Source organism: Typopeltis vanoorti, chromosome 12 (genome assembly GCF_054136105.1).
Source record: "Typopeltis vanoorti isolate ZY-2024b chromosome 12, IOZ_Tvanoo_1.0, whole genome shotgun sequence".
Classification (NCBI taxonomy): Eukaryota; Metazoa; Arthropoda; class Arachnida; order Uropygi; family Thelyphonidae; genus Typopeltis; species Typopeltis vanoorti.
In genome coordinates this window covers 99,184,719-99,256,807 of record NC_143560.1, presented here as the reverse complement: position 1 = coordinate 99,256,807, position 72,089 = coordinate 99,184,719, and the positions used below count along the sequence as shown (strand labels likewise).

At 36.0% G+C, this 72,089-nt stretch overlaps 1 protein-coding gene across 1 annotated transcript; it reads left to right on the top strand.

Moving 5' to 3' along the window:
* Positions 1–35,024: 35,024 nt before the first annotated feature.
* On the top strand, positions 35,025–70,229 carry Pop1 (POP1 ribonuclease P/MRP subunit). Its single transcript, XM_090402154.1, has 6 exons — positions 35,025–35,250; positions 44,482–44,569; positions 56,766–57,575; positions 59,382–59,534; positions 61,857–61,928; positions 69,079–70,229. The coding sequence occupies exons 1-6, from the start codon at positions 35,155–35,157 to the stop codon at positions 70,227–70,229; spliced, it is 2,370 nt and encodes a 789-aa protein (XP_090258280.1). The 5' UTR covers positions 35,025–35,154.
* The last annotated feature ends 1,860 nt before the right edge of the window (positions 70,230–72,089 follow it).

Genomic DNA, 72,089 nt, shown 5'->3' with positions numbered 1-72,089 from the left:
AATTCATGAGTAAAAATAGAAGTGTGAAAATGCTTCGAAAAGTAATCTGATTGGAAGAAAAATTTGAAATAATAAAGAAAATGAACAAGGCAAGTCCAGAACAAAGATAGGACAAGAACACAAAAATGGGTGAATCAACTACTGAATATAAAGAGAAAGGTACGGCTACTTCAAGTTCATCATACATGCACTGAAAATCAAAGTATTATAATGATTGAATTAGAGAGACTTCTTTTTACATGGATCGAAGATTGTAACCAAAAATGGATCCCGCTAAACACTAGCCTTATTAAATCAAAAATCTCTTTGTAACCTGGAAAAAAAGGGCTATCAATGATGGAAAAGAAGAAGAATTCCACGTTAGTGCTGGGTGATTTGGGCGTTTCAAAATGAGAAATAGCCTACATAATGTTCTAATCACAGGCAAAGCTGCAAATACAGGTAAGGAGATATCCAGTGTAAGAAGGGAACTACTGTGATCAACAAATATTTAATGTCGATGAAACCGGCCTTTTTTTAGAAGCGAATGCCTTCCAAGAGCCAAATCAGAGAAATCTCAGCCTGGTTATAAAGTCGCAAAGTCGAATGAAATTACTGCCAGCAATAATTTGCTGGCAGTAATTTGGTCATTTCGAGTCATTTCCACATTGTGCAAATGATTTTACAGGCTTTTCAAATGAATCTAAGTTAATTAAATCTCATTCTGAGAAGTTGAGTGATTCCGACCTCCTAATTTAGATGCACAGCGGGAAGATCCTGAAGAATATGAAGAAAATTTAATCACTGACAAGCCCAAAGAGTTTCACACAAACAATTTGAAAATAGTTTTCGTATAATCGAAGTTTTTAAGCAGCAATGCTTAGAGACTGACCCAGGTGAAGAGAGAACCAGTAAAATTTGTAGAAGAGGCAATAGGGTCATACTGTCAGTTGTATGAAAAAAAGAAACAGAATGCCTGCCAAACTACGTTAGCTAAATTCTTTGTTAAGAAGCAGAATAATAAATTTATATTCTAAATATGTTTTATTGTCTTTCAGCTTCATGGTTTTCCTTTAACTAAGCCCTGAGACATACCCTAATTCTTTTATAAAAAAAATTAAGGGTCAAAATAGAAATCTGAGGAATGAATTATACTTTTTCCAACAGGTTGTTATATTCGATTAGTGCTTTTTCGATTAATGTGCCTGTTTTAAAGAATGCATTAGGCACATTAATCGAGGGATTGCTATACTAACAAACTACAGGTTACCTGACCTCTCATATATGGTATTATGAAAAACAATATTCTGATACTGTTCATCGCTTAAGAAACTTTATGCCAACTAAAAAGTAAAAATATAGAAAAATCAAGCAATAGCAAGAAAGGTAAAAAAAAAAAACAGAATTGTACATCATCATTCATACTTTTTAATTCATATATAGAGAATTGGACAAAAGGGAATGGAGAGAGTGCTAATACACAAAATCTGCTGATACATCAGCTGAGAATTAGCAGATTTAAAAAGATTTCCTGCATGCGTTATTTGAATAAGTCTGATATAAATGCAACAAAATTCTGTATATGTAACACACAGGCAGTTGAAAAATATTTAAAACATTAAACATTAATGTTCGTGGATCGTTGTCAATATAATACAGTTGGAAATCAAAATACCTTCATTGTTTAAAAAAGATATATGGAGAATGGAATCTACTTATATGCAGTTGCAAGAGAGCCAGGTATTATCAGCCTGAATAAACTCCAGGTAGCAGTAGAGATGGAACTAAAATGAATTTATAGGCTTGAAAGTTGTGGAATTATGAAACCTCTAAGGTGCAAGAAATGTGCTCTGAAATGCCTTTAATACAGGATGACAATTCTATACGAATCTTCTTCTAATAGCAGGTGGAGAAAAATGGTTGATGATTTATTAATTTGGGGTTGTAACCATTGAGAGTGGCAGTTTCCCTTAATTGTAGAAATTTCTTTTAGAGATAGATCAGATGAAGAACATATGAGTTCTGGAAAGAAGGAATTTAATAATATATTTTTGTGAGGATTGCTGAGCTGAAGTCTGATGGATATATCGACCTGAAAAAGAAAGGTTTGCAAAACACAGATATTGATAACAAATCATCCAATTCAACAGTTTACAGTAAAAAAAACTGCATTGATTACTGTAGCTACTAGAAAGCATTCAACCTTTTAAGATCAGATTGTGAATTTTATCCAAAATCAAATGGAAATTTAAGATCATTCTGAAAATAAAAATAACAAAACAGAAATTTTCCGGAGGGGAAAAGGGGGGGATAATAGTTTCTTAAAAACAAAATAGAGAACTTTCAAAATTAAGCAACAAGCAACTAATGGAAATTCAGATAATGTTTTTGGATTTTGAAAAGGATATGGGAAGTTAAAACCAAAATAAAATGGTGAAATTCTGAAAGAAAAGAGGAATGTAAAATAAGCTGCATAATGCTAAAATCAATAATTTTTTGTTTTTAAACACATTCAATGAATACAATTCATTGACTATGTTAAAAACTAATTGACTGATAAAGAAAAAGAACATTCATGAAAAAACAGATTACAGATTTATTACAGAATATTTAATTAAGATAGCTTAACTATAGATATTTCAATTCACATATCACAATCAGTGTAACAGTTGGAAATCAAAATTATTAAACAATGAAAGTATACGGAGAATGAAATCTCTCCTTATATGCATTTGCAAGACAGCCAGATAAAAAACTGACACATTAGAATCAAATGAAGTGTGCATCTGATTAAAAAAAAATTGAAGCATAGATGTATATGTAAGTAAAACTTATAATTAAACATTATAGTTCTTAATAATAATTTCTCAGATTTTTGGTACGAAGAGCCCATCATTAAGGTTGAGATTAGGGCAATGCCAAAGTAATTCGGAACTTTCTTTAGAGAAACACTCATATTTATGGGAACATCTAATTTGGCATCATTCCAAAGGATCCTGTTACTAGTATTAGTAATCCCATGTTCTGCTAGACTTGATTGGTTCCTTGGAGAAAATGTAAGACTGGTGTTCAGAAAGGCACATTAGCAGTAGAGGAGAAATTTTATCTTTTGGAGATGGTATTAATGAGCTACTTGAATTTATAAGTTTGTGGAAATATTAAACCTCTTTTTGGTAATATGCTTTGAAATGCTTTTAATATAGAGGATGGTGATCGTGAGAATCTTCTCTTCTAATATAAGGTGGAGAAAAATGGTTGATAATCTCCTGTACTGTTTTGGGGTTGTAACCATTGAGAATGGCAGTTTCCTTAATTTTAGAAATTTCTGTTTGAAATAGATCAGATGAAGGACAAATAATGAGTTGTGGAAAGAAGGCATTTAATAATGTCGTCTTTTTTGTAAGGGATGGTGAGTATATCTGATGGATATACTCACCGCTGATATATCTCTGACGGATATATCAACTTATAAGGAAGACTTATAAAAAGCAGATGTTGATAAGGAACCATCCAATTCTTTTTATAAGTATATCAAGAAAAGGTACTTCCACAATGAATTTCAAGGACACAATGAAAGGGATTCTGTGATGAAGATTGACTTTTTTTGTAAGAAGACATCTAGTTGCTCATATGAATTATTCAAAACAAAGACATCATCCATATAGCAAAGCCATATCGAAGGTTTTGAGTTAATCATCAAGATTTTTTATTCTAGTTGTTCTAAATAGAAGTTAGCATGGGTGGGAGATACTGGATAACCCATCGCAATAAACGTCAATTTGTCGATAAAGCTTTTCATTCCAGCTAAAACATTCAGACCTCACGAAGAACTTGAAGAGGCTTAGAATATCCGATGGAAATTTAAATAATAAAAATCTGGGGGAGAGGTCAGCTAGAGGAACAACTGTAAAAAATGAAGCTACATCAAAGCTTACTAGTAAATCTCTGGAGTGAATTCTTTAATTTTTGATATAAAGCCACTTGTATTTTTAATATAAAAAAAGGAATGTCCAGTTTAGGGAGGGTGGAGATTTGAAAGAAACTTTGGAATTTTGCATGTAGGACTACCTATGCAATCAATGACTAGGCAAAAAGGATATCCTGGTTTATGCAACTTTAGTGAGCCATTCTAGGTGGTCTTGCACATTATGCTTTTAGTTTTGAACTGTATCCAGATCAAGCAAAATCAGTATAATAGCATTTAATAAGTTTATTTAGTTGACTCTTGGTGGGGGGTCTCTGCCAATTTATGAGTAGATTTTATGATCTTGTAGCAATATATCTATTTTCTGTTTAAAATCAGAAGAAGCAGAAATAGCAGTAATATAACCTATGTCTGCCATGGCTATAATAATTCTTTCTTTCAATGTTACATGATGGTCAGGTCAGCACTCATTGTGTAGAATGATGTAAAAATTATCTACGTTAATATATTATTAGTTTTGGTTTCGTAACATGTATATCGGCACTTGCAATGTTATTGATATTATTCTTGTCAAAATAAAATGTAAACCATTTGAAAATGATGTACTTACTAGAATCTGATAATTTGTAATAACTGAGTTTTTTTTATTGTAATTTAAAATTGTCAAGTGTTGAAATACTTGTGGTTTGTGAAGACATTCTCTTGTCGCTAATGGAGACAACATGCCAACCATTATATGTAATTTCTCGCTTGCCATTTACATCGAGTGTGCATGCTCACCAAGGAGTTTGACGGGCGATTGATTGACAGCTGACAGAGAGAGCGTTTGGTATCAAGGTAACGCAAAAAACAAGAGTGTTAAGGGAAGTTTAAGAATGCAGATGAGAGAAATTTTGTTGTTAGGATGTTCTTAAGTTTTATGTGACAGTCAAAAGAATATTAATAGAAGATTCTGAAAAGGAATCATAGAACTGCAAGTCTTTAAACTGGAGGGATTGAGACTATCAACAAGTGTTTAGTTTATAAAAGATACTGGAGTTGACGTTCTAATTTGAATGTTCGAGGAAACACCGAATGGAAAGTTTCATATTCTGTGTTTGTCTTAAGGACACCAGATTACTCAGATTATTATGGAAAAAGCAACTGGTGAAATTTGAAATTGTAAAGTAGCTTAACATGAAGATCTCGACTTAGATATGTTGTTTATGAAGTAGTAGAAGAAATTTCTTTCTCTGGTACAAAAATTAGTAAATTGCGCATCAAGTAGAACTGCAAGAGAAGAATATTTATACTTCAGTAAGACAGGAGGAATAATATTGTATGCTACATAAGGGGGATAAAAAGAATTCCATGGAAAAGAAGAAAATTTTTATATTTTCAGAACGGGCCTAACAAAGAAACTAACCCTGATGAACATTTTTGTTGTTGTGTAAACAAGGTGTTTAGTCTGGTAGCGTGATTAAGTATATGTCAAACAATTCAATAATAGAATGAGTCAGAGGATGAATAATTTTAATTCATATGAATAAGTGAATGTGATATGAATATGAATTTTAATGAATAAGTGATATTTCAAGCATAAAAAACTTATTGTTTATTACTGACCACATACAAATATTTTAACATTCTTTGCCTACCAGTTTCCCTAGCAAACTGTCTAGCTTTTTCAAGGCGTTGATGGAAGAGTATAAAAAATACTAGTAAATGCAAATTGAAAGGAACATAAAAACATTGTAAACACTCTAGTAGCTAAGGTTGCACGTTCTCATGACAGAGACTGAGTGGACTTATTGTTCTTAATCGTTATCATGCATGCATGTTTGTTGTAAAAGCATAATGTGATTACTAGCTAGCTGTAGTTCAGATGGATTTAGAGAGAGGATGAGGTTTTTCCATGAACTGTTAAGAACAGTATGCTGGTTTCTGTTGAGGTTTCTGCCAGTTTTTAACACTACTGCGGCTTCCTTGAATAAACGATGTCTATAATCGTCATCTAAATATGGCATGGAGCTATTTTGCCACTCTATCATGTGGTTAGACATACAGAAATGATGTGCTAAGCCGGAAGAAATACTTCTGTTGTGATTTACATCACCAACGTGCTCTCTCTGTCTGATCTCCAAACTTTGTGAAGTTTGTCCGATGTAGGCGAGACCACAGGAGCAAGGAATGTATTATACTCCTGGATATTTGTAGAATGACACCTTGTCTTTTGGCGATCCTAAAAAATGTTTGATGCTGGTGGTTGGTTTGAAGATCACTCTGATGTTGTGGGCTTTTAGTATTCTGGCTATTTGATAAGAAATTGACTTGATGAAGGGAATCACTACAGTAGAAATATGCTGGGAGTTTGGTTCTTCTTGTCTGGTTTTTTAGGATCACCAAAAGACAAGGTGCTTAGAAGATACAATTTGTATCTTCTAAGTTTCTAGTAGATATTCTAGACCTTTTCAAGTTTGTCATGAATTCTGGATATTTTAGCTATAATGAAAAGCTTGTCAACAAATTGAAGGTATTGCAATGGGCTCTCAAATATCTCCATCACTGCTAATTTCTATTTAGAACAACTAGAAGAAAAAAAAATTGCTATATGGATGATGTCTTTGCTGTTTGGAATAATTCACATGGACAACTAGACATCTTATAAAAAATCAATAACCTTCATGACAGAATAAATTTCACCATGCCTTGATGTTCTTACAAAAAGAGAACTAGATGATTTCTTATCAACATCTGTACTTAGCAAACCTCCAACAGCCATATAACTGAAATAATCCTGTGGAAATGGAGACTCTGAGACTTGTTGGACTATCTAAGTTCCAACAAGTCTCAGAGGAGTGCAGAATAAAAAAAAAATAATATTATACTACATGAGAAGTCTGTACTTTTATTAACTTTCTATCAAGAATTTGCTTCCAAATTAGGTGTATCCTCAGGAGGACCCCAATAATCAGATATTATACACTGCTTGGAAAGATGTCAATGAACAGCATAGTGTGAGGAACAAACAGGTATGGTGCCCACCTTAATAAGATGTAGACCTCCTTTTGCTGCAATGACTGCAGCAATCCTATGAAGCATACTGCAGTCATTACAGTAAAAGGAGGTACAGTAGCAATCAATGGAAATTTTGAACCATTCTTACTGTAGGCATGTAATGAAGTCCTGGGCTGCTGTGGAACAGACATCCATTGACCTCACCTGATGCTCCAGTTCATCCAACAGATATTCAATAGGGTTGAGATAAGGGCTCTGCAGAGGCCAGTGTGCAGAGGCAAATATCCAACAGATATTTGCCATTATTATTAGCAAAGCTAATAATAATGGCAAATATCTGTTGGATTTCTGCTCAGGACATGGACTGGTTATTACTAACACTGTTCCAACATAAAAATGTGCACAAATTCACATGGAGAGAAGAGGCTAGGAATAAGAAGTCTCATTGACTATGTTATTGTTGATAGTGATGTTTTCTCCCTGGTGCAGGACACCAGAGTGTACAGAGGATTTGAAATTGGAAGTGATCACTATTTAGTCTTGAGCAGGATAAAATTGAATTTCATATCGAAAAGAATAACATGTAAGAAAGTTTTAAAGCGAATAAAAGTTGAGCAGCTCTCAGATGTGAACTGTAGACTAAAATACAGAAAGATTATTGAAAAGAAAATGCAAGAGTTTGAGAACAAGAATCAAACCTTGGAAATTCAGTGGCTAACTCTGAAGAAAACATTGATTGATTCTGCCAGAGGCATGTGGTGAGGTTGTGTGCAAGGATAAAAAAATCGGAACTCCCTGGTGGACACAGGAAGTTAAAGAGGCAGTGAAGGAAAAGAAGAAAGCATATCAAAAGTTCCTGGCAAATAAGTCAGCTTTTACTCTTACCGAATACAGAGACAAATGTAAGAAAGCTAAACAGTCTGTAAAACTAGCTAAACAAAAGTGATGGGAGGACTTTGGCAAGAATATAGAAAATAAATATCAAGAAGGTGGCAAAATATTCTTGAGGTTGTTGAAGAAGCTTAGGAATGGAGGAAAGAGTGCTGTAAAAGGAGTTAGAGATGATAAAGGTGACATGAAAACAGGAGAAAAAGATATCCTTGAAGTATGGAGTAAATACTTTGAAAAACTGCTAAATGAAACAAGCAGTGATGACAGCACAGTGGTAAAAAACACTGACCAGGCATGCAGTCAGGAATACATATCCATACTTGAAGTAGAAAAAGCCATCAAAGGCTTGAAATGTGGAAAGGCAGCAGGAGTAGATGATATTCGACCAGAAATGCTGAAGTATGGTGGTATAAAAGTCTTACAGTGGCTGCACTGCGTAATTCAGAAAGCCTGGACAGAGGGACGAATTCCCGATGATTGGAGTAGAGCTCTCATAGCACCCATATATAAAAAGGGAAATAAAACTGAATGTGAGAATACAGAGGTATTTCCCTACTGAGTGTTCCTGGCAAGATCTATGCAAGTATACTTGAGAAACGGTTGAGAAGAATTGTGGAAGAAAAGCTTGGTGAAGAACAAGCTGGATTCAGGCCAAATAGAGGCTGTCAGGATCAGATCTTCACTTTACGACAAATAGTCAAGAAAGCATGGGAATATAACAAAGTTCTGTATTTAAATTTTGTCGATTTGGAAAAGGCATATGACAAGGTGCCAAAAGAGAAGCTATTCAATACGTTGTCAATGGGGCATTATATCAAGCAATACTTAGTCTTTATTTGAGTTGTAAGTCAGCAGTTAGAATTGAAGGGAGTACAGGAAGATGGTTTAATGTTAAATCTGGTGTGAGACAAGGATGTACATTATCCCCCTCTGTTATTCATTATCTATATGGATCACATTATGAAGGAAAGTGGTATTAAACCTGATATCAAAATTCGAGATGTTAATGTCAGCTCTTTGCTTTATGTGGACGATGTTATACTTCTAAATAAATCCGCTACAAGTCTGCAAGATTCTCTGACTAAATTGAGTAGCTGTTGTAATAGATATTGTATGAAGGTCAGCAATAAAAAGACAAAGACAATGAAAATAGGGAGAATCATTGAAAATGTCAACTGTGTTGTGAATGGAGAACCTGTGGAACAAGTAAAACATTTCAGCTACTTAGGCACGATTTTTACTGAAGATGGTAAATTAAATATAGAAATAGACAACAGAATCAGCAAAGCTGGTATGGTGGGAAGTCAACTGAATAAATTCATATGGAATAAGAGAGAAATTAGTCGGAACACTAAATTAGCTGTATACAAGACAGTGTTCAAACCAGTTTTAACTTATGGATCTGAGAGCTGGGTCATAAGTAAAACACTTGACCAAAGACTAGAGACCGCAGATATGAGAGTCCTGAGAAAGATTAGAGGCGTGAACAGATGGCATCAATGGCAATATCATATTAGGAAAGAACTTGACATTGTCAGCATCCAGGAATGCGTTAGCAGAGCTAATCTCAGGTGGTATGGTCACTTAAATAGAATGGGAGAGGAAAGATTAGCAAAACAAGTGTTCTCTGCCAGGTTGGCAGGAAAACGACCCAGAGGAAGACCAAGATATAGGTGGATTGATACGGTACAAAGTGCCTTAGAGGATAGAAATATAAGATCTGATAATGTTGGAGTCTTGACAAGTAACAGACTGATTTGGAGGAAAATTGTAGATAGGAATTTAGGAATGATGTAATTTTTTCATGTAGTACTGTCATATCCTGTACACCCCTTGAGGGTACATGGCAGGAATTTGATGATGTTTGGCACAAAGGACTATTAAGCAAGATGCTCTTCATAGTGTCTTCTGCAAAAACAAGCTGCTAGCTTTCTCTCTGCTTATACATCATGCACAACAAATCCTTATCTTCAACCTTTGTAACTAATGATAAGGGGTTCTACAATGCTCTGTTCTTTTATCTATTTTCTCCTATATGTCAATCATCTCCAATTGACAGCACATCCAATATACAGATTTACTGATGGAGTATACCAAACTCCTCTCATTTGACAAACCTTGAACTACATACACAAAATCAAACTTTCAGGATATTAACTTCTTAAATTCTGATCTTCAAACCATTCTTCAAAGTGGTTCTCATAACTGTGTTAATAAGAATGCCTTGATTGTCTTATTCTCACAAAAAATCTTTTCTTCTAGTCTTTTTTTTATTGCCTACCTTCAAAGTTATCAAACCAAACCATTTACTTGTATAATATAAGCACGTAAACACAAGAAAGATATTTAATTAGCCAAATATTTTGGTCTGAAAATTGAAGACCATCTTCAGTGGCACTACAAGAACAGTTTTAAAAATACAAGGTGGAATACTAACAATAGATCATTTAAAAATCGAACAAGCCGCGTGATGTTATATATCACTAAGTATTAAAGGGAATATTTTTAAGCAGAGACATGATTGAAATAAAGATATTAATTAATAATTTCAATAATTTTAAATAACAAAAAATTAATATGAATTAATGAGTTATCCTGATTAGACTTTCCCAGATTTTTGATACAGATATACAGTCATTCCGATTCTGGTTAGGAAGATGGAGTAAGGCCTCTACGCTTTCTTTGAATAAACGTTCAAATTTATAGCGGGATCTATGTAAGAGGCGAGTTTTTGACCAAAGGATGTTGTAGTTAGTTTCTATCCCATGCTGAGCCAATCCAGATTTTTCGTGTTTGTCGTGATGGAGGATTGATATTCTTGAATTCTTTTTTCGGGAGCGTCCAGTTTGTCCAAAATAGGAGCGATCAGAGTTGCAGGGAATTTGATAAATTTTCAGACCGAAATATTTGGTTTATTAAATATCTTTCTTGTGTTTACGTGCTTATATTATACAATCTTTATGTCACAAGTAACCTTAAAATATCAAACCACTTACTTCTCTTTCATTTCCTCTACTTCTGTTCTTTGAAACAGCGTCTCTCACTATCTTTACCAAGTACACATCAGGTTCATCCTTCCTCTCTCTTGCTTACATCTGCTTACACAAATGTGCTATAGATGTTACCTCCACTTGTGTGTCTTATATCACAATATATTTGAGGCTCAAAATGTAGACAAGATGAAATTTCACACTTACCAGGATAACTCCAAACTCACTTAGCATAAACATGTCTTTGATTCAAACCCAATCAGTGGCACACTCAGGATTTAATCTTTGGTGGGTGCGAGTTTAGTACATGATATGAGAATACACACTACGCATCGCATACGAGCTATGACTGAGCATCTGCAGTGATCGCCAATACATGATACCCATGATCTCTTTGGCCAGACTCAGGTAAATGAAGTAGCGCTTGGTCTGACAGAGCAATACTTCATTCGCCTCGCGTTCATCAGCGGCTGTGATTCCCGAGAGCTATAGGGTATTCCTACCTTATGTGACCGCTAATTCATAATTGGTATAGAAATAGCAGACACGACACAATATAAATTTTAAAAAATAATTTTAATTAGGAAAAGATTTTTTGAAAATTTTCTAGTATTTTTCCTTTTTCTTTTTGGGGGGCCAGGGCCCCTTGGCCCCCTCCTTGGGTGCACCACTGAACCCAATCATTACTGACTGAACAATGCAGGATTATTTTGTAAGTGTGTGACATCGAGCGAAACACTGATTAAACTTGTAGTATGGTATTGCTATGGTTTAGTAACTGTTCATTAAAATGCCAGTGTAGAATATAAATTATTTAGCAACATCAGATCTTACATTTTTTTTTTTAAATTTAATATCATCTATTTTTTTCAAAAACAAAAAAAAGTTTTATTGTCATATATATATATATATATATATATATATATATAATTATTTCATTAAATGCATAATGCTGGAAGAAATACATTTAGCTTATGGCCCATTAATTTATTTGTAAACTTGTAAAAAGGTCTTAATTTGAATTTAGCTTTATTTTGGGAAGTTGAAAAATTGAGAAAAGTTGACAATTTAAGGGAAGAAATTCTGTAAAGAAAGAGACGTTTTAAGTCAGAAAGGTGGAAAGATCATCAAATTCCTTATATGTACCCTCAGTGGGTGTAGAAGATGATTACGATAGCACTACATGAAAAATTTGCACCATTACTAACTTCAATCAACAATTTTCCTCAAATTAATCTGTTATCTGTCAAGACTCCAGAATGATCAGATCTCATATTTCTCTCGTTTAACATACTTATTACTGTATCAATCCATCTATACCTTGGTCATCATCCGAGTCTTTTCTCTGCCAAAGAACACTTGTTTTGCTAATCTTTCTTCTCTCATTCTATTTAAGTGACCATACCACCTAAGATTAGCTCTGCTAACAATGGCAAGTTTTTTCCTAATATCTTCATTATAATGCGATACTGCCATTGATGTCATCTGTTCACTCCACTAATTTTTCCCACAAATATCAATATCGGGTCTCCAGTCTTTTATCAAGTGTTTTATTTCTAATGCAGCTTTCAGATCGATAAGTTAAAATTGGATTGAACGCTGTCTTGTATACAGTTAGTGCTTTGACTAAATTCTTTCTTATTCCATATAAATGTATACAAATATGGCTCTATAACTTATTTAGATATACTTTCCAATAATTAACACTAATAATAAAACATTCTTTGTCAAAGACACTTTGCTTTTAAATAATCTCAGCTCTATAAACATCTACAATCCTGTTTCTTAGGATCATATCAATTAACTAAGGTATTAAGTTCGCTATCTTCTTAAATAACAACAATAAACAACAATAAATATTATTTGCATAATTTATATTTGTGCAAAATCATATCAATAGATATGACAAGTTAGTTGCCGCACATATGAATACTTCAGATTTCATTCTGTAATAATGGCTTTTGATATGTCCTTTCCTTTTCATTGTACACTTTGTCATATTTTCTTCAACAAAGCTACTCAAGAATGAACTTCCTTCACTTTTAGAGCACAGTCTTCTTAATTGTTTAAGAAGTAGTAGCTGAAGAAGTACATCATGCTTCTCGCATGATACAGCTACTTCTTCATTACTATACAAGTAACAAATATGGCTCTATAACAATACAAGGTTCCATGACAACTTACAAAAAAGAGAGCGAGCCTCCAGTATCCTGTGTCACTGCTTGTTTATCCTCTCCCTTTTTTTTTTGAAATAGACTAGTCTGATAATACCTTTGTCACTGTTCATTTTATTTTTAGTAGAACTTCAGTCATAGGAAGTAATGTATAATGCTGGGTTCAAACAATTATGCATCAAAGGAGAGGAAACACACTTAATTTTTGTGGATTTGAAAAGGTCTATGATTCAGTTCCCATTAGCAGACTCTGCGGTTCAATGAGAAAGATGGATGTGAGTAAATCGATCATCAGTACAATTGAGAAACAATACAGAAGGGTGCAGAGCAACTGTAAGTTTAGGGGATGGTATCAGCTGAGTATGTAACATCTAAAGTTACAAGACAAGGATGTAGGATATCACCCATCTTGTTTAAGATTTATCTTGATACAGTGCTGGCACATTGGAATGCTTTATGCAGAGCTATGGGAAATGAGACTGGAAACTGTCATTCATTCACTACTGTCTGCTGATAATCAAGTGATATTTGCTCAAAAACAGGATGACATTGACTTTATGAAGAGGAAACTGGTTGATGTTTACAGCATGAGAGGTTTAAAAGTAAATTTTACCAAGACAAAATATCTGGTAGTTGACGGAGAAGGCTGTAGATCATTTCAGATACTTAAGATCCATTATTCATAAGTCAAAAGAGATGTATATTCATGTCAATCAAACTCACAATGCTATTAAACAGACAAATGGTGTGTTATGGAGTCCAGATGTTCAGCAGGAAACCAAGAAGATGATCCAAATGATAGTAGAGTGTTTTGATGTATGGTTGGAGAAGGATGGACATTGAATGTGAAGCAGGAAGTCATATAAGAGCTGCAGGGATGGATAGCTTACAATGAATTATGTGTATATCTCACCTTCAATAGAATGAGACTATCAAGAAGAGATTGAATTTGCAAGAAATTATGATGGACAGCCTGGAACATCGATTTTTAGTGATAATGACATATCCAACAGATGCCAGAGGAGAGATGGCTCAAGTGAGTGATGAATTGATCACCACCAAGAAAGATGGAAGAGAGGACAGCCTCAACTTACATGGAGAGGAGTTGTAAAAGCAATGAAAATTAGAGGATCACAACAAGGTTCCTGGAATGATCATTCACTGTAGAGAAGGGGATTACAAGGCAACTGCTGAAGAGTGGAAATGCCTTTAAAAGTAAAGTAAGAGTAAAAAGAAATTACATGAGTGATATTGCTCTTATACAGGAAGAACAGTTTCTGTATTAGTTTTTCCTCCTATATCAATTCAAGAAAGAAAGTGCTGTAGGAGACATGCTAATTCCAGGAGTTTTGTCCATCAATGATAACTGTTAGCACACATAACTGGAAGGAGGATGTGAATTTAAGGTGTTTTTTTTCATGGTGTTTGAAGTGATTTGATTTCAAGTATGTATATATTAGCACTTATAGAGGCGAGCTATACTGATTTTATGTTGTATGTTCTGTTCTTTTTTGTAAATGAAATATTTTTCTTTTGATTTTAAAGTGTCTGAAGACTTGATCTCTGTAATGAGTTAAATAGTTATTTAAAGTTAATTTAGAAGATAACTTAATACAGTAGATAACCGATATATGTCTGTGAATAAGTTTCAGTTCTTTTTATTTTGAAATTAAGAGTTAAACCACTCTGAGTTGGAGCAATTTACTAATAGTGCACTTGACAGGATTACATGCACAAGAAAGAAATACCTCCTCCCAACCCACAAATGATGTGACATTATGCACATGGAGTGCCACTGCAGATCAGGCTTAAAAATACAAGTGCCATCAAGCGAATGAGAAGAGTGCCACTGTTCTATCATTGTTCTGCTCCCATAAAATACTGACTGATAAAATACACACGCACATAGAGAGAGAGAGGGGGGGGGGATGAAGAAATCAGATAAGGCCTTCAAAAAAATCCCACCTTATATATGAATGGCTACATGCCTATCTTTAAGATTTGGAAGATACTTCTCGCACTGACTCATTTAACACCTTATTGTCAAGAATCCTTTATATTTAAAAATAAAAGTATTTTTATATTTTTGAATATGAAGTTCAAGTTATAGGGTTCTCAAATCCTGTTTATATCTAGATGAAACCGCATAATATAATATAATTATAACTTATCCTGGATTGCAACTCTGGATTAGGAGTTTATCAAATAGGGTCTAATGATATAGGTTGCAAAGATCTAAAATAAGTGGAGTGATTAAAATTAAAATCACAAATTGTTATATGTTTTTATTACAGCTGATTAAAACTATTTGGCTATAATAAAAGAAAATTAGCAAATGCCTATAGTTTTATTTAAGATAAATTAAAATTGCTATAATTATAACAAAACTGTAAGGTTCTGGATAGATACTAGTACTTATCCAAGTTATCATTATAACTTTTTTTTAGTCAAAAATTAAACTGCTAACTAAGCGTGTTTCTGCTATTACATCTTTTCCTCAGTGCTCAATATGTAAATTAATATTCTTAATTTACAAAAGCCTACCACAGCTCCTGACCAACTACCATCACTTCAATCTTAGCCAAAATAATGGAGAAGTTATCAAGTTAACTTCACTAGTTAGTGACCCACCAGTATAGATTCCACTAATCTAGGTCCGTGGATGATCTCTCAGTCTTTCACCCAACACTGGACACATGCCACGGAAAGGTATGAAAAAACAAACCCTGTTACCCTTGACAATTCCAGGTCAATCATGTCTGCATCAAGACCTGCTCAGCAAACTACCTTCCTTTGAGTCTACCTGCTACTTTCTGTAATTGAATAGCCAGCTTTTCTCTCTCTGGATCGTTCACTGTGTCATGGTGGACTGCACCCCTCTCTCCAAGCTTTGCCACCAATACAGAAGTACTTCAGGCCTTTGCCCTACTATTTCTCTAATATTCTAATAATACACATGACCTTCTCTCTCAATAACTGCTAATCCTATCAACAGCTTTGCCAAAAATAGGAGATGCCATTCATCCTACTCTTTTCATAAATCATGTAGTTCTCAGACTAAGCATCTGATCATCTGCAACCAATGATTTTAATGTTGATCTTGAACAATGTATAGATATGTAAGGATAACCTGGTCTGGACACTTTTGATATCCCAAAAATGCAGTCCTGCATTTTCTCTTGCAAAAGGGATTCCCATCTTAGCTCACCTTTCCTTACACTCAGTAATACAGAAATCACCAGGCAGATTAGATATCTCCCATTGGACTGACATTTACCTTCAGCCTCTCCTAGCGCAAACACGTCACATCAATAACTTCAGCCCTCTAAAAAAAAACTAGGCATTCATTTCTACTCGATATGCCATTTTACACCTACCCAACTACTAACTCTATACAAATACCAAAATCCACTAATCCTTAGAATACTGTTCATAATTTGGGGTGCCACTCCTAAAAATTTGACATTGTCTACAGGAGAACAATTTGGCCTACATATAACACTTTCCTCACTAACACATTTCAACTTCTATCTCAGACACATTGTTTCAGTTCTGTCTTCTATAAGTACTTCCATGGTCAGTGAACTGGCAAACATTATTCCTCAACCTTCTGTTTGGCCTGCTGAAATAAGATTAGCAATGCTCAACGTCCCTTTTCAGTACATCTGCAAACACATCAAACCCTGCTTCTCTTCATTTATTCCACCTTCCTCTATCCTCTAGAACAGCTTTCCTCATGTATTTCCCAACTATAATACTCTTCATGAAAAATGTCAATCTATTTTTTCTTTATATTTACTTACCTGCATCCCACACATGGCACTGATGTGCTATAGGTTCATCTACCTCTTGTGTGTGTGTGGGGGGGGGGAGATAAATATATATACAAAAACTGAGCAACAGGTATACATTTTGTCACCAACATAGCCTAATCACAGCCTGATTCACACAGACCTACCCACAAAGCTGTGGATGTGAAAAAAGACTGCAGTCAGGATTATTATTATATTATTAATATTAAGAGAGACCTCCAGGGAGTCAGGAACTCATCGAGGGAGACCATACTATTCGCACCAGCTGTCATCATACCTGTTCTTGAATTCATTCATGTTACTTGCACACACAACATCCAATATCAATCGATTCCAATCATGCGCTGCTCTATGAGAGAAAAATATAAATCTCATGCCCTTCTTAGTGGTATTCATTTTGAGCTTCCAAGAAATGCCCTGTTGTCCTTTCCTGTTGTTGTTCTACCTCTATAAAATGAAAAATTCCATCTACTGAAATTCTGTATGACCCTTTCAGAAATTTGTAAGTCTCAATCATATCACCCCTCTTTCTCGTTTATGCTAGTGTCTGAAGTCTACAAATTCTCAGTCTGTTTTTATAATCAGTATTCCACAATCCTGATATTATTTTTAACTCTCCTTCGCACTCTCCCCTCCCACTACATCAGAATCACAATGGAAACCATTAGAATGTTTGTGAAAGTCTTTCAGACAGCATAAATACAGACAAGTTTCAACATCTGATTGAAATTACCATCCCGACTTTGCTTATTTAAGGCATGAAGTTTCATAAAAAATATCATGTCTAGTCTCTCTGGTACAGAGGTCTGATGTTATCTACTACTGACCACCTACACTCACATGCTAGAGATTTCAACCAGATAAAGTCAACTTTGATATCTTATTCTAATGAATCAACATTTCATTAAAAATAATGTGGCATTGGAATTGGTGCATTACTATATAGTAAAAAAACTGAATATAACTGATTATATAATATATGCTGGTTGTTTAACTTGGAAAGGAAAATTCTACAAGCTAGTAAAAAAGTTATGATTCTCTCTGCCCTGTCCTAGCCAACTATAATAACTCACTACAGCAAACTCCTTCAACATAACAAAAACCTCAAATTTCATTACTGGTATGCTTAAAAAAAAAAACTATTACATTGTGATCCCACACTGCTCACAAAGAGGAGAGTTGATTACATTTCACTAAGTAGTTTGAAGGTAAGAAACTTCTGTAGACTGTTGAAAGTAGTGACATTTTCATATTGCAAAAGCTCATGGAAGGTAATTTTAATTTTCAAAAAAAATTTAAGGTGCTTTTTAGCACAAATACTTGTTATAAAATACAGATATTTATTCTTGTGAATAGCTGGACCACCAAGATAAAAGCTCTTTCTATAATGATTTAAGATTTCATTTAAAATTTTTTTACGAGAAAAAAAAAAAAACATTATTATAGACATGACTGCATTTTACACGAGCAAATTGACAGATTGTAACTACTGTCAATATTTTATTCTAAATGATAAAATAAATATGATAGGAGCAGCAATTTAAAAGAAAAAATAACCGAAAAAATTAACCTAGAACTACTTCGGTGATTACACCACATTTTTTTATTATTTTTTAGAACTACTTGTTAACAATTAACATTAATTTATATTCATAATACAGACAATCCCCAACTTGTGTAAGAGTTATGTTCCACAAACTTTACATAACTTGAATTTTATAAGTCAGATTTAATTTTTTCTCTCTCTTTCATACCAGTTAACCACACATTACTGCTTATGTTTACAGTATGTAGTTATTTGTTAGTTTCATTCACAGAATTCACACAAATTGGATTTTCAAAAATTAATTATTAATGCAAAACAGTATAATACAGTCAATAGTAGAAGAAATTAGAAAAATTAAACGAAATGTTTAATTTTATTATTTGACCTTCCATATAAAATTATCAATAACAGGCCAAAGAGTCATCTACTTTTCTTTGGACTTTTAAGAACCATGAAGCATTAAGATTCATCCTCTCCAATCATGCCATTTCCAGCCAGCATATAATCTTTATAATTTTCACTTTCATCTCTAGTTCAATTTTGGAGCATTTATGTATGGTTTGCTTTTTCCACTTTTCTTTTGCCAGTTATGAATGCATTCTACTACAGCACATACAAACACTAAAATATAGAGCGCTAAGAAAATAAAAAATATAACATGTCTGAAAGCAAAGCTGAGGAAAGCATATTCCACATGGGTTGTCTGCTTTACAGAAGACTGCTATTAAATAGCATGTAAATAATATAGGCAGATCAAGTAAATTTTTTTTTATAATTCAATTTTCTAGCTCTTTCAGGATAATTTGCAGTCTTCTGTTTCTAAAGTTCCAATTTAGGTAAGTTGAATTTGTTAGTCAGAGACCACCTTATAAATAAAATTATGATATTGGATTAAACTTCAAAATTATGTTTATACATGAAAACAGTGAATTTTTATTATTTTAAAATTATGCTAATATATCAAATTTTAATATACTGAAGTTTCATACCACGTGGAGAATGCACTTCTGCTAGATCTACCATTTCTGTGTTTACAGATGAAGCTGGTACTGGAGGGATAATATCCTATATTAAAAGAAACAAAAATTTAAGTCATCTTTTACAAACCTTAATTTTTTTTTATATATATTTTTTTAAATAATGTGAAAACATAGTTAAGACATACAGCTAAGCTGTGGAAGCAACTTAGGAATTCTGATTTCTTCTCCCTTTACTCCAGCACTCACTCTTCCATATTGGGCTTTATATTATGTTGATACAACAATCAAATGCCATGCCACTATTATGAACATCCCAGAAAAAGAAGGTCCCTGATCTTTTCATTAGGAGACCAAGGAAAACAGTGAAAAATGTCAGCTAATAGAACAACCTCAAACTCAAAACTTAAGTTTGAGTGTGTGTGGGGGGGGGGGGGATCAGAAGAAACAGTTCTGTAATAATAAGTGCCTGCTGGATTTCTGTTCAGTCAGAACAGACTTCAAATGTTCAGTAGACCATTTTTCAATACAAATATGACATATAACTTCATATGAAGAGAACACAAGAAAATAAAGTCCTATCGAACATCTCGTGGTGGTGATGTCTTTGGATTGGCTTAGGATAATATAAATACTTCATCATCAAATATCTAATATGTATTCTCAAGGTCTGATAGATCTACCATTTCTGTGTTTTCAGATGAAGCTGTTACTGGAGGGATAACATCCTACATTAAAGGAACCAATAATTTAAGTCATCTTTTACAAACCTTAATTTTTTATATATATTTTTTAAATAATGTGAAAACATAGTTAAGACATAAGCTGTGCAAGCAACTTAGGAAGTCATAGTAGCCTGAACACCTCTTGAAGGGGTGTTCAGGCTATTATGACAGCACTATATGATTAACTTTACATTATTATTAACCTCCTATCCGCAATTTTCCTCCAAATCAGTCTATTACTTGTCAGTACCTCCAATATTGTCATATCTAACATTCCGTGCTTCTAAGGCACTTCTGACTGAAACAATCCACCTAGACCTTGGTCGTCCTTTAGGTCTCTTTCTTGTCAAACATCTCTTTTGCTAACCTTTCCTCACTCATTCTATTCAAGTGCCCCTAACACCTTAGATTAGATCTACTGTCACATTCTTTTATGTTAATAATGTCAAGTTCCTTTCTAATATCTTCATTGTTAATATGAGCCATTGGTACCATCGGTTCGTACCTCTAATTTTTTCTCAGAACCCTCATATCTGTGGCTTCTAGTCTTTTATCAAGTGCTTTATTTCTAACCCAACTCTCAGATACTTAAAACTGGCTTAAACACTATCTTGTATATTGCTAGTTTGATGATTTGGCTAATTTCTCTCTTATTCCCTATAAATTTATTCAGCTGTCAACCCACCATACCAGCTTTGCTTATTCTATTTGTCTGTTTCCAGATTTAATCTGCCATCTTCACAAAAAAATTGAGCCTAAACTGCTGAAATATTGTACTTGTTCTATCAGCTCTCCATTCAGAATGCAGCTGAAGTTTTCTATGCTCCTGCCTATTTTCATAATTTTGGTCTCTTCACTGCTGACTTTCATGCCAAATTTGTTACAGCTGTTATTCAATTTAGTTAGAGAATCCTGGAGGCCCACACTAGATGTGTTTAGGAATATAACATCACCTGCATAAAGCAAACAGCTAAGTTTGACATCTCCAATTCTAATATTATTATTATTATTTTAAAGCATCTCCATGGAGTCTGGAAACTCCTCGTGGGTGACTCAAATTAACCATCACAAACACAGATCCTATCATACATCTCCTTGAATCCATTCACTGTCGGAGAACTCACAACCAATTCTGGCAAAACATTACACTGACTCTCCACACAAAAAATCTGGTCTGCACACCTTTACTAACCACTTTTACACAACTTCCACAGATGACCCCTTGATCTCTGACTATTTGTCATAGATTGAAAATTTTCACTTGCAATTTTATAAAACCCCTTTAATATCTTAAAAGTTGCTATCATGTTCCCTCTCCTCCACCTATCAACAAAATTTCATAACCCAGAAACATTCAACCTATCCTCGAAGGAGTATTCCACAGACCTGCCACCATCATGGTCACTCTAAATCCTCTCGACCACGTCCTGGTCCCCAAGAAATCCAGGTGACCAAATCTGTGTACAGTAGTCAAGATGTGGCTGAATCATGGCCCTATAAAGAGGGATAATAACTTCCTTATCTTTACTAATTATATGTATAATAAATTTAGTTTAATCCTTTATCCAAGTGTGAGCAAACAAAGTTTGCGCCTGAAAGTATCTTCAGGACTGGGTTAAGGTGGTACAACACCAGGGCAACTCGTTGCAAAGGTGGAGCAAGTTACCAACACTCCTATCTCAGTATCTCCTATAATGCAAAACACATCTCCTTGCGGATATGTCTAATGTTATGCATTAAGGTTTCGACCTTTATTGAGGTCTCTTCAGTGGGAGCCAGGCCCAAGTGGAGATATCAGGCAGAAGCATTAGCAGGTCATCTTTGCAGCGTTTATCAAGAGACAAATGTTTTGATAAAGATTCGATGTTTATTTTATTTTTCCTTCCTCGTAATGCATTCCTTTACTTGATGTCGATGAAGAGCACTTGAAAATAGTCTTCGCTATTTCTTGTGGTCTTATTAATCTGCTTTAATCCCTGGGCCTGGCTCCCACTGAAGAGACGTCAATGAAGGTCGAAACTAGTCCGGGTAGTGGCCTTTCCCTTAATGCATAACATTAGACATATCCACAAGGAGATGTGTTTTGCATTATAGGAGATACTGAGATAGTAGTGTTGGTATCTTGCTCCACCTTTGCAACGAGTTGCCCTGGTGTTGTACCACCTTAACCCAGTCCTGTGGGGGGGTGGGGGGGGGGGGGGGTGGGGGGGGGGGGGGGTGGGGGGGGGGGGGGGTGGGGGGGGGGGGGGGTGGGGGGGGGGGGGGGTGGGGGGGGGGGGGGGTGGGGGGGGGGGGGGGTGGGGGGGGGGGGGGGTGGGGGGGGGGGGGGGTGGGGGGGGGGGGGGGTGGGGGGGGGGGGGGGTGGGGGGGGGGGGGGGTGGGGGGGGGGGGGGGTGGGGGGGGGGGGGGGTGGGGGGGGGGGGGGGTGGGGGGGGGGGGGGGTGGGGGGGGGGGGGGGTGGGGGGGGGGGGGGGTGGGGGGGGGGGGGGGTGGGGGGGGGGGGGGGTGGGGGGGGGGGGGGGTGGGGGGGGGGGGGGGTGGGGGGGGGGGGGGGTGGGGGGGGGGGGGGGTGGGGGGGGGGGGGGGTGGGGGGGGGGGGGGGTGGGGGGGGGGGGGGGTGGGGGGGGGGGGGGGTGGGGGGGGGGGGGGGTGGGGGGGGGGGGGGGTGGGGGGGGGGGACCCATTTTGATATCAGGTTTAATATCGCTTTCCTTCATAATGTGATCTGTATAGATAATGAATAACAGAGGGGATAATGTACATCCTTGTCTGACACCAGATTTAACATTAAACCATCTTCATGTACTTCCTTCAGTTCTAACTGCTGACTTACAGCTTAAATAAAGACTAAGTATTGCTTGATATAATGCCCCATTGACACCATATAACTGTAGTGTATTGAATAGCTTCTCTCTTGGAACCTTGTCATACGCCTTTTCCAGATCTACAAAACTTAAATACAGATCTTTATTATATTCTCATGATTTCTCAACTATTTGTCATAAAGTGAAGATTTGATCCTGACAGCCTCTCTTTGGCCTGAATCCAGCTTGTTCTTCACCAAGCTTTTCTTCCACAATCCTTCTCAACCATTTCTCAAATATACTTGCATAAATCTTACCAGGAACACTCAGTAGAGCAATACCTCTGTAATTCTCATATTCAGTTTTATTTCCCTTTTTATATATAGGTACTTATGAGTGCTCTACTCCAATCATCGGGAATTTGTCCCTCTGTCCAGGCCTTCTGAACTGAAGTCTTGCAGTGCAGCCACAGCAAGCCTTTTATACCTCCTTACTTGAGCATTTCTGGTCGAATATCATCTACTCCTGCTGCCTTTCCACATTTCAGACCTTTGATGGCTTTTTCTACTTCAAGTATGGATATGTATGCCTGTTGAGTGTGTTTTACCACTGTGCTATCACTGCTTGTTTCATTTAGCAATTTTTTGAAGTAATTACTCCATACTTCAAGGATATCTTTTTCTCCTGTTTTCATGTCACCTTTATTATCTCTAACTCCTTTTACTCTTACCTCCATTTCTCAGCTTCTTCAACAACCTCCAAAATATCTTGCCACCTTCTTGATATTTATTTTCTTTGTTCTTACCAAAGTCTTCCCATGACATTTGTTTAGCTAGTTTTACAGTGTTTAGCTTTCTTACTTTTGTCACTGTATTCTCCAAGAGTGCAAGCTGACTTATTGCCAAGAACTTTTGATATGCTTTTTGATTTTCTTTCACTGCCTCTTTAACTTTCTGTGTCCACCATGGAGTTCTGATTTTTCTATCCTTGCAGACAATCTCATCACATGCCTGTGGCTAAATCAATCAATGTTTTCTTCAGTGCTTGTCACTGAATCTCAAAGGTTTGATTCCTGTTCCCAAACTCTTTTATTTTTTCTTGAATAATGTTTGTGGATTTTAGTCTACATTTCACATCTGAGAGCTGCTCAACTTTTATTCCCTTTAAAAACTTTCTTACATGTTCTTCTTTTCAGTATGAAAATCAGTTTTATCCTGCTCAAGACTAAATGGTGATCACTTCCAATTTCAAATCCTCTGTACACTCTAGTGTCTTGCACCAGAGAGAAAACATCACCGTAAACAATAATATAGTCAATGAGACTTTTCTTATTTCTTGCCTCTTCTCTTCATGTGAATTTGTGCACATTTTTATGTTGGAACATGGTATTAGTAATAACCAGTCCATGTCCTGAGCAGAAATTCAACAGGTATTTGCCATTATTATTAGCTTTGCTCTTTTCTCCAAATTTTCCCAAAACATTTTTGTATGTCTGACAATTATTTTTTACTCTACTATTTCAATCCCCAAAGAAGAACCAATTTTTCATTGTGTCAGTTGCTTTCTCTAAAGCCTCAAAAAATTCCTCCACTCTACCTTAGTAGAACCTTTTGTGGGACCATAGGCACAAATAAGTCTCATTGTCCAGTTCTCCATTGTGATATTTGCCCACATCACTCTACTTGATATCGCCTGTCATTCAAGAAGATTAGCCTCATATTTATTATTGAATACTATGGCTACTCCTTGATTGTCATTGCCTGGTATAACATTTTCTATTTATTGTTCAGAAAAATCTCACTAGTTTTTGTCTTTTTTGTTTCAGTCACCTCTATTATGTCGATCTGGTACTTATCTAATTCCTCAGTTAGCTCCATTTCTTTGCCATTCAGGTTTCTTATGTTGATAGTACTGATCTTGAGCTCTGGTGATATTGAGTTGTGGTGTTTTAGGATTTGTTCCAGTAGCTGACTTTTTGCTGTTTGCCCTGGTTCCCTGGAGAAAACAATGGGAAACTTGTTTAACTGGGCAATGCTCCAGCCAGCATGAAATTCTGTCATTTTGTATTGTGGTTTAAGCCAATAAGAATATAGTTTGGTCGGCTAAATCCAAATTTTATGTCGATATGGTACTTATCTAATTCCTCAGCTAGCTCCATTTCTTTGCCATTCAGGTTTCTTATGTTGATAGTACTGATCTTGAACTCTGGTGATATTGAGTTGGGGTATTTTAGGATTTGTTCCAGTAGCTGACTTTTTGCAGTTTGGCCTGGTTCCCTGGAGAAAACAGTGGGAAACTTGTTTAACTGGGCAATGCTCCAGCCAGCATGAAATTCTGTCATTTTGTATTGTGGTTTAAGTTAATAAGAATACAGTTTGGTCGGCTAAATCCCAAGTTGCCAGCCCATCCTTGTTTGTTCAGTATCCAGGTAGATTCCTAAGAGGGTGTACCATGAGAAGGTGAGGATTGGATGTTAGGTCAAAAGCTGTGGTCAGTTCTCCACATTCCTTTAAAGACTGTGGAGGTGTCCTCTCAGTTATATAGCTTTGACCCTTAAGCACCTCCTTACACAATCTTATCGTAATTATTTACGTTGTCACACTGTGCTATGAACAGACACACTTGATGTGATTCATTCAGAATTATTACATGCCTAAGTAATTGCATATTGCAGTCCCTACAATATTCTCATTCAATCAAGAACAAAAGGTCCAGTACATGAACCTTTTGTTCTCAATCTCCCACCGAACTTTTCCTTTATCTGAGCCATCGATGATTATGCACCTTCTTGCCCTTAATTTGGTGACGGGGCATCAGTGACCATATATATGTGGTTCCTATGCCGGCAGAGAATTCTTTTCCGTGGGCAGCTATGGGCAACTCATCTAACGAGATGTTCTGACAATTGGTATCAGACTTCTCACTTTCTGCTTTCTCACGAGAAATAGCAGAACCTGAAGTCAGAATCCTTCCTGATGTTTGAGCTTTTAAATGCCCAAACTTTGATGTGTGATGAAAAGTGACCAATACATAAAAATATTGAAGAAACGAGTGGTCCCACAGATCCAGAAGGACAGAGAAACTCATTTTTGAAAAGGATTTCGCTTCATGCCACACTTCAAAGAAAGTGAAAGAGCTCCTCAAAAATCACAACATTATCTGACCAATTGCTTCAATAGTCAGATAACTCTCCTGACATTAACCCAATAGAAAATTTGTGGGCATAGTTAAAAAAAAACTTGGAAAATTAAATTGTGATACAAAGGATAACTTAATACAGTCCAGTGGTAGCTCATAAGAATTTGTAGTAGTGGGGCTGCAATGCTACTGTCCAAATTGCACGTAAATCACGCATTATCCCCCCCTCCCCCCACACACTAGGTAGTGGTTTGGTGTGGTCTGCATTGAATGAAGCTCACTAGCCAGTACTGATATTAGGTCCTAGCCTGCACAGCACATTGACTATTGCAAAATACAACTATTGCTGCAAAATGAATTATATAAAATACTTTTGAGCAGTATTATATTACAAACAAAAAAAATAACGGGTTTTAGATCTGTTTTAACGACAACGATGTTAATTTGTGTTGTTTGTGCTCGTGTAGTAGCAACGTATCTTAGGCTGTAATGCTACCTGCCCAAAATGCACGTAAATCACATTATCCCCTCTACATCCCCCCCCCCCCCACACACACACATACGAGGTAGTGGTTTGGTGTGGTCTGCATTGAATGCAGCTCCAGCGTTGAGTGTAATAGCCCTATCCTGCACAGCACATTGACTATTACTACAAATGAATTATATAAAATACTATTGAGCAGTATTGTATTACAATACAAAGAAACAAATCGTGGTTTTTAGATAAATGTATAAAAATTTAAGAACGGCGATAATAAAACAGGAACTTTCATTTTATACCGGAGGGGCTGCAGCCCTTATGGACGAGCTGTCATTGATACAGTCCATTATAAAAGTATGGTTTTGAGATGCAGAAATAAGAAAAACGGGTTACCTGTATTTAGTCCTGTTGACCTCTGTCTACACAAGATAGCTTCACATGCACTACCCTCTTAATCCCTGTCCTCATGATATACTTTTACTCTCTTTGGCTTTAATTCCTCTGCTATCATTAGGAAGACCCCCCCCCCCATCCTATTCCTTCTTTGGCATTCTATGTTGGTAGAGTCCATGCCTAACCAAATTAATGAACTTATTAGGCACAGAGAAGCACATATAATTGGGTAAAGTTGGAGTTTAGTTTTTGTGCTTATTTTCTTGTAAAATGAAAATTTTTCATTAAAATGTGATTGTTTGGATTAATTTGTTCACTACTGTAGTTTTAGCATTTCTGATTTTCGTACTGAATTTCTTATTTAATTAATTTAATTTTATTTAATTTGACTAAAGATTCTTAAAATTTATAATCAAATTCCAGATATATACCTTCACGGGATGTACAAGATATTAATGATAATACTTCATGATTAAATTTGCATTACTATCTTCCTATTAACAGTTTTCTTCCAAATTAATCTATTATTTGTCAGATCTCCATATTTTAAGGCACCACTTGTCTGTCACCTTAGAGATCTCAGACATCCTCTGGGCTTTTATTCCCACCATCCTAGCACCAAAACACCAGTTTTGCTAGCCTTCCCTCTCACAATCTGTTTAAGTAACCTACCATACCAATTAGATTAGTAATTAGATTAGCTCTACTAATACACTTAAATGCTAGTCTTTGATCAATTATTTTATTTCTTATATACATAAATTATAAAGTGGATTTGAATACTCTTATATACTATTAGTTTAGCGTGACTTGTTCTCCACCCTATCAAATTTGTTTACTCTGTTTCCAAATTTAATTTTCTCTTCACTAAAAAAAGTACCTAAATAGCTGAAGTGTTTTACTTGTTCTATAGTGTCTCATTGGGAATGTAGTTGTTTTTCATTTTCAAATTTATTTATTTTTATCGATGATTTTCCTACTGTTTCCTACTGAACTTGTTGCAGCAATTATTCAGTTTAGTCAGTCCTGAAGCCTTCTAATGATTTTGTTAGGAGTTGAACATCACTTGTCTAAAGTAAATGACTGAGATTAATATGTCCGATTATTTTGATAGCAAGTGTAATGCCACTTTTTTTTTTTTTTTTTCATAATATGATCAGGTATAGTTGATGAACAAATGGAGATGGTGTTTGTCTTTCAAATATTACTCCAGGCATCCAAAATATCGGTCTTCAGTTTTTATATCACCTTATCATTTCTAATAACTTCCACCAGCCATAATGTACTCTGGCATATAACAAGCATGTCTTATTGGAAAAAACTGGTTCACAAGGAAATTTAAAGAAGTTGCTAATATGCTTAGAATTCCAATGCAGTGCAACAAAAACCAGGGCCTAATTCTACACCAAGTTTGGTCAGCATTGATAAAAAATATACTAAGTCAGACCTCGGACAGTGTGAATATGAACTACAGAACGTGACAACATCCAGCATTGTTCAAACTTAGCATGCACAGATTCTGAATTCGGATTTTTTAATTTAATGAACAGTTAGACGGCCATAACATCATAGAATGGACTATTTTGAGTACCGTATATTTTCGCATATAATGCGAACTAGAAATTTCGTTTGAAAACTAGCCCTAAAATGCCATGTGCACGTATAATACGATCTGTTAATCTTGTTCCATAACATTATAAATAATGCAATACGAATTAACGAAAGAAATATTGATTTTAAAACAAAATGTCAAAATCCTTTAAATTCTTCTTCATCTTTTGAGTCATCAAACATTTCATTTATAAATTCATCTGTAGGCATTGCGTCATTAGTGTAACAGTTGTCATCATCATCATGCTTTCCATTTTATTGTGCGTCATCCTCGCTTTCGTATATGATGTCATTTTCGGATCCATCCATTGAATTACTTATTCCACATTTAAGAAATGAGCATTGAATCATTTTAGATGGTATCGAATCCCATGCTTCTTTAACCCAGCTGGTGACTAGGGTGATCTCAGGCTTCTGAAAATTACCATCCTTTGTCATCTTCACCAAACCAGATGGCATCCATTCTCTCCATTTTTCACGTAAGTGATCTTTAAACGGCTTATTCAAGCTCACATGAAGCGGCTACCAAACGGAAGTTAGACCACCCGTTATAACTGATAGTTTTCTGTACATAGCTCACGTGCTTTCTCTATGGTTTGGTTGGTAGTATTAGGTAGTATATGTTGTGTGTGCAAGTCTAATAAGATGTTATATTTTTTAAGATCTGCATATAATGCGAACCCCTAACTTTAAGTAGTATTTTTTACCATTAATGTTTGCATTATATAAGATAATATACAGTAATTTCTCATTTCTTGTGTTTAAACTTTTAGTTATCTTTAACCCGTGAAGATGTAAGTTAAACGACATACGAAACTTGTTGGGTTTGTTTATTTTTATTTATGTTAATAAAAATGTGGTCGCAATACCGGAATCTTTCTTTTAAAACTGTATTTTTTCAGGAAATTACAATGTAGACTAATATTAACTAAAATAAATTTAATTAGTACTTTCAATATTTTAGCAAGTCAAGTTGCCATCAGGGAACAAAGTATAGTTTTTATTTATTTATTCATGTGGAGTCCCCCCCCCCTTCCTGAACTGTCCCTTAGGACTGGTTGAGCCCTTCTAATGAGGGATTAAGTATGTCTTTTATGACTGTAGAGCCGTCATAAATGGGCCTTGAACACACACGTGTGTGTTCAAGGGCCATTTTGCCTGTTCTGAGGGATGAAAAACCTGAGTTTCCTTGTGAAAAAAAAAACCCTCTTCCTCCGTATGAGATAGGCTAATTCAACTTTAGTCAGAATGGCATGAATTCCCGTTCATGACGTTCTTTCGTCATGAACGGCAATAAAACCCGGGTCTTTCTGACCAAAGGGCTTAGTCTATACTAATTGAGCTATGGAGGCTCTACAAAATATAGTAAGATACATGCACACAGGCACTGCACTAAGTAATGAAGTTGAAGCACGTCAACTAAGATTAATTCTAAAAGTGTTTCCCAGTTCACTAAATTGGGTGTCCTAGGAGACACTTGAGGACTTTGAGTTGACTTGCTTCATCTTCGTTACTTAGTATAGTTCCTGTGTGCATGTATTGTGTTATAGTTTGTTCTGTGATGATGGTAATTTGACTTTTCCCAAATATTGGAAGTATCAATTAAATTTATTTTAGTTAATATTAGTCTATGTTGTAATTTCCTTAACAAATAGTTATGAATAGCCAATGTATAAGCCTTACCACCAGACCAAATATCAGGTGGTTATAAACTGTTGAGTGAAAAAAGAAACACAACTAAATCTTTTTGATACATTAATTATATGTATCATTGGAATTATGTATTATCATTAAAATTAGTTTTAATCCTTTCTCAGTGCTGTTAATATTCCATTAAACCTATAACATGAATACATTAATTATATATTTGGTTTAATCCTTTATCCAAGTGTAAGCAAACAAAGTTTGTGCCTGAAGTATCTTCAGGACTGGGGCAACTCATGGCAATGGTGGACTGACTTCACGTCACTTGCCTTAGTATCCCATAATGCAAAGCACATCTCCTTGCAGACATGTATAATGCTATGCATTATTGGAAGGGTCACCATCCAGACCAGTTTCGACCTTTATTGAGGTCTCCTCAGTGGGAGCCAGACCCAGAGGTGATACTGAGGTTGAAGCAATGCAGAAGTCTTATTTCCATATATATGAGTTGCCAAAAGGTGTCACACCTTATTATTAAATTACTCTGGATTAGAGAACGATGTAAGTTTTTTCACTTGGTTATACTATAAATTATATATTTGGTTTAATCCTTTATCCAAGTGTAACGTGTTGCCCCAGTCCTGAAGATACTTCAGGCGCAAACTTTGTTTGCTTACACTTGGATAAAGGATTAAACCAAAATATATAATTTATAGTATAACCAAGTGAAAAAACAATCAAACGGTATCTTTTTGATACCGTTTGATTGTTTCATCAGTTAGTCATTTGAACTTTACAGACATAGTCTATATGATGAATTTGGGGGGGGGGGGCAAATTTTTCAGTGTTTTTGATCAAGCACACAAGAAAATTTTTAATAGAATGCTTGCTTATGAGATTTCCAAAATCTTCTGATAGGATCTTACACGAGAGAATGAAATGTTAGCAGTCCAATCACTAAATACTAATTAAATTTGAAATTAAGTAGAAAAAATTGAGAGAGGAGGAATCCTCCATAGCTAATCCTGTAATGATCATGTACAGATTAGAAAGACCTGGTTTTTGAATCTAGAATTTGAACAATCTTTATAATCTTTTCAGTTGAAGGTGAATTAGTTAGTGCTATACAAAAGTGACAGTTTTTCATCCTCCATGCTGTCATACAAAAATAAACAGACAAGCCAGCTGAGAAAGAATCCATCTAGTTGGCAGATGTAATTGACCATGCTGACTGGATTAACTGCTCTATCAGAGCATTAATAAATTTATATAAAGCCAAGTTATTTGGTTGTCACAGGCTATTGAACATAACATTTTAAGGGGAAGTATGTAAGTATAGAAAAATAGTTGCACTGCCCACAAATATTTGAAACGCCAACATGTAGAGGCAGTCCTGGTTATCTGAAAAAAAATTAATAAAGTTTAATGTATGAAACTGACTATCACCAAATCCTTATAAAATTGCCAAATTTCATCCAATAATAAATCTCATTGAAAATTAGTATTTTGGGACATTTATGCCATCTCAGTTTTCATTTCAATTGGATTATTTTCAGGGTTAAAAGTTGTCAGAACATGCCACTTATATAAAGCAATAAATCATCTATGGCTGAATGAAATTTAAAATGTTGTAGTTATTGATATAAAGGATATTATATATCTATTATTATTATTGTTATAGCCAGATTGAAAATTTTCTGACAACTCTATGAGAATATAACCTTCAGCATCAGAGTTGCCTTGGTTTGCATTATTTAAAAGATAATGAGCTCAGCCATGAGCCCATATATTTGCCTTTTATCAGTGTGTTTAGATTTCATTGGCCTAACAGCTATTTTGAACTGTTGGTTCTCATCAGAGACTGGCCAGAAACCTAAGAGGACAAAAACCTCTTTGCACTCTCATGTCAAAAAGTTATAATTTTCATAAATTAACTCATGTTAAATGCACACATAAAATACTAGAATTTTTTATTTATTTATGCTTATGGCTACATGAAACTGGTAAGTGAAGAGTACAATCACAATTTCCAACAACAAATGATGAAAATCTTAACATATAAATGTTCATTACATAAAAGGCACAACCAGTTTTCCAATTTTTTTTTTTTTTTTTTTTTTTTTTTAATTTTTTTTTTATTAAATAAAGCAAAAGTAACTTGTCATGATCAAGCCAGGGACAATTATCGTCCTGCTGTAACAGGCATGACAAGGCTGCATGTTCTCACAACACTTCACAACATAAATGTAGCTGTATCCTAGGTTTAATTAGAGAGCAGTTGTGTCTTATGTGAGAAAACTTGATCCATTAGAGGGGGCCCATTTCACATTACATCATCTTCTAACACAAGAAGGAGTTCTGTTGATACCATGATGAGGACTATGAGAGTGACTATGAGAATAACGTCTTCGTGGTGAAACGGGACCGTGATCTTCTGTTCCTTCCATAACCACCGCCACATCACCTACAAGTCAAGGTCCAGGCTGGAAAGCCAATTTAAGGCCTTATCCGTCACTTTGTGGATGTCCTGTAGGCCACCACCGTGAAATTGGCACCTTGGGCAGTCGTACATAATATGAGTAATCGTCTGAGCCATGGGAGAACAATCACAATAAGGATGATCTGACAGCCCCCATTTATGTAGAAGGTAGCCACATCTGCCCTGACTAGTTCTGATGCTGTTTATTGATGACCAAATCTTCCTAGGAAGATCAAAACCAGGCTGTGGAGCACAGGGATTTTCTACCAGGAAGCCGTTTGTTGGTAGATTGTTGGACCAGTGTTCTCTCCATATGTCAGATATTGATGGCAGCGCAGCTGAAGAGAGTTCATCCATGAACCAGAGAGGCTTTCTAGATTTGAGGCATAGACTAGGTGGGTTTACAAGAGTCTGATGTAGGGGCAATACTAGAATAAACAGCCTAAAAGGCTTCATTCAAGCAAATAAAAGTTATTACTATAATGGATATTACACATCCATTATTATTAAGCTAGATTGAAAATTTTCTGAGAGTTTGAGAATATAACCTTCAGAATTGGAGTTGCCTTGGCTTCAACTATTTAAAAGATGGAACTCAGCCTATGAGTTCCATCTTTTATTTATGAGTCCCATATATGTGCCTTTTATTAGTACAAGGGTTGTTTGAAAAGTTTGGAAAATTTCCAATAGACAGCAACACAATTCATTCATTTATACCAGTGTCAGCACATATCATCTTTTTCATGACCCCTGGCAAAATTTTAGCCAGGTGCAATGCATAGTTCTCGTTTGACAAACATTTAATATGACTGTGTTTGCATTTTTCGTAAAAATAGAGAAAATTGAGTTTTTCATGTAGATAAAACAGTTTTATTTGAAGAAGTGGACAGCCATGCAGATCAAAGCCAAGTTAGATGCAGTTCATAGGGACTCTGCTCCAGCATTAAAGACTAGTTATTTTTGGATAAATGAGTTTAAATGTATCATAAGTCCATCGAAGATGAAGTGTGCTCTGGATGCCTGAAAAGGTAAGACAATAACAGGAGTCTATTATGCGTCATTGTTGGACCGTTTAAAAGAAGAACCAAAGGAAAAAACAGCCAAGATTGGTGCACAAAAAAGTGCTCTTTCATCAAGACAATGCACTGTCCCACACATTGGCCATCGCAATGGTAAAAAATTACATGAATTGAGATTTGAATTGGTTCCACACACTGTACTCTCCACACTTGGCCCTGTGTGACTTCTTGTTCCCAAACTTCAAAATTTGGCTCAATGGGAAAAATCTTTCTTCAAACAAGGATGTCATCAAGGCTGTCAATGACTATTTTGCACAATTTGACAAATCCTACTTTTTAGATGGGATGAAAAAATTAGAAACTCGCTGGACCAAATGTGTAGACCTCAATGGAAACTATGTTGAGAAATAAAGCTGATTTTTTTTTTTTTTTTTTTTCAAAAAAAAATGTGTTTAACTTATTTTCTTACCAAACTTTTCAGACAACCCTCATACATTTAGATTTCACTGGCCTGACAGTCATTTCAAACTCTTGGTTCTCAGACAGAAAACCCTCTGTTAAACACTTTCCCAGAATGAAACCTTTAAGCTCTTTATTCTAGTATTTTAATAATTTGTAATTTAGAATGTCAACTCATTTTATATCAATCTTTCATTAGCACAATTTGGCAAAACGATAGCGATAGTAATTTGCCAGCCTGTTGGCTAGATAGCGTGTATGCTCTCCAATAGATGGTGGTTTGAATCCCACTGCAGACATTAATGTTTGTGAATTTCATTATCCAGCATGAGACGATTGCCCTGCTTATTAGAGGCTTGAAATGTTTTGACAGAATTCCACTTTTTTTCTCTGGAGCAGGATTTCCAGATATTTAATCCTTAGTCCATTTATAGTACTATACTATAAATAACTTTTCATGGATGGATTTGCATAAAATAAAAGTAATAAATTCATTGAGGCTGGATGGAATTTAATGAAATTTGGTATCTAGAATGCTAATAAAATTTTGCCCAGTCACTTTGGTATTATTACTATTATGTGATACCTCCAAGCACTCATTGTAGGATGCATCACTCCACAAAACCTACTGGCTTGCCTTATTCTCTGTCTCTATTTCATTTGTAATGCTTCTGTAGTAGTTAATAAGATCTACACCAGATGTTTGAAAATCCCCCCCCCTTCATCCAAGAAACCTCTATAAAGAAAAAATGGTTTCCTCTATAAACCTCTGATTTTATCTACAAACATAAGCTGATAGATATAGCAAATTTTTGCTTCATCTTTTGTGCTGTCTTAGCACTAAAATCCAGGCTACTTTTCTGGTCGTTTTAGTCCAAATGATAAATATTGAGCAAACAAGACTTGTTTTTAATCTTACATTATATAACTAATAATGTTTTGTGAACTGTATTATATATACTATAGCTGGAGAAGAAAAAATTGAAGATAACCAAAAGGCCAAGTAGGAAGCATCGACGCCGACCCAGAAATTTGTTAGCAGATTATAACAGGCGACAACGCAACCACATTTGGCTAGAAACACACATCTGGTTTGCAAAACGCTTTAAAATGGTTGAACTCTGGAATTATAAGCTTCCTCTACATTCCAACGATAAAACTTTTCGTGCAAATTATCGGGCATCTGTATATCACGTTTTGCTCCAGGTATGTGATTTTCAGTATTAAATTTTAAAAGTAGAATGCATGTTCTGTAACATAGTGATAAGTAAATGTTTCTGTTTTAAATTGAAGAATGACTTTATACCTTTATTGTAAGATACTATTATAAAGTTACTCTTATGGAAAGTTACTTTTTTTATATATAGCTAGCTTTGTGATTTTAATTATTATTATTACTATGAATGATAAATTATCTTCTGTTCTTTATTTATAATCATATTTCATAAATTGAGATTGTTCAGTAGATTTTCATAATGTTGGTATGTAGACTACATTATTTGAAGAGTAAATATATAGTTAGTTTAATGTTTTGCCTAATCTCTGTCTTATTCCATATAAATTTATTCACTTGCCTTCCTGCCATACCAACTTTGTTAATTCTGCTCTCTATTTCCAAATTTAATTTGCCATCTTCTGAAATGTTTTGTAAATTCTCCATTGAGAATGCAGTTGATGTTTTCAATGTTTCTGCTTATTTTCATTGTCTTTGTCTTTTTTAATGCAGATTTTCATATCAAATTTATTACAACAGTTATTCAATTTGGTCAGGGTCTCCTTCAGACATGTCCTGGATTTATTTAGAAGTATAACATCATCTGCATAAAGTAAAGAGCTGATTTCGATATAATGTTTAATACTGTTTTCCTTCATAATGTGATCCATATAGATAATGCACATCTTTGTCTGATACCAGATATGACATCAAGCCCATCTTCCTGTACCTCCTTCAATTCTAACTGCTAATTTACAATTTTAATAGAGACTATGTATTGCTTGTTATATGAATTGCTCCAGTTATATGGTGTAAATGGGACATTTACACCATATAATTGGAGCATTTTGAACAGCTTTCCTTTTGGCACCATGTCATATGCCTATTCCAGATCAAATACAGATTCTTGTTATATTTTCAAGATTTCCGAACTATTTGTCTTAAAGTGAAAACCTGGTCCTGACAATCTCTGTTTGATCTGAACCTAGCTTGTTCTTCTCTATAATTTTTCTTAGCCATTTCTCCAGAAATCATACCAGGAACACTCAGCAGAGAAATTCCTCTATAATTCTCATATTCAGTTTTATTCCTTTTTTTTTTATAGATGGGCACTCTACTCCAGTCATCTAGAATTTGACTCTCTGACCAAGCCTTCTGAATTATGCAGTGTATCCACTGTAAAACTTTTATACCTCCATATATTAGCATTTCTGGTTGGATATTGTCTACTCCAGCTGCCTTTCCACATTTGACGTTTGTGATTGCTTTTTCTACTTCAAGTACAGATATATATTCCAGATGACATTCCTGTCAAGTGTTTTCTACCAACATGCTGTCACTGCTTGTTTCATTTAGCAATCTTTCAAAGTAATTACTCCATACATGAAGAATATCTTTATATTCAGTTTTCATGTTCCCTTAATCATCTCTAATTCTTTTTACACTATTCTTTCTTCAATTTTTGAGCTTTTTCAATAGCCAACAGAATATTTTACCACCTTCCTGGCATTTATTTTCTATGTTCTTATCAAAATCTTCCCATGACTTTATTTAGCTAATTTTACGCTTTGCTCTCTTACATTTTTCTATGTATTCCCTAAGAGCACAAGATTACTTATTTGCCAGGAACTTTCTGTATGCTTTCTTCTTTCCTTCACTGCTTCTTTAACTTCCCGAGTCCACAATGGAGTTCTGATTTTTCTATCCTAACAGATTACCTCACCACGTGCTTCTCTTGCTTAGTCAAAAGTTTTCTTTAGGATTTGCTGCTGAATCTCCAAGGTTTGGTTCTTGTTTTCAAACTCTTTCAGTTTTTCTTCAATAATGTTTGTGTATAGGTGTGCTTAAGGTTCAAAGCTTAACTTAACTCAAAAATATAACTGAGAGGAGACTTCCACATAGCCTTTAAAGGAATGCAGAGAACCGACCAGGGCTTCTGACCTAATGTCCAATCCTCACCTTCTGGTGGTGCACCCTGTTGGGTATCTACCTGGATACTGAACGAACGAGGATGGGCTGAAAATTTGGGATTTAGCCGACCAAATTGTATTCTTATTGGCTTAAAAAAGAAGAATACAAAATGATAGTACAACATGACAAAATTTCACGCTGGCTGGGGCTTCGCCTGGTTAAACAAGACCCCCGTTGTTTTCACCAGGGAACCAGGGCGAACATCGAAAAGTCAGCTACTGGAATAAATCTGAAAACACACCCTAACTCAACATCACCAGAATTAAAGATCGGTACTATCAACATGAGAAGCCTGAATGGCAAAGAAATGGAGCTAGCTGAGGAGTCAGATAAGTACCAGATCGACATCATAGGGTGACTGAAACAAAAAAGACAAAAACTGGTGAGATCTTTCTGAGCAATAAATACAAAATGTTATATTCAGGCAATGACAATCAAGGAAAAGAAGGAGTAGCCATTGTATGAGAATAGGGAAATGGACAATCAGACTTATTTGTGCCTATAGCCCCACAGAAGGTTCTGCTAAGGTAGAAGTGGAGGAATTTTTTGATGCTTTAGAGAAAGCAATTGACACAATGAAAAATGAAAAGTTGGTCCTTGTTGAGGAACTAAATAGCAGAGTAGGAAATGATTGGCAGACATACAAAAATATTTTAGGAAAATTAGGGGAAAAGAGCAAAGCTAATAATAATGGCAAATACCTGTTGGATTTCTGCTCAGGACATGGACTGGTTATTACTAACACCATGTTCCAACATAAAAATGTGCACAAATTCACATGGAGAGAATAGGCAAGGAATAAGAAAAAAATCTCATCCTACAGAGGATTTGAAATTGGAAGTGATCATTATTTAGTCTTGAGCAGGATAAAATTGAATTTCATATTGAAAAGAATAACATGTAAAAAAGTTTTAAAGCGAATAAAAGTTGAGCAGCTTTCAGATGTGAACTGTAGACTAAAATAAAGAAAGATTATTGAAGAAAAAATGAAAGAGTTTGAGAACAGCAACCAAACCTTGGAGATTCAGTGGCAAACCTTGAAGAAAACACTGATTGATTCAGCTAGAGAGGCATGTGGTGAGGTTGTCTGCAAGGATAGAAAAATCAGAACTCCATGGTGGACACAGGCAGTTAAAGAGGCAGTGAAGGAAAAGAAGAAAGCATATCAAAAGTTCCTGGCAAATAAGTTAGCTTGTTCTCTTAGAGAATACAGAGACAAATGTAAGAAAGCTAAACACTGTAAAATTAGTTAAACAAAAGTCATGGGAGGACTTTGGCAAGAACATAGAAAATAAATATCAAGAAGGTGGCAAAATATTCTGGAGGTTGTGTTGAAGAAGCTTAGAAATGGAGGAAAGAGTGCTGTAAAAGGCGATAGAGATAATAATGGTGATATGAAAACCGGAGAAAAAGATATCCTTGAAGTATGGAGTAATTACTTTGAGAAATTGCTAAATGAAACAAGCAGTGATAGCACAGTGGTAAAACACACTCAACAGGCATACAGTGAGGAATACATATCCATACTTGAAGATGAAAAAACGATCAAAGGCTTGAAATGTGGAAAAGCAACAGGAGTAGATGATATTTGACCAGAAATGCTGAAGTGTGGCGGTTTAAAAGTCTTACAGCGGCTTCACTGCATAGTTCAGAAAACCTGGACAGAGGGACGAATTCCTGATGATTGGAGTAGAGCTCTCATAGTACCCATATATAAAAAACGCAATAAAACTGAATATGAGAATTACAGAGATATTTCCCTACTGAGTGCTCCTGGCAAGATCTATGCAAGTATACTTGAGAAATGGTTGAGAAGAATTGTGGAAGAAAAGCTTGTTGAAGAACAAGCTGGATTCAGGCCAAATAGAGGCTGTCAGGATCAGATCTTCACTTTAAGGAAAATAGTTGAGAAAGCATAGGAATATAACAAAGATCTGTATTTAAGTTTTGTCGATTTGGAAAAGGCATATGACAAGGTGCCAAGAGAGAAGCTTTTCAATACGCTACAGTTATATGGCGTCAATGGGGCATTATATCAAGCAATACTTAGTCTTTATTTGAGTTGTAAGTCAGCAGTTAGAATTGAAGGAAGTACAGGATGATGGTTTAATATTAAATCTGGTGTGAGACAAGGATGTACATTCTCCCCTCTGTTATTCATTATCTATATGGATTACATTATGAAGGAAACTGATATTAAACCTGATATCAAAATTGGAGATATTAATGTCAGCTCTTTGCTTTATGCAGACGATGTTATACTTCTAAATAAATCTACTACAGGCCTGCAAGATTCCGACTAAATTGAATAACTGTTATAATCGATATGGTATGAAATTTAGCAATAACAAAACAAAGACAATGAAAATAGGCAGAAGCATTGAAAATATCAACAGCATTATGAATGCAGAACCTATAGAACAAGTAAAACATTTCAGCTACTTAGGCACGATTTTTAGTGAAGATGGTAAATTAAATATGGAAATAGACAACAGAGTCAACAAAGCTGGTATGGTAGGAAGTCAACTGCATATATTTATATGGAATAAGAGAGAAATTAGTCAAAACACTAATTTAGCTGTATACAAGACAGTGTTCAAACCGGTTTTAACTTATGGATCTGAAAGCTGGGTCAGAAGTAAAACGCTTGGGCAAAGACTGTCAGAAGTAAAACACTTGGGCAAAGACTACAGACTGCAGATATGAGAGTCCAGAGAAAGATTTGGTGCATGAACAGATGGCATCAATGGCAATATCATATTGAAAATGAGGATATTAGGAAAGAACTTGACATTGTCAGCATTCAAGAGTGCATTAGTAAAGCTAATTTCAGGTGGTATGGTCACTTAAACAGAATGGGCGAGGAAAGATTAGCAAATCAAGTGTTCTCTTCCAGATTGGCTAGAAAACGACCCAGAGGAAGACCAAGATATAGGTGGATTGATACTGTACAAAGTGCCTTAGACAATAGAAATATAAGATCTGATAATGTTGGAGTCTTGACGAGTAACAGACTGTTTTGGAGGAAAATTGTAGATAGGAAGTTAGTAATGATGTAAATTTTTCATGTAGTACATGTAGTACTATCATATCCTGTACACCCCCTTGAGGGTACATGGCAGGAATTTGATGATGTTTGTGTATTTGTCTACATTCACATCTGATAGCTGTTCAACTTAGATTTGTTTCAAAACTTTCTTATACTTCTTTTCAATATGAAGTTCAATTTTATCCTATTCAACACTATATGGTGATCACTTCCTATTTCAGATCCTCTGTATACTTTTTGTCTGAACCAGTGGGAAAACATTGTTGACAATAACATAGTCAGACTTTTTTTTATTCCTTGCATCTTCTCTCAAAAAATACTAGTTTTGTAAATTATAGGGCGTACATCATCAGCAAAAGATGCTACATTAACTGATCAAACAACTGGAAAATATACTTTGTTAAACGTGCATGTAGTTGAAAGAGATCTATCACACCATGTGATGTAGTGGATATCATAGCCTGGGTTCAAGGATGCCAAATGTTTAGTTTAAACATTTGGCATCAATTAAATGAACATTGGTGCAGTATCAAACCTTTTGTTGTACTGTGTCAATGTGCACCATATTTCTGAGGCATCATCTTATTTTTTTAAAACATCAATTGTTATTAATATAGGGCATTTCTATGTGTTGAAGCTTAAGTGCTGGGAGGACATCATGTTGGAGGTTTAATGGAATATTTACAGCACTAGGAAAGGTTTAAAAACTAATTTTAGTGCAGCCATGACCTACATAGTCATGACTGCACATGATTGAGACATGTTGAACAGTTTTGTCACCCTGTAACTGCAATAAAGAAGGTGCCTGAACATATTATATATGAACTTATTTATACAAGACAGAGCTCCTCCTCCCCACATAGGATGTTAAGTTCCATAGTTATTGCATCAACATTTCACAGAAGATAGAATAATCAGTTGCTCATTTTCAATGAAATGGCCATCACATTGAATAGACCTTAACCCCTGTGACTTGGCTTTGTGATTGCCTCAAAAGCATGGTGTATTGGGATCAAGTTCTTCACCTGCAGATTTGAAAGAGAAAATTGCACATTATGTGCAAAACCTTTTAACAGATCAGTTGTAGTCTGCTGTAGACAATGCTGTATTGGAAAGTATCATCTATTAGTCCTGCACAAAGGCTATTATATTGGACATCACCATTGATCATCCAGATCTCTTTGCAGCACATTAGCTCTATGTGATGGTTTTGTATCACATTATTTTATGAATTGAATGAAATAAACACATCAGATAACTTTATTTCATCAATTCTGAATCATTTCACAATCACATACCATTCAGTTCACATTAATGTAATTTTCTCCAATTCATAGCCCCATGTGTCTCCTATTGGTAATTTTTGAACTAATTTTTTTTTAATTATTATTCATTATTGTCAAAATTTTTCCTGTGATCTGGTTGGCATGTCCACCAAGTTTGAGGGTATTTTGCCTACTGGTTCTCTCTACAGATGGTTCTGTATAGTTGTGCTTTAAATTTGAAACACCTTGTGTGTACACACACACACACACACACACACACACACACACACTGCTTGAAAAGAAATCAATGGGCGCCATAGTGTGAGAAACAAACAGTCATGGTGCCCACCTTAATAAGATGCAGGACCTCCTTTGATTGCAATTACTGCAGCAATCAGTGGGGATTTTAGAACATTCTTCCTGTAGGCATGTAATGAAGTCCTTGACTGTTGTGGGGTGGACATCCCTTGACTTTACCTGATGCTCCAGTTCATCTCATAGATGTTTAGTAGGATTGCAATCGGGGCTCTGTGGAGGCAAGTCAAGTGTGGTGATGTTCATATCATAAACCATGCATTTAAAGCGGCAACCTTATCACACGATGCATTGTCTTCCTGAAAGAGAGACTATGATCAGTTTGTAAAAATGCCACAAAGTAGGAAGCATTGCATTGTGCAGAATGCTCAGATACCTCTCGGAGTTCTGTGTTCATGGCAACACAGAGGTCCGAAGCAAAACCAGGATAGATAGGACCATGCCATCACACTGCCACCTCTGAATTTCATAGTTGGGGTTATGCATTCTGGTAAGAGACGTTCACCAGGCATCCGCCACACCCATCCATCTGCTTGGTAGAGAGTGTAGCGTGATTCCTTGCTTCATAACATAGCTTTCTAAGCTTCCGTGTCGCACTATACATGCTCTTTGCACTACTGAAGATGATGCTTTAAAAGAGGTATACCGTGAGTAGACATATCGATACAAAATTAATAACGGAAAAAACTCGCATACAAAGATTATTTAATAGTATAATTTTCGCCTGTGTCACAGGCATCTTCAGTACATTAAGCTCAAATTAAACAATAACTGACAATTCCAAAAAGCACCACCTAAGTAGCTGGTGTAAGATAACTAAAAAGAGATCAATAACTTTCCTTAAAAAAAATAAAATAACAAAATAAATAAAATAAAATAAAATAAAATAAAAATCAATACAATAAAAAGTTAGGAAAGATGAGCTGATTTGTAAAGTACTATCTCCCATAAAGGGGATAGACGTAAGCCGTCGGATCTGTTTAAGTTAGGAGAATGAAGTAGAGTTTCACATGTTTCTTTATAAAGCCGTTCCATGAGAAACTGACTTTTGTGAAGAACTTTTGTCTTTCTCCAATGAACTCTGTGTCTGAAGATGGCATGTTCTGCAAGTCCAGACTTTTCAGGTTTAAAGTATTCAATATAAGATTGGTTCTTCAGACGATCTTTTACAGAAAGAACTACAATATATAACTTCTTCCTTTCTATCTAATGGTTATAAGAATTGCTTCATTAAAAGAACTTTGAGTAGTTTTAATATGTCTTCCTCTTCAAACACAGAAGAAATAACGTGCATTACTATCCCTTATGTACAAGGCATCAGTGAACGTATAGCAAAAGTTTTAAAACCACTGAATATTTTTGTTGCCTTTCGACCGTTTAGAAAAATCTCCACCTTTCTCACTTCTCCTAAGGACAAGCTTCTACATGTTAATCATCCAGGTGTCTACCAGATTCCGTGCTCTTGTGGATTATCTTATTTCGGACAAACGAGAAGATCTGCCTCTATTCGGCTAGAAGAACCAGTGTTTTAATGTTGTCAAAGATACGTTGTATCTTTGACAACATTTGTCAAAAATAAGTTGTATCAACATATTGAAGGAACAGCAGTAGGTAATCCTCTTTCTCCTGCTATCTCCAATTTCTTTATGGAACATTTTGAACAAACGTATCTTTGACAACATTTCTCCCAGATCTACTCATTGGTACAGATATGTCGATGACATTTTTGCTTATGGAATGGCTCTTCTGATGAACTTCAACAATTTCTTACTAAGTTAAACATCGTTAATTTAGCATCGTCAGCAAACAAATGGATATTTTCTGTCAAATCATTTCCTGTTTCATTGGTATACAAATTAAACAACAGTGGATCAAGTGCCAAGCCCTGTGGTTCATATCCATGTCTGTTTGCTCCAACGTATGCAGTAGAGTTCTGGGTGCAATTTTGTCAAATGTTTTTGCAGAGTCTAGCAGTATCATTGAGTAGTCATTTCCCTTGCCCAACTCCATTTTCACTTGATTATAAAAAGTAAGCAAATTAATAATTACTATGTCCATCTCATAATGCATACATGATTAAGACTGCTGGTTGTACTTGTGAACTGTATGGATTATTTCCGTTTCTTATTTACTTTTATTTATTATTATTTTATTTTATTTTTGAAATCATTATGGCTCCCGCTTTAAGGACTGTCAGTCTATAAGAGATATTCGAAATTTTCTTCATGAACATTTATATAATAAAATAATTTGTTCTTATTCATATGTTTATTATGCTATGTATCCTCAGCATGTTCTTATGAACATGTCGAGGATGCACTGCATGACAAACATACATTTACAAATAGAAATAGTTCCAATTAACTTAAAGGTTAATGAAATTATATGTAACATTTTCTTCAGTCATTATTTTAAAAGGAGACACACACACACCTGTGTGTGTGTGTGTGTGTGTGTATGTGTGTCATTTTAAAATTTTATGTTAACTGTGACCAAAGAGTAACATAATTGAAATGAACATTAAACAAATTAATAAATTCAGTAAAGAATTTTGATTATTAATTATATTTTTAATTATATATATATATATATATATATATATATTATGTGTTATCATTCATTAGGATCTTTCCTACTATTGTTGCATAGAGTTGCTTGGCCCACAGCTGATACTACTCTCTAAACTCAATGAACTAACTAGTTCTGAGACAGGTTAGGATATTAGTATTTTATAGCTTAGAAACTATGAATATAGTACTTGTTTAATTACAAAATTTATTTAATTTATTTTTATGCCCATAATACTTCAAATAATTATACTCTATCATTGAACCAAACTTTACAAGTGTTAAAAGTTTACATTTCAGTATATTCATGAATTCTTTTGTATAACATTTTAATCGTAAAAGAATTTTGAAATTACATTAATCATATAAATTTGCAGATGAAAAAAAAATGTCAAAATCATTTAACATTCTGTGATAATAGAAAGATGAAGCTCATTGTTAATCTTCAATCTGCCTATTTATCTATCTGTATCACAGCAGAAAGGTCTGCCAAAAATGTCTGAACTTCACCATTTTCTTTGATATGGCACTAGAGTCGCCGTAGCACCTGGCAGGGAATTTGAGCTGTGCTGAAGAAAGTGCTTATTAATTGGTGAATAGTCCATTTTTCTACGTTTTTGTAGTGCTAAGTTGTTTTCTGGAATACGAGTGTCCGTCGGTGGTTGTTTTTTGAAGTTAGTTGTTCTCGCGATATTGGGTATTTTGGTTACCGAGAAGACTGGGTCGGAATCAAATGCATAACGGTGGAAGACAAGATGAAGGATAAGTTTTCATTATTTAGTGATTTCATTTTATTTATTTATTTATATCTAATGTACTTAAATGTTCTGTTTGAAATTGTTTGCACTTTTCTTATAGTTATACTCCCTGATACTTATTTAGCGTTTATTTTTTGACACTAATTAGCGACAGTATTTTGAATAATGGCGGCAGTTGCAGTTAAAATTACAAATGGCATATCGCCCCCCCCCCCCCCCCCCATTTAAGACTCCATTTTGTGCAATATCATACAGGATTTTGTAGCATGTGGGACTTGCGGAATGTATGCATCCTGGCGATTGTATATGTGGCAGGAGAAAGAAGGGGGGAACGTATATGCACAAAATGCAGGCAATGAGAGGACCTTGGTGATTTAGAAATGACCATAACTGACCTCATTGAGTCAGAGATGGGAGATTCTCCACGTAGAGAGATGACGGGTATGATAGAGGGTGAGAGAAGTATGAATAAAATAATAAGAGTTGGGAGTATGGAAAGGTTGAATGATTCTGAAGTTTTAGGAGATAGTCTCAATTGGGAGGATGAATGGCAAACAAGAATGGCTGACTTACAGAGAGAGATGAGCTGAAAGAGCAGGTGGAATGTCTGGGGAATGAGATAAGAAGTGTGAAAGATGAAATTAAGCGAATGGAAGAGATGAATGCAAGACGAATCAGAGGAGGAGTGAGAGAGAGTTATGGGAATGAGAGAAGAGGAGAGAATAGGAACAATAGTAGAGTTGAGGAGAGGGACTGAGGGAGAGTTATGGGAATGGCAGAAGAGAGAATAGGAACAATAGTAGAGTTGAGGAGAGGGACTGAGGGAGAGTTATGGGAATGGCAGAAGAGAGAATAGGAACAGTATAAGAGAGCGAATGAGAGAGAGTTGTATGAATGATAGAAGAGGTGAGAATAGGATAAGTGGAAGAGAGGGGAATGAGTGTCAGATATAGGAATGATAGAAGAGGAAAGAATGGAAACAGCAGGAGAGAAGGAATGAGAGGAATGCAAGGGAGCACAGGGACTAGAGATAGAGTGATGTCAGGAAGGCAGGTAAGTAGGGGAGCACAGAGAGAAACTGTTACAAGAGAGAGAGAGTGAGGGATGCATGTGAGCAATCGAGGAATATGGTGGTAAGAGGTGTAATGTATGGGGACTCAATGATCCGTGGTGTTCAAGATAGGATGCGTGAGGAGTGTTTGCCAGGAGAGAGGTGAAAGGGTGGATGAGATGATTGTGATGGTGGGAACAAATGACTTGAGTGGTGGTGTAAATAGGACAGCAAGAGATATGAAATTCTTGCTTGAGGCTGTACGAAAGAAGACACAGAGAGGAAAGATAGTGTGCATGTTGCCTAGGTATGATAATGTCGAGCTGAGCAGAAGAGCTGTGATATTGAATGGCATAATAGCAAGAATGTGTCAGAAGAGAGGACTGGTATATGTGGATACTTGGAGTGTGTTTGAGAGCAGAGAGGAATTGTATGCGAGAGACCACCTGCATTTGAATGAGGAAGGACGTAAGCATCTGGAGAGATTGCTGTTGTGAACGAGTCAGTGTGTCCCAGTGTAGATGGTAGTAGGGGTGGCCTCTTGTGGGAATGGGTACTAGGGAGAAGGGGGACGACATCAGGTAACGCTGAGCCCAGTGGAGTCTAGAGGGGATAATGCTGGGTATAGAAACAATGGCATTTTTATGCTTTATACCAATGCCAGGAGCATTCAGAATAAGGGAGAGGATTTGGTGGCACTGATAACATGAGCCTGGCCAAAGATTATTAGGATCACAGAGACGTGGTTGACAGAAAAGGATATAATAACAGGAAATAGAAGTTGCTGGGTACAGCATTTTTTGGCAGGATAGGAAGGGAAAGCATGGTGGTGGAGTACTGCTTATGATAAGTGATGACCTATGTCCTCTAAGAGTGGAGGCTTTGGAAGGCTGTGACACTAATGATTTTGAAAGCATATGGTGTGAGGTGGAAGTGGGTAAGACAGGACATTTAGTGGGATGTTGCTACAGACCAAGGAGCACAGAGGATGGGGACCAGGAGATGTTGAGACAGTTGAGCATGGTAAGTGCAAGAAGAACAATTGTTATGGGAGATTTTAACTACAGCAGCATAGATTTTGGAAAGGAAGATGCATGTAGCAATAAGGGAATGGAATTTCTAGAATTCTTGAGGGACAAATGTCTTAGGCAACATGTAACAGAGGGAACAAGAGGTTCAAGAGTTTTGGATTTGTTTATAGCATCAGAAGAGCTGATAATAACTTAGATGACATCTCTCCCACCAGTTGGAGAGAGTGACCATATGGTTTTGACTTGGAAAATGAATAGACATGCAGGAGTATCAAAGAGATGGGAACATATGTGGAATTATAAAGCAGGTGATTATAATAGTCTTAGATGTCAACTTGGGGAGGTTTCATGGAGGGAGGAATTGGAAGGCCGGGATATGATTAGTGCTTGGGAAATTGTGAGGGAATATTTGTTAGCAGCAATGGTAAGCTGTATTCCACGAGTGAAGAAGAGGACACAATTTGGAGTAAAGTGGATGACAAACAATATTAAACAGGAGCTACATGCGAAAAAGAGGCTATGGAAGAGATATAAGGAGACAGGTGAAGAGAAGATGCATGAAGAATATAAGACACAGGCCAGAAGAGTGACTAGTATGGTAAGGAAAGCGAAACTGGAATATGAGAAAAGATTGGCCCTTAGATCCAAGGGAATCCTAGGGAATTTTTTAGCTATGTGGCCAGTAGGAGGAGAAATGACTGTGGAAGAACGACATTGAGGGATAAAAACGGGAATAGAGTGACTGATGCAGAGGACAGAGTGAAATTGTTCAATGAACACTTTATTAGAGTATTTCATCCTGGAGAAGTCAATTTGAATACTCGAGGGATAGAGCAGGTTCGAAGTTTAGAGGTGCAGGAGGAGAGTGTGTTCCACATACTGAGTACTCTGGATGTTAGTAAAGCTGTGGGACTGGATGGTATTTTACCACGAGTTTTGAGAGAATGTGCTAAGGAACTGATAGTGCCCTTGACCTGGCTTTTCAACGAAAGTCTGGCTGCGGGAAAGGTGCCATGGAATAGAAGGAAGGTAAGATAGTGCCATTGCATAAGGGCAGTAGTAGACTGGAAGTGTCTAATTATAGGCCAGTTTGTGTGTCATCAGTAGTTAGTAAGATCTTGGAGAAAGTAGTGAGGGACAATATACAGCATTGGGCAGATGAGAGTAATATTATCAGTGAGAGTCAACATGGATTTGTGAAGGGGTTCTTGTTTTAGCAATATGCTGGCCTTTTATGATAAAATTACAAGAGTATTAGATGAGGGAAAGGCATATACTGCCATTTTCCTAGACTTAGCAAAGGCATTTGACAGGGTGCCACATGATAAGCTGATATTCAAGTTGCAGCACATGGGTCTGGATGTCAGATTGGCCAACTGGATTCAGGATTGGCTGTCCAATAGGTATCAGAGCGTTGTGTATGGTAGAGCAATATCAAAGAGGCAGGAGGTTACAAGTGGGGTTCCACAGGGCTCAGTACTGAGACCTATATTGTTTAACCTTTATATCAATGACATTGTCCGTGGATTGCAAGGGAATATTCGGTTGTTTGTGGATGATGCGAAGCTGGGAAAGGTTATTAGTAATAGTGCAGATGTGGTAGCCCTGCAAGAGGATTTGAATAAGCTAGATAGATGGGCAAATGAATGGGGGTGTCAGTTTAATGCAGCAAAATGTAAGGTCTTGAGGTTTGGGACACATCGATGGGACATTGCATACTCTATGGGAGGAGTTAGAGACAAGAGATCTGGGTTTGATGATCGATAGAAACCTGAAATTTAGGGGACATATTACAAAGGTAGTGAAGGTAACACAGAGGATTGCTGCAATAATGAGAAGGACACTGCAGAGATAAAATGGTTATCATTCCATTGTATAAGACTCTGATCAGACCACACTTAGACTATTGTTCTCAGATCTGGTCCCCAGGATTTGAAGGGGATAAATTAACTGTGGAAAGGGTACAAAGGCAGATAACAAAGATAATGTCGGGACTGTACAATGTTAGTTATGAGGATTGGCTGAGGGAGTGTGGACTGCAGAGTTTGGTGGATAGAAAAAGGAGGGGTGATATGATTGAGACTTTTAAACTGTTGAGAGGTGGTTACAGGGTTGACACTGAGGAATTCTTTCACTTGGTTGAACAGCGGGAAGGCGTCATGACAAGGGGCCATCCCTGGAAGTTATGAAAGGAAACAGTGAGAAAGAGGATAAGGAGTGGTTTCTTTGCATGGAGGGTGGTTGAACCATGGAATGCATTGCCTGATGGAGTGCTGAGAGCAAGAACAGTCAGTGCATTTAAGGAGTGGTATGATAGACTTTGTGTTTCCTAGGAGGGACCTCCCTCAATGAGTCTTTTGACTCCATGGAGGCCTGAATAATAATAATATGTATATTTAAGTTGAGCCTAGTATAACAGTAAGAATAACTTTAAATTTTCTGTTAACTGTGACCAAAGAGTAACATAATTGAAATAATTGAAATGAACATATATAATTACTGTAGTATTGCATGAACTATGGAAGTAAGCAGTGTTGACAGTATGGCTGAGTGTTTCAGTGGTAATGGTAAGTAGCAGGCAAAAGTGGTGGTGAGTTAGCCACATTGAATGGTAAGACAGCGTGTGTAGCTGGCAGTGGTGAGCAGCATGACAGCTGGCAACACTGAGGCAGGAGGATAAACCAGTGTTTCTCAACGGTGGGGCGTATGCCCCACAGGGGTCAATTTGAATATTTTGGGGGGCAATTAGAAAATGCACATGCACATATTTATACATATTTATATTATACTTTTTCAGAACTTGGCTGACTATTATGCTAAACAGGTGCCATCAAAATCTTTTGAGATGTTGAGGTGGGGCATGATCCAAAAAACGTTGAGAAACACTGGGTTAAACATATGAGGAATGAACTGAGGAGAATTCTAGATTTGCATGGAAATGTGAAGAAGAATGGGATGAAAGCTTTGAAAGAGATATTGAATGATTTGAGAGTAGCATTATAAATTAAAGATGCCAGAAATTATTGCATGCGATGTATCTTCACAACTGGGCTACTTGTATATAGAGGCTAATGACTTCACATCAATTGCCTTAGTAGTAAGATTGTATGGGGGATTTAATGATTAGAGGTGTGGTGAATGGAAAGGTGCACAAGGTTTGTTTTCTGGGAGATAGAATGAGCAGAGTGATTGGAGCATTGGATAAGAGGAGTAGCGAGCAAAAGAGTTGGCACAACTGATTTGACTGGTAACAAGGAGAATGTAAGGAGGCTGTTAAGGAGAGTTAAAGATAACAGTGGTGGATAGGGTCGTCATCATGTTGCCCAGGTATGGTGATAATGAGTTGAGAAGCCAAGCGAAGATCATGAATTTTATGCTAGTAGAGTTGTGAGGAGAAAGAAGTTCATTTGTGAATTTGAGGGATGGATGACTAGAGCTGTATATAAGAGATGGACTACACTATTAAATGTATTTGGTGTGAGTCAGTTGGAGAAACTGTAGCTGCAAAGGAAAGTGATGGCTGAAGTGAATGGAAAACCTGAGGAAGTAAGAGATGTCATGGACAAACAGCAGAGTATGATAAGAGAGTTTGTGAATGGAGAGGTGAGTGGCACGAGTGAAGAGATTGAGAGAGAAGGAATACAAGATGGACAGGGAAATAGAGGGAAGAAATAATGGTGGACAGGGAGACAATGCATGAAAAGTAGAGATGATGGTTTCAAGAGTAGATCTGTAAGTGTGCAAGATAGGATTAAGATAGTCAGACATGTGGGGAAGAGGTGTAATATCAATGATGATAGAGAGAAATAGACAGGAGGTGGGGAGTATGGAGGAATCATATCCTAGTCAAATGCTACATGTATTCGAAACAAGGGGAATAAAATTGTAGTATTCATAGATTTCATTTGCCCCAAAATTGTTGGAATGAGTGAGACATGGTTGAACAAGGATGACATCCTGACTGGAATAGAGATGGAGAGACAGAGGGTGCTAGAGTGCCACTTAGTGAAAGGATGTCAAAAGTGGCTGCTGAAAAGGTAAGTTTTATTTTTGTAGTCAAGTAGCAATTTGGATTTGTGTTTTGGTGTAATTTTGTTTATTTTTATAGCTTTGCATAACTGAGTGATTGTGGATATTTGTATGTTTGAAACAAACTTTTATTTTTACTGTTTTTGAAGTCACAAAGCAGTGAAGCAACAAAATGGCAGTATGAATGACATCAGCTCATTGCACAGTGCAAAAATCAAACAATCAACAGCATGGACTTTTCAAGAATGGTATGTTGTCATGAATGCAATACGTATACATGGTAGAATGTGTGGAGACCATGTTTATGAAGAGACTGAACAGAAGATGAGAGAGGGTATGGATATGTCCAAAGTGTGATATTATGTTGGACTACCAGTTATTGGTAAAAGCGAAACTAGTGTATGGAGTGAAAGAGCATAATTGCAAGAACAAATGACCAACAAATCATGGAATGGAAGCAATTGCAGGAGTAAAATGATTGTATAAATCATGAAACAGAAGTGAAAGAAAGTATAGCTGAAGAAACGAAAGTGCAAAATCGCACTCATAATCACATCCTCCGATGACATGATCAGATCTGACTCTCGATCCTCATGTGCCCTCCTTTAAAACTGCCTAAGATAGTTGACTGTCAATAACTCGAGAAATTCATTTTCTATATTCTCAAATGCTATCTCTTCATTCCAATCTATACCACCATAATTAACCCCCCCCCCCCCTCCCTTGTTCATTAACTGAAGTTGCTTATACATTTATACATTTCTTCATTACCACCCCCCACATTCCCTGGCCTGTAAGCACATCCAACTAAATATATTTTTCTGTCAATCTCTAACCCCACACAGTAGCCCCCCCCCCCCCTTTCTATCCTCATGGAAAACATATACTCCTGAAACCCTTCCAGTTCTACTCTCATGAGGATATCATCCTCATCCAACCATGTTTCACTTATTCCAACAATTTTTGGGTAAATAAACTCAATCAACAAAACCATTTCATCTCCCTTATTTCTGATGCTCCTGGCTTTGTAAATAAACATAGAATTCACTTTTAGGTCTATAACCAGTCCTGCCCATGCCACTTGTAGGTTGTGATTGCCTCACACTTAACCATTCCCATTTGCCTTTATCACCACTTACCCTATCTATCTTTTCAGCCCCAACTACACCCTGTATATCCCAGGTCATTCCCCTTCCCATACCGACCATATCCATATGCACATTTGCTACTACTCCCAACATCAAATCTTCTTATATTGTCTCTCCATGTCCACCTTAACTCTCCCATTTCCCTGTCCATCTTGCATTCTCATTCTATCATTATCACAGTACTATGCTTCTAATTTACAATCACTTCAATCTCACCAATTCCTCTCTCCTGATGTTCTGCTTCACCTCTTACTTCCTCCTTGCAGCAATAGTCTCTCTAATTGATTCACACTAAATCCATTCAAATGCAACCTATCACTTTTGTACACTTCTATCTTTCCTTCAAATGCATCCCATACATTCACAACTCCATTCCCCTCTTCTCCTTACACAGCTCTGCCAACATACCTTTCATGATTCCTGCTCTTTGTCTCAATCCACCATTATCATATATACATAGGCAACACATTGACCACCCTTCCAATCACACTGTTATCTTTCACTCTTCTCAACAACCTCCTGATATCCATTCTTACGTGCTCTTTATGTCCAACCAAGTCATTTGTTCCAACAACCATCACTAGTTTGCTCGTCTGCTTCTCTTATCTAATGCATTGATTATTCTAATTCTCCCTCCTGGAAAACACATCTTATGAAATCCCTCATTTACCACACCTCTAATATGGAATTCCCATACACTGCTATGCTCGAGTCATTTGTCATTTCTTTTCTCTGCTTTTATTTGTTAATTCTTTTCTCTGTTTTCCTTCATCCTAACCTTTTGTAGTCGTCCATTCTTATCCACCAACCTTCTCATCTCACAACACATATATTTCATTTCACTTCTCATTCTGATCAACTAATTTTTCAAGTCTTGCATCCTAGAAATTACACTGTCAGTCTATCATTTGTTTCCTCATTCTGACATTCCTTTGCTTCCGGTAGTAGACTACATACTATGGTCTACTAGAGCAAAAGCCAGAAAGGCGAAGCCAAAATACATCAAGATCTATCCCACATCAGTATGAGGTATTCTAGAAGTCATTTGTTGGTGACAATGCCAAGCCACCAGTGTGCCCTGCAAAGCTCTAAGCAACAAGATCTTAATGCCTGCCAAAATAATGCCTATAGAAGTCAAGTCTTTGTAACTCTCATTGCACCATGGAGGGAGATGGTAGCACTAATGAAATGAGGAGCTGCCTCAAACTCCTTTTCAGTCTGTTGAGCAAGATCTATTCTGTCCATAATATGAGACCTTGTTCCTATGACTGACAACAAGTGGGTTGTCAGTCATAGGAACAAGGTCTTCTCACTGCATTTAAGTGAGAAGATTTTTAAAATAACATAAAATAGCAATCAATTGCATGAGTAGTATAAAGAGTAGGCTAGGAAAGTGCCTAAGTTTATAAGAACAGCAAAACTACAGTATGAGCAGAAATTAGCAAATCAGGCAAAGAACAACCTTAGAGAGTTTTTCAGATATTATTATTATTCTTGACACCTCCACTCGTGACACAAATGGGTGTCCTGCCGTGATGAGTCCGAAGACTCATTGCGGCAGGACACCCACTGTACAACTATCCGTCTCCCACTATACTGAACCTCTACTACCAATCATCAACATCAGCACCATCTACTGGCTACCACCACAGCTAGTACTTTTTTGTCTGTAAATTGCGTGTGTTCTGAAGGGCCGATTTGTCTGTATGCGGGATGAAAAACCCAAGTTTCCGGGAGAAAAAACCCTGCTACCTCCGTATGAGATCGGCTAACTCACCTTCGATTGAAAACGTCCATATAAAGATTCCTCCCATCATGACAAGAATCGAACTTAGGCCTTTTCCAATCAAAGGGTGCAACGTACCATCATTCTTTCAATTGCGCTACGGAGGCATTTTTCAGATATGTAGCAAGTAGAAGGAAGAATGATTATGGTAAAATGATGTTAATGGATTGAAATGGTAGAAGACATTGAGGTATTCATTAATCAGTTTATAAGAGTGTTTCATCCTCATCAAGGTGAAATCATGTAAAACTCAAGTGTAGAGGACAAAGAGAAAATGGCTTAATTGTGAGTGAGCAGAAAGTATTTGAGGAATAAGCAAGCTTGATGTTAATAAGGCAAGAAGATTTGATGATATATCATCACATGTCTTAAGAGAATTTCAGGAAATTGGCAGTAGCATTGGCAAGCATGTTCAATAAGTCTTACAATAACACAAGTTCCAAGAGAGTGGAAAGATGGTAAAATTGTTCCACTGCTAAGGCTGTGGCTACAAATTCTAGGCCAATCTGTATATCTGGAGAGATTGGTGAGAACTAGGATACAGAAATGGGTGGATAACAGCAGTATTCTCTGTGCTTGTCAGCATGGGATTGTTAAAGGGAGATTATGTTTTACTGATTTACTTGTGTACAATAACAAGGTTACAAGTGTTTTATGTCATATATATTGCTGTGCTTTATCTCCACATGAATAAAAGACATGCAGTATAGTAGCAGAGTAAAAAAAAAAATTAACAAAAGAACTTTATACATTAAACCATATTATTGTTAATTTTGTACATAATTTTAATGAATTGAGATCCTCGTGCATGGAGATTTTAGAATCCTTTTTTTTTTTAATTACTATCCTACCCATTAAAGGTTAATGGTTTACAAACATGATTGTGTCAATAGATTCCCGGAATCCTGCTCAACTTATTTTATTTTTTATGCCACTCTGAGTCTCTCACAAGCAAAGTGGTGATTTTGCACTGGAGAAATATCTGTGATTTGTATGTACAATAGATTCTGGTTAATTGGGACACATTAAGACTAGAACATTTTGGCCCAATTAAATAGCTGCTCCAATTATGCAGAGTTTCATGTTAATAACTAAAAAGATATAAAAAGGCAAACTAATTTCGCTGAGCAACAAATCATTTATTCAAATTAATTATAATAGCAAAGCATGCACATATTTAAATTTCCCTCATCATCTACATCAACAGAGACAATGACCTGTTGTGTTAAAGTCCTTCAATGTAACCTTATTTAAAATCATCATAACCCAGCTTCTTAGCTAGCTCCTCTGACTTCTTTTTTAACATTGGGCCACTAATGCTCATTCTTTGTCCAGTTAAAATAGAGAACCACTGATTTAGGGCATTTTCAACATCAGAATCATTATCTTCATTCATTCATTTTTGGGATGTTCCCTGTTTTCCATGCAGCATTCATTTTTCTTGCACTTTATCTTGCTTTTGTGCAATCAAGTGTGCAATCGTAGATTTCAGTACTCCAGATGATGATGATTGGTATTGGGAGAATGGCCTTTTATTTGATCTAATAAGACGATTTTTTCAGCTAGTGACAAATCTTTATGTCATATCTTGGTCCAAAATTTTATAAAATTAAAATTAAAAACAAATCTCTACACCTTTTTGATTAGGCATTATCTCAACATGAAAGATGACAAGTGCTCATAAATGATTAACTGATGCTAGTTAGAAATTGTACCTCCCCCCCCCATTCAACAAGAGGAATGATGGGTCATCCAAATGTGTCACCTAAAACACATTGAAATGTAGAACAAAGCTGATGAGTCAATTTACTTGTTGTAGTTTGGCACCATGACATTTGCCCTCCTTGTGCCAATAATCCTTAGAACGGATCATTTACAAACAATTACTTCATAGGAATAATCTTGAATGCCGCAATCTCCTTTCCCAAATAAATGGCTTGCTGTCTCAAATAAGCAAAAAAAAAAAAAAACTCGGGCAATTTTCTCAATTTGGTTATCTGCTTTAAAATTTGTCCCAGATAAACGGCTGCCCCAGTTAACTGGATTCTTCTGTATATCAACGATATATATCACATCCCTTCTTCCTTTTTCATGTTAGGTTCAATGGCCTGCCATGCAACAATTAACTTGTCTTCACCAAATCCCGATTACTACTTAAATAAATCAGTGATGAAAATATCTACCATTTTAAGATTTAGAAGGAATAGGCTTCCAGAGCAAATCCTAATGAGATCTTACTATTGCCTGACTTGTCCTGATTGATCATCATATTCTGATTTCCACCAAATATAACCAATGAAAACATTTGAAAAATGGATAATTTTTTTTTTAACATTACAAGATGTTAGAAAAATTATACAGGGAGAATCCAAAATTTATTTTACATTAGCTGTCAGTACTTATTATACCATCCTGAATTCAAAAATTTTAGAACAGTAGTAATGCAGCATATATAGGAGAATTTATAATAATGTATAATAAAGTTCTAAAGAAATCTAGAAAACCACAAAAAAATGTTTTCTTTTATTTGAAAATTAGGGCTAACGTTTGGAGCAAACTTCTGTCTAAAGGGGACCAGAGAGGGTCGAGTGATGCTATATCATCGTAAATCATACCCTTATCATCCTATTGGACCTGTCTCATTCCTTTGGAGACCACCTGTCTCCACTGTTGAAATGACATGTGACACAGAAGAAGCAGGAACTGGTGAGTTAAGGCAGTTATGGATTTGGGTGCATCCTTCGTGTTATCAGGAGCTTACTGAAGAGCTCATATCTTTGTTTGACCTTTCATTATCACAAGGGTCATATGAATCCCTGCAATGTACAGAAGCAGCTGACACTAGTAGCAAACCAAGTGAAAACCAAAGAAAAGAAAAGAAAAGCCAGCACTCAAAGAAAGACAGTAATGACAATTCAGAACAAGATTTTATCAAGAAGAATGATTTCAAACCTGTTGTGGCTTACAGCAGTCCTAGTGTTACTATGGTGCTCTTGAAAGATGCTCTAATACGTCATAGGCTAACAGGACCCGTAGCTGAAGCAGTTATTACTGATGCTCTTTCTGTTGCTGACATAAATGTACAGCCTTTAGTTCCCAATATTTCTACAAACAGTGAAGAAGAAACTCTTTCCTGCAAAATTAAACAAAAGGCAAAGTGGTGGCATGAATATTACAGCAGCCAATGTAATAGAGAAATCCATGAACAGCAAAAGAAGCTGTGGCAAGATTTTAAAGGTGTGTGTTCTCCTGCACAGTTACCTCCTGGATTAGTCTGTGGGTTAACAGTAAGAGATCCAAGATTACTACTTCCAAAAAAGAGAAGAAAAGTTCTAAATGATCCATCTGGTAAGTAAATTTCCAGATTATAAAATATATATATATATATTATTTTCTACTTTTAGTTAAATATAATTAAGGTATAAAATTTTTCTGTCTTCTAGATTCATAGTTTTACATGTCATATAACCAACTTCAGCAGTTTCCTTCTCTTCTTTGTTCCCTTTTCTCTAATCACTTTTTGCTTTCAAAAAAGCATTCCATACCATATCTAGTTATTCCACAGTCAATGATGTGACATGAATGTACACTTCCTACCAAGTCTCAACAAATTATGCAAAATCCTACTTGCCATGCAAAAAATAAATGTTCCCACCCATTTTTATTAATGACATGTCAACATGAGTTTCATAAACTGATCAATGGTGCTGCATCTGTGGTTTTTTAAAGTTAAAAAGATATTTTCGAGTTATTTAAATTAAATAATTTTTATGTCGCCGAATCGAAGCCTCTTGGCTCTTTATTTTAAATAAAATATTTTAGAGTTATTTTTATTAATTAAAAAATATTCCAATTTGTCCAGTATGCAGATGTGGCGAGTATATTTTGCCAGCGGGCAAAATATACTCGCCACAGGTGAGTGGATGAGCATCTTTGCTGAGCCCTTCTTCCTATCAAAAGTCATCAGACATGTATAAAAGTTAATGTTGGTCATGCCTTTGAGCTTATAGCTACTTTATTGCATCATGGAAGACTTAATTTCTGGGAACACAATAGCACAAACTTTAAAGCATTTGTAAGTTCCGTTAATGTACCCTAATTCTGTATTGTTTGACTTCTTCAGGTTGGGGTGCTCTGCTGGCCATGTAATGGTGCACTATTATTCTATTCAAATAATATATTTACAGTTATTGCTTCATATTGGAAGGTATGAGAGTCAGTATCATAGACATAGTTGCACTGACTTGGGAGCATCATATTGCTGCAGTTCATACCAGTTACAAACACATGACTCATTACATGGCATGATGCAACTTGCCGGGGAGGGAGGGGTGTCTGTTGACTTCTTTCCAGGCAGTGTATATGGTACTCATGTTTTCATGAACATGCTTTAACAGGCATTTTAAACTAAGATATGTGGTTTCCAGAACGCTAGCCTTTTTAAATTTGTGTTGCAGGCAACAATTTCCTAGTTTTGAGAATCGTGCCAGAAATGTTGTTGTGTTAATAGAATGCTCCCAAAGATTAAGTTTTATTTAAAGAATTTTTTTTTGTTTTAATTTTTGCATTTTAAAACCCAGTTTATTTCTAATTAACTTTATTTTTCCTTATTTATCTGATTAAGTGTTCATATATAGAGTTTGTTTCATTTCATAATAACGTACTTGCATGAGGAAAATTTTTTTATATGTGGTACATTAAAAAATATTCATTGTTCTCTGTTAGGTCTAGTTTCTTGATGTGACACTATAAGAATGTTTATTTGTCAGATGTCTCTCTGCAGTTTAGTTGGTATTGACAATGACCTTTGGTCAGAAAGATCTGGATTCAAATCCTGTTTAAGAGGTAAAGAGCTTATAAAGAGTTCTTTACTGAAAATGGGTTAGCAGTCTCATATGTGGGAAGATTTTTTCTTACAGATACTCTGGCTTTTCATTGAGAATGAGATAAGAATTATGAAATGATGTAATGTGTTAGACATGATCTCTACTAAGGTAATAATTTACATTAGCACAGTTTCTTATGGTATTCATGTAAAGTTACACTGTAAAACATTATTTGGTGTAACATTCTGCTTTGTATTTTTTCGCCTGCCTCTGTTTTATAATTTGTGTATGATGTATGTATTGTTTTTTTTTTTTTTTTTGTTTCTAGCAATGGGACAGGTAACTCCAGTTTTAACTGAGTACATTCCATCAGCTCTCTCTTCTTCAGCATTATGGGATTTAAAAATAAGAGATGAAGTGACTTCAACTAAAGTGTCTGAAAGCATTCTTAATAAGATGAGGTCAAACTTTCTTCTACCAGGCAAGTCTCAAAGCATTTTGTTATGATAAAAATTTATTATAACTATGTACTCTAGACATATGCAATATTTTATCAGCTGTGAGCTGCATAAACTTCTTTACATGCAGCCTTAAATTGCCCACAGGCTATACTGTATTATGTAATTTTAAAAATGTCTGCTTTTAGGAAAATAAAAAAAAAATACTTTCAATATAAAAAAGATCTTGCTAGAATAATGGTTGGATTACCCATTGAATAGCAACTTTAAAAAAAAAATTAAAGTTAAATTTACAGTAAAAATTAGGTGCATCCAGGTAAAAAAGGCACTTACTCTTTTATGGAATATGAAAACTAGATATGGTTCCATTATTTAAAATCCTCACTTTAGATTTTGTAAACTTTGTTAAAACATATAAAATAATTATGGAAGATATTCTCATCCTAATGAAAGAAGTGAAGTTGCTGAACTCAGTTTACCATACTGACATGTATAGTAAAATCTGTTTCACATTTGATAGTTAATTTATGAGAACAATTGAAATGAAGTGTTAAAATGGAATTTCTGAATTTAATAATTAAGCAAAAAACTAAGTATCCATAGTTTTTATGATTACATATTAATATTAATAAAATACAATATGTTGAATATGGCTAGCTTCAAAAGTGCACGAGTAATAACATACAGAAGTGACTTTAAAGTTTTCGGAATTTTCTTTATGATATTGTGTATCATAATAAATAATTCTGTTCTTTATACCAGTTTAAAGAACTTATGCTTTCAAGCAAAATAATAAATATTATTTAATATAAAAGAATAAATATAAGTGATTTTCTTTATTATTATTATTCAGAAAAAATTTTTTATCCTGAGAACTCGTGGGTATTAAAGATGACACTGTACTCTCTTTCTCATACAGAATGTCACAGGTTGATTACTTTCAGTCTTCAAGAATGAGATACTGGACTGTAAATTTTTGAATCAGTCAGATGAAGCACTCCTTTTCACAGAAATTTAGCCTTTTGTTCTGAAGATGTTTCAGTTTACTTTGTCCACAGTGTGTCCAATTTGAGAACTTTTATGTAGCAAGTTTGAACTTGAGGGAAAATCCTGGTAACTGGGTAAGGATTGGGTTAGGAAGTATGTGAGATCCAGGTTCTTCTCTTGTTTTGTGGTGAGTATGGGAATGAGCTAATAAGCTACAGTGAATGTTTTCAGAGAGAGAGAGAGATGATTGGTACAGATAGTAGTACAGAAAAACAGTAAGAAAATAATATCAAATATAATGCCAACAAACCAGGCCGGCATTATATTTGAAATTATCAAATAAAATGCCGGCCTGGTTGGCTGAGCGGTTAGTGCATCCGCTCTCCAGCCAAATGGCTGCAGGTTCGAATCCTGCCATGGGCATGGATGTTGTGATTGTCTGTGGAAATAATGTTGGTGGCGGCAGGCAGTAGATGGCGTTAGTGTAGTTGCAGTTTGTTGTAGTTGGTGGATTGAGTGGTGGAGATGTAGAGTTGGTGTCTTCTCTTGATGAGTCTTTGGACTCCCTGGAGGTGTCACATAAATAAAAAAAAAAAAAACTTGGGGTGAAACACATGGGTGACCCTAAAGTGGCCTAGGATGCTGAGATCTGATCTTGTATTAAATTCAAACAAGGTTGACTCTAATACAAAAATATTGCAATGTCTAGAATGCAAACATGTTATTATGTATCTGTGTGTTGAGGCTTAAGTGCTGTGAGGACATCATGTTGGAGGTTTAGTGGAATACTATCAGCACTGGGAAAGGATTAAAACTAATTTTAATGCTTCCAATATTTCATCTCAGTCACTGAGACATCTTCAGGGATTAGAAATAACTTTTGTAACAACATACTCCAATACAATACAATACTAAGTGAAACATATGGGCGATCCTAAAGTCCTATCTAGGTGGCAACCCCCTCTATGGGCATTTGTAGGTGGCCTAGGATGTAACATGGAATCTTTGTTTTTGGGAAGTTTTATGCAACTGTATTTGTTTAAATTCGGCTGATTTCTGATTGCTGCCAGAGATTGTAAAAACAAGTCTTTCTTTTTTGAATTTATTATGGTGGAGTATGGTGGTTTTTCTCCAGAAGATCCTGTGGGTTGTATCCAAAGTCTTGCAGACCATGTTTTCGACATTATATAATACATTGTGTTACATGGATATTATATATCTATTTATTGCTTATAGGCAGATTCAAATTTTCCAGTGATTTCTATGGTGATGATGCACTGCTATTTTTGCATTGCTTACTTTCAGTAAACCTATTTAATGTATTTGTGTTCTTGACTCTATTTTGTTTTTAATTGCAGGAAGTGAGCTTAGCCTTGGAGATGATGAATCAAGGATACCTGTTCTTGTCATACAGCAGCCTGGAAGCCATGGTAAGCTGTTAAAATTGATTTATCTAATCTTACCTTCTTAGTGCATCAGGCTTTAATATCCTGTCAATGAAGTATCTTTGCTTCATGGAAATCTAATTAACATTGCAATATGATAATTCATATTATCTTCTTAATCTACTATGCCTGTTAAATGTGTGCATTGTGTTCTTTGGCCAGTTTGCTTCATTTGAAGAATGAAAATCTGAGCTTCCATGAAGAAAATCCATCATATGAGACCAGCTGAATAGCTAGCTTTTCAGCATCCTAGATAGGATAGTGCCCTTGCAGACCAATTGACATCATCGCTACTAGCTATGAAATTTGATTGGATTGTAAAGTTCTCTAATTTTGATTCAGTGTTTGTTTAATTAGATCTTTAATGGTTGTTAGAAGACTGTTGATTGAATGAGCAAAGTTACTGTATTGTAGCACAGATAATTAATCACATTCAAAAATGAAATTAGTGAAAAAATAATTTCAAGATCAGCAAAAGTTGTCTGCCCCCCCACCACACACACACACACACACACACACAGACACAGAAAATCAGGACTCCACTGTTGCATACAGCAAGAAACATCATCAAATTCCTGATGTATACTCTCAAGGAATATGTATACAGAGTACTATGACATTGCTATATGATTAAGTTGATATTAAGCCTTACTTCCTACTGATAGTTTTCCAAATTAATCTATTATTTTTAAGGACCTGCTAACAGCATCAATTCACAGCAATCTTGGTCATCCTTTGGGTCTTTTTTCTCTACCCTTGGCATCAAATATTTGCATGCTTCTCCATTCTGTTTAAATGATCAGTACCAACTTAGATTAACTCCATCCATCCATTCTTGAATGTCAGTGTTGTTGAGTTCCTTTCTAACAGCTTGATTATTGGTATGATACCATCTGTTCGCTTTGCTGATTTTTCTCAGAACTCACATCTAATCTTTGATTTTGTTTCTAACCTAACTTTCAGATCCCTAAGTTAAAATCTCTTTCAGTACTCTTATTTACTACTAGTGTAGTATTTTAGCTAATTTCTTTCTTCTTTCATATAAAAGTATTCAGTTGACTTCAACCATACAGTTTTGCTTATTCTGTTGTCTGTTTCCATATTACATTTTTAATCTTTACTGTAAAACTGTGCTTAAATAGTTGAAATATTTCAGTTATTTTATAAGTTCTCCTTTAGGATGGATATAAGATATTTCATATTCCTGCCTGTTTTTACTGTTTTGGTCGTTGTTATTGCCTGATTTTTATGCCAAATTTATTATAGCTATCATTCAATTTTTATTATTATTCAGGCCTCCATGGAGTCAAAAGACTCGATTTAGTAAAAGATTCCTGAAGACTAGTTCTGGATGCTGATTTGCAGCTTAAATATAGGTTGTAGGTTGTATCTTGCAATTTACAACTGGCTTGAATCTGGCTTATCCTTCTTCGAGTATGCTTACCTGGAACACTTGGAATTTAAATTATAGACAAACTCAAATTCCTTTGTAATTCTCACATTGTTTTATTTTCCTTTTTTTTTTTGGATTGATGGGCACTATGAGAGCTCTATCACAATTATCTGTTATTCAGCCTTCTGAATTATGCAATGTAGCCACTGTAATACTTTTACACCTCCTTCAGGTATCTGATTGCATGGAAAGGCAGCTGAAATGTAATCCTAACTTCACTATAAATATAAGTACTGAAATGTATTCCTAACTTCATTGTTTTTGAATATTTTCATCACTGCTTATATTATGTAACAGTCTTTCAAAGTCTGTCTCTCAGTTATCCACCTTTAGCAGGAAATCGATTTGCTAGTCAGATAATGAATTAGTTCAACTGAGGTACAGTTACATGGTATCATGCCAGAAGTTGGTTGACACATTAATCCATTCAGGGGTCCGTTATTTGATGGATAAGTGAGAGATCAGTGTAATTACTTTAGGCATTCAAAATATCTTTATATTCAGTTTCTTTCCTCTAAATTTTTTCAATAGTTTCCAAAACAATGTCACCTAAATGATATTTATTCTTCTGAACTCTTATCAAATTCTTCCCTTGACTTTTCTTTTGTTACTTTTACACTTAGCATAGCTTTCTTACATTTTTCTTTGTATTCACTCAGGGCACCATCTGAACAACTTGATGGGAACTTTTGGTATGATTTCTTGTCTTCCAGGACTACCACATTCTCTGAGTCTACCATTTAGTTCTGATTTTTCCATTCTTGCAAACAAATTCACTGTATGGCTCTCTAGCATAATCGGTCAGCATTTTCTTCACTGTTTTCCACCAAGTCTCCAAGGTTTGCTTCTTAATTTCATTTTTTTTTTCCAGTAATATTTGTATGTATATTTGAGTGCTGCTCAACTTTATTGTTTAAACTTTTGTACATATTTTTCTTTTAATTTATATATGGATTTTTATCTTGCTTAAAACTAAATGGCCTTCACTTCTTATATAAAGTTTCCTATATACTCATGTAGTTTAAATGAGTGTAAAGATATTACAATATCTACAATAACTTAGCTATAGGTATTAACTATTATTATTATTATTACTACTACTACCATCCCCAAGACCTCATGGAGTCAAAGACTCATCTAGGAGGTCCTTTTATCATACACACAGCTCATCATACCGTGTTTTAAACACATTCAAACTCTTTGCAGACACCACATTCTCAGGCAAGGCATTCCAATCATTCACAACTCTGCACGAAAAAAACCTGCCTCTCACTCCCCTATTCATGCCCTCTTTATACAGTTTCCAGGGATGACCTCTGGTTCTCCCCTGATCTCCCACTATTCTCTGTAAAACTTCTCCAACATTGATCCTATAACAATCCCTTACCAACTTGTAGGTCTCTATCATATCTCCCCTCTTCCTCCTGTCCACCAGACTCTGCAAATTACGTCTTCTCCATCTTTCTCATACTCGACATTCCAGAGGTCAGAAACTACCTTAGTCAGTCTCCTTTGGACCCTTTCCAACATCTCTTCATCCTTCTGAAAACCCGGTAACCAAATCTACGCACAATAGTCCATATGTGGCCTAATCAAAGCCTTATACAACGGAACAAGAATCTTCCTACTTCTACACGTCAGTGTCCTCTGCATCATTTCCAGAAGCCTTTGTGTTGTCTTCACCATTTTGGCGATGTGTCCCCTAAATTTTAGATCCTTATCACCCCCAGATCTCTTATTTCCTCTACCTCCAACAATATATTCTCACCAAGCATAAATTCTGCATCCCATCTTTGTTTCCCAAATTTTAAAACCTTACATTTTGCAACATTGAACTCACATCCCCACTTCCGTGTCCAATCACTCAATCTATTCAAGTCTTCCTGTAAGACCACAACATCTTCACTGCACTTCATGGTTCGTCCCAACTTTGCATCATCTGCAAACAACTGAATATCTCCATCCAAATCTTCACCTATATCATTAATATACAAGTTAAACAGCAATGGACCTAAAACAGACCCCTGAGGCACTCCACTAGTGACTTTCCTTTTCCTGGATATCGCTCCCCCATACACAACTTGTTGATACCTATCAGATAGCCAGTCTCCAATCCAATGCACCAATCTAATATCCAATCCCATCTGCTCTAGTTTGACTGTCAACCTATCATGAGGTACTCTATCAAAAGCCTTTGCAAAATCCATGTATATTACTGTGTATCCTTTTCCTCTGTCCAAAGAAGCAGTCACTTATTGTAATAAGTAAGTAGATTACTAAAACATGACCTCCCTTTAGTAAATCCATGCTGTCCATCAAAGATAATACCATTGTTATCAACCCAACTCTGGATCGTAGTTCTCGCAAGCTTCTCCAACAACTTAACCATAACACCTGACACACAATTAGGCCTATAGTTTGATGCTTGAGTTCGATCACCTCTTTTATGAAGTGGCACAATCTTGCCCTCCTTCCACTCCTTAGGAACTTGACCGAGTGCAAGACTCATATTAAAAAAATACGTCAAGGCAGATGTCAACTCCCTGGCACATTCTTTCAGAATACATGGTGATATATTATCAAGTCCCACAGCCTTATTAACATCTAGTTTACTCAACTCCCCATACACCTCTTGCTCACCAACAGTCAGTCTCTCCTCCCCATCATGAAGTCACATTCACAAGATTGAAAGATCTTTATGAACTGCTCATTAAGTATCTCCACCACACATTCTGCATAAGCTGTCTTTATACCATTTTCTCCAATCAATGTCATCCTTCCATAATTATTTTTTCTTTTGCTGGCTACATATCAAAAGAACTCCTTAGGATTCTTTTTGGCTTCATTAGCCAACTGCTGTTCATACCTCTCTTTAGCTACCCTCACTAACCAAGTCACCCTCCTTGCTTGGTCTTTGTAGACCTCGTGGAATTGGTTATTTCCACTTCTCTTATGCTGCCTTCACAATGCCCTTTTTCTCTGTATTTGATTCCATTCACATCTATCTCACACCATACTGCCTCAAAACCACTAGCACTATTTCCCTCTTGCATCTCCACTTTATATGGACATAACTCTTTCTCTATCATCAATAGCACTCCCCCTCCCTTTTTACCCCCTCTGTCCTCACGAAACACATCATACCCTTCCATCTCTATTCCTGCCAGGATGTCATCCTCTTCCAACCATGTCTCACTTATTCTGACAATCTTTGGGTGAACAGACGCAATTAGTGCAACGATTTCATCTGCCTTGTTTCTTATACTTCTAGTATTTGTATACAAACACAACAGCTCATTTCTGGATCTACAGCTAGTTCCACTGATACTACCACTCCCTCGATGTGATCTCTCCATGCTCGACTGGGGCCATTTCCCTTTCTGCTTCTTCATTTTAAAACCCTTTTCAATTCCAACTGTTTCCTCTTGATCCCTGGTCATCCCATTCCTTTCCTGCCTACACATGCTCACCTCCTCTTGGAGCATCCACCTTTCTCATGCTGTGTACCCCTGTCCACCCTGAGCCTCCCCATTTCTCTTGCACACCCATTCTATACTCATACCACTCACTTCCCCATTCATAACCACCTCTTCAATCTCTCCTGTCTTACTCTCCCACTCTTCCACATCACTTCCCACTCGATCTGATTCATTCTCTCTATTCACTTCTCTACCTTCCAGCAGCAGTCTCTCCAAGCAACTCACACCATAACCACTCAAATGCAGTCCATCGCTCCCATACAGCTCACTTCGTCCCTCAAACTCATTCCACACATTAACAAACTGTACTCCTGTTTCCTCACACATTTCAGCTAGCATATCATTCATAATCCTTGCTCTCCACCTCATTTCACCACTGTCATACCTTGGCAACACGCTAACTACCCTTCCTGATATCCATTCTGGCACACTCTTTGTCCTCTCTCAAATCATTCGTACTTATTAATATTATTAACTCTTTTGCTCGCTCCTGCCTCATTCACTCTACTCATTTTAGTGCCTGGAAAACATACCTTGTGCATTCTATCCTCCAGCACACCTTTAATAATGGAGTCGCCATACAACGCCACTCACTCATCTTTCATTCCATCATTATTTATTTTAATAGTTTTTAACTGAATTTTCTTAATTCCATTTCACATCCATTTCATTTCTTGCCACATCCAATCTAATTCAACTTCCAAATCTCGCGACACATTCTCTCTATCATTCAATCTTTCTCACTTTCACTCTCATTCATCCTTCTTTGTTTCCGTACTTTTAGTCCAACATGCGTTCAACTTTCGCTATCATCCTTCCCATTTTCACACTCATTCATCTTTCTTTGTTTCTGTTCTTTCAGTCCAACATGCGTCGAACTTCCGCTATCATTCATTCTTTTTTCGCTATCATGCATTTTTTCGATTTCTGCGTCACGCTATTTTTAGTTTCATTCGTTTTCTCAATTTCATTTCCTTCTGCCACTCTCACCTCACTTTCGCCCCTTTCAACATCCGTTGCGGTTTTCAAATCGCTCTTTTTCTTTTTTATCATCATCATCATCATCAAATTCCTGCCATGTACCCTCAAGGGGTGTACAGGATATGATAGTACTACATGAAAAAAAATTACATCATTACCAACTTCCTATCTACAATTTTCCTCCAAATCAGTCTGTTACTTGTCAAGACTCCATCATTATCAGATCTTATATTTCTATCGTCTAAGGCACTTTGTACCGTATCAAACCACCTATATCTTGATCTTCCTCTGAGAAAAGACCGGTTTGCAGAAGAAGAAAAAATTATATTTCATCAGGAGAATGCACCTGCCCTCAAAGGTATTTTGGCAGTGGGAAAATTAAGGGATCTGCACTATGAATTGTTGGAACATCCACCCTATTCCCCAGATTTGGCTCCCTCTGACTTCTGTCTCTTCCCAAAATTAAAACTCTTCTTCGCTGGTCAGCGTCTTTCTTTGAATCAAGAGATGATTGCAGCCAGTGGCGCACCCAGGGAGGAGGCCAAGGGGCCCTGGCCCCCTCCAAAAGAAAACGGAAAAACACACTAGAAAATTTTCCAAAAATCTTTTCCTAATTAAAATTAATTTTTTTTTACTTATGTTGCATCGTGTCTTCTATTTCTATACTACTTATGAATTAGTGATCATTGCAGATGCTCAGTCATAGGTCGTATGCAATGCGTAGTGTGTATTCTCAAGTTGTCTACTCAACCCCCCCCCCCCAAAAAAAAAGATTAAATCTTGAGTGCTCGGCCCCCTCCAAGGTTAAATCCTGAGTGCGCCGCTGATTGCAGCTGTGGAGATTTATTATGCAGATCTTACTGAGAACCTACAAGGACAGGATAATGGCACTGGAGGATCACTGGAATAAATGTGTTAGTCTTAAGGGAAATTATCTTGAAAAATAAAAACAATTTTGAAATTATAAATTCGTTTTTTCATTGTTAGGCCAGAACTTTTCAGACCACCCATGTGTGTGTGTTGTGTACCTATATACATCAATATACCTATATTGATGTATATAAGTATATTGATATATATGCATCCAATACTAGTTTGCATTGGATTTCAGTGGGAATATAAATTCTTTAATTGAAGTTTAAATCTTGTGATATTATTTGAATTGATATCTTACAACATAAATTATATGTAAAAGTTTTCATTTCTTTATGTTTGTTTTCAGGATATGGAAGTGGATGGGATTTAATAGTCCCAGCAGGTTGGAGTATGGCATTTTGGATTGCTTTTGTGTTTCGTGGAGCAAGAGCATCTGGACTCAGAGAACTGAGAAGTATATCAAGAGAAGCAGGCATCACTTTATTTCCATTCAACTATCCTGATACTTGTGCTGGTAGAAAAACAGCAGAGATTCAGCATAATGAACTCATGGCAAAGCATCTAAAGTATCCACCAGATAAACGACCAAGTTTTGAGAAACTTGGTGTTGTGTCACCTTTTTTCTGCCCTTGGATAAACTTAGTTACAGAATGGCAAGGTGAAATCCAAAAAACTATTACAAAGGATGCTATTAAAGATAGGGACACTTCTAAAAACAATAATTTGAAAGATACTACTATGCCATGTAAAGAAACAACCACTACAAATCAAGATTTTTTTGTTTTAAGAAATCAAAAACATCTTCGACTTATACAAAACAGTTTTGACATGTGTAACCAAGAGAAAAGGATTAAATTCATCAGAAGAAATGAACAAGATATATCAATAGCCAGAATGATTCAAAAGACACATGAATCACAGCTTCCAGATTCTATGGATCTGTTGAAAATTCCATCCTCACTTAACATGAACAGATCTTTAATTTGTGTTCATCTGTCTTATTTTGGTAAAGGCAAACCCTCTGAGTTTACAATGATATGTTTACCCACTGAGGAAGACATTGAGACTTTACTTCAAGACAGCAAAAGTGGCGGTCCAATGGAACCTAAGCACAAATGTTATTCTACATTTTCAAGAACACCAAAGCAGAAAAAGAAAAAAAATAAAATTAAAGATAAAAGAAAAATGGGACTAACATTAGAAAAAGAAGAAAGTAGTAAACCTGTAGAAAATCTTGAAAATAATCAGGTTACCATTTTATCATGCCCAAAAGTGGACAATCTCATCTCTACTTGTAGCAGAAAAATTATTGGCTATATTCAGGTTGGTGAATTTTCATTTTTACATGCAAAAGGCACAGGACTAGGATTTTGTACTTTGCTTGCCCTTTCTCAATTGTTAAAATTATGTTGGAGTTATAAAATTGAACCAGTAGTTCTAGTTCGGCCACAAAATTCTTTCCAGTATAGGTTTGCAAGATTAAAAATATCTATTTAAAACAAATCTTTGGCAGTTTTTTCTAATAAACTATTATATAATGTTTACTGTTCTATGTTTTTATTTCAGTTGAAGTAAAGTATCATGTCTCAATACATTTTGCTAACAGGAAAAACTCATCTATGGTGATCTTTAGATTTTACGCTTATATGTATAATTGCCATCACCTTACTTGCAATAAACTCAACAGATTAAATCACAAATTTGTTAGCTTTAAAAATTTATTAAAGCTAATATTACTCAATTGGTATTATTATTATTACGGACAACTCCAAGGAGTCCTTAGACTCCTCGAGGGAGGCTCTAAACATGATGTCAAGAACTATTTAGTATTTGCACAGTATCTATCATACTTTGCTTTGAACTCATTCACAGTCATGGCACCCACAACAGATGCTGGCAACCTATTCACCACTCTCCAAGCAAAAAACCTACTTCTAACACTTGTTAACTGCACTCTTACTCAGTTTCCATGGATGGCCCACTACCACACCTGTTCTGAAAAATTTCCACAGAATTAATCTTGTAAAAACCCCTCAGTAATTTGAATGTCTCAATCATATCACCCCTTTTCTGCCTATCAACCAGTTTCTGTAACCCACAAATCTTCAATCTGTTACCATCTTGGTCACTCACCTCCGGATCCTCTCCTCCTCATCACTAAGAAACCCTGGCACCCAGATCTGCATGCAGTAGTCAAGATGGGGTCTTATCAAGGCTCGATAAAGAGGAACAATAACAAAGTATTCTACAGTAACTAACTGATCTGATGAGCTGCTTTAGCCACTTTTGCTATGTGCCCACTACACTTTAACTCCCAAGTGTCTGGCTTCGTCAATTTCCTGGAGTACAGTTCCACCAATGTGTTATACTGCTGATAATCTTTTCACCCCAAAATGCATAATCTTACATTTTGCCACATTAAACTGACATCCATTCTCTTTTTCCCACTCTTATTAAGGCTATCAACAATGTCCTTTGGTTATACTTTTCAATTAAAGGTGAGTTAGCCAGTCTCATACAGAAGTGGAAGGGATTTTCCCTTCTTGATGAAACCCCTTTTTCATCTTGGTTTTTCTCTCTGCAAAATATGCAAGTTGTCCATAAGAACACATGCAGTTTACAATTCACAGGCATTACACCAGCTTTATAGCCCTAGTTGATTCAGCCATAACTTCGAATAGCTGACATTTCTTTAGTATAACACTATCATCATTAAAAGTAAACACAACTGACTGTAGAAATCATTGTGGATTGATCTAATCAAATATACTGTTATGATGAATGAAAAGGCTCTCGTTTTATCCATGAGACATAAAATTCATTGGAATAAAACTAAAGTCTTACACAAAAGTTATTATCTAGTCGAAAGATTATACAAAGAAAGTTATGATGCCCATATCCACAGACTGCACCTCAGCAAGAAAACGACTGTCTTAGACTTTCGCAATATTGTGAAGTCATCCTAAGCCACACTCCTCGTTGCTCTGTTTCATGAATTAATAATTATTTAAATTAATTTATTTGAATTCTAATCATTAAAGATGGAGCTATCCTCCTGTACTTTTGCTTGTATTTTCCTTATTTGTTTATCTCTTCTCATCTGTATGAATTGACAATGGCTAGGAAACCTAGCCATTGTCAATTCATACAGATGAGAAGGTTTGAGGTCCAATGATTAATAAACCCTCGACACTGCAAGGTAAAAGAGGGTAAAAGGAAGATGATGAGATGAGATTAATTTTTCCATATGCAAGTGCTTTTCCATTATTAAATTTTATCATTTCTCTCTCACACACACAAATAAATTAAAATATTTACACATGTAATTATTCAATATTTGTAAGTTAAACATTACAA

Bases quoted from the DNA above. Each gene is read 5' to 3' on its own strand.
- Pop1 (XM_090402154.1), top strand. From the start codon at position 35,155: ATGGTTGAACTCTGGAATTATAAGCTTCCTCTACATTCCAACGATAAA. The intron at 57,576-59,381 runs GTAAGTAAATTT...TTTTGTTTCTAG, and splicing joins AGTTCTAAATGATCCATCTG to CAATGGGACAGGTAACTCCA. The intron at 59,535-61,856 runs GCAAGTCTCAAA...TTTTAATTGCAG, and splicing joins GTCAAACTTTCTTCTACCAG to GAAGTGAGCTTAGCCTTGGA.